This window comes from Medicago sativa, chromosome 5 (assembly GCF_051527215.1).
Source record: "Medicago sativa cultivar Bolivia chromosome 5, Bolivia_mono, whole genome shotgun sequence".
NCBI classification, from domain to species: domain Eukaryota; kingdom Viridiplantae; phylum Streptophyta; class Magnoliopsida; order Fabales; family Fabaceae; genus Medicago; species Medicago sativa.
The window spans coordinates 55705685-55758186 of record NC_140753.1 but is presented as its reverse complement, the minus strand read 5'-3'; the positions used below and the strand labels follow the sequence as shown (position 1 = coordinate 55758186).

Genomic DNA, 52502 nt, shown 5'->3' with positions numbered 1-52502 from the left:
TTCTTGGGTTGCAATTGTTTTAGAAGTATCTGACCTTCCATTCATCGGTGATTGGGTATATCAATGACTACCCAGGCTAATGTTGTGGAGCATGCACCACAATTTGGGTTTTTTTTTTTTGGAAAAGAAATTTGTTTTGGTCTTCATATTATTTGGTTGTAAACTATTTGGGTGGTGTGGAAGAAACACAATGTAAGGATTTTTCGTAATACAAAGCTTATGTTGGACCAGGTACTTGAGTGTATTAAACTCCATTCTTGGTGGTGGCTGAAATCGTATAACTCTCATAATGTTTGCTACTATCACGCATGTAAATCCAACTCGTTTGCCAATCTTGGATTTTCTAATTTGTAATGTTTCATTTTTCTCCCTTTTGGCTTGCTATCTAGGATACTTGTTTTGTAAACTTTTATATTCTTTTGATGTGCGTTAAAGTGATGTTTAATCTATTATCTATTCTGGCTTCTTAAAAAAAAGGTTTTCATATGCATTGGATCAACCTTGTTACAAGAATAATGTAATTTTGATAAGAGTATTACTTTTCCCACCCTATGCCTTTCCTCGCGCGCCCTATTTTTTTCCAATTTTACCCCTGGTCTGGATTACATATTCCGGAACGTATTGTTAGTATTCTTCAGATGTTTCCGGATTTTAAAATCCGGAATAATATTTTAGCAGAACTTTTGCAATTTTAAGCTCTACAATTCGTAAAATAAAATCCGAATAAAATAAAAAACAGAAATAAAAAGACACAAACATAAAAACAACTCATTTTATTAATATATGAACAATACATTACAATAATTTTCAAGCTTTTTAAGCTTATTACATAAGATCCTAAATCTATTTCTAATCTCCTAAGAGTCTAATTCTAATCTCCTAAGAGCCTAACCACTGCTATGTGATAGGACATAACAGTAGCTTGGCTATTGGAGGAAAACCGGAGGAGGGGGGAAGAGGAGGGCGGGAAGAAGAAACCAATGCCCCTAAGGGAGGTGGGGGGTGCTCAGACAGGCAAAGCTAAGAACCACACTGATCCACATGACCCTCAGATGAACCGCCCTTCGTTGCAGTGCGGTTCCATCCTCATTGACCGTTCATACAAACCCTGAAAGTTTTCAACGAGGCCCTTATCTATGAAAGGCCAACGATGGAAAACCATGGTTGTAGATGGAAGAAGAGGAGGAGAGGGATGGTGTGAGAAATGGTGGGGTTTGGAAGGGTATTTATAGGGAGGGGTGGGTGAAAAATGGTTGGGAAGCCATAAATGCAGTCAAAAAACGTGGTAAAACACGTTTTTTTGACTTGACCACTGTCAAAAACGTGTGGTTCAGACCACCGGCCATGACACTGACGCGGTCCAGAAAATACAATCCGGAATTCACCTTTGGTTTCCGGGTTATATTTTCCGGATTAATGCGATTATGGTGAACGAGGGAAAAGTTGGCACTTCTTTGTAGGGCTAAGGACATTCCGGAATGTATAATCCGAAATGATTCAACACTTTTGAAAGAGAGACATTAATGTGGGTTTGGACGGTTACAACCACTAACACGTTTTCATTGACTGTATTAATGACCTAGGACTTGTTTTAGGCTATAAATAGGCTTCCATCTTCAACAAATACCTTCATTCTTCACTTTACCTCTTTTCTTCCATTCTCTTCAAAAAAATTAAGTTTTGTAGGAGTGTTTGTGGTGTCATGGTCATTGTTGACCGTTCCTATAAACCCTGCAATTGCATTGCAGCTTGTGTGGGGTTCATATAACGGTCAACAGAGACCCCTGACATCAAAGAAAGACACAAAAAAGCACATAACATCTGGTCCTGAGTACGTTTTCCGGAAATCACTAGCAATCTTGTCCGGATTATATAATCCGGACCAGGGGTATATTTGGAATTTTTGCAGGGCGCGCGAGAAGGCCATAGTGTGGGGAAAAGTAATACTCTTTTGATAATTGTTTGCATGTCCAACAACGTAAATATATATGGTATATATACCATTTTATTTTTGATTTTTGCACTTTCCAAATAACATCAACGGTTATAAGTGGTGTATTTTTATAAGATACTAGATACGGTTATTAATTTTAGTTGTTCTGTGTTACAAGTAAGGGTCAAGCTTATGTGTAAAAATTCAAATGGGGTGATAGACTTTAAGGTACGACTAACATCGATTCAAACAAACAAAAAGGTACTAACATATGTCATTTTAATTTTGTATGATTGAGAAATACTTACTTGAGTGCAATCGCAAATAAAAATGTTACACAAAAACAAATAAAAAAAGAAAAGAGAAAACAATTAAATGATGTGATTAAATTATTTTTCTTTTAATAGTTTCCATATGCGGCTTTAAACATTTATGATTTAAAGTTGTACCCGTGTAAGACTTGCTTTGTTTAATTCTAGCAAATATTTTGTGGTATATTGTGGTCTTTTAAACTAGAAGTAGTAGGTGTTTTCGCATGGTTAGGTAGAGATTGTTTGGTAAGACACCTCTATTAGCTTATAGCTTATAAGCTCGTTTGACAAAAAAAAAATCTGTTTGGTAACACTTTTTCACCATGAGCTTATAGCTTATTTCACGAGCTTATAAGTTATTTTTACGAAGCTATTCCAAATAGCGTTTGAGTTTATAGCTTATAGCTTATCATTTTTTGTTCCTATTTTACCCTTATCATTTTAACTAAAACTCATTTTTACCCTTTATAAGTTTTATTATAATTAAAACATGATATGTTTTCAATTCCAAGCTGAAACGTCGATAATAAAATAAACGCTAAGCTGAAGTGATTTTCATCCCCAATTTTTTGTCTGAATTTTTTTGTTTCATTTAACAAACAGTTTTTTTTTTTTACGTTGCTTATGAATTAATCGTTTTTTTTGTTACTTATGAATTGTACCCTTCCAAATAAAAAGAATAATGAATTGAATGTGTATCGAATTGTTTTTAAAGAAAAGTTTATAATTTTATTGGTAAGATTATAATTTAAAATGAATAGATGTAACATATTTAAAACAAAATTCATTGAATATTTAAAACAAAATTTCATTGAAAAGGAATTAATTTAATAATAATACATAATATATATATATATATATATATATATATAATTAATAAATTTAAATTACTAAATTCTACATATCTTAACTATTTTATCAAAAAAATATTTTGAATATTAATTGATATAAATTTTACTATGAATTAATTATCAAAAAAATATTTTGAATATTAATTGATATAAATTTTACTATGAATTAAGAATGTCTTTTTACGTCATTTTACATTAATCAATTAGTTGAACTGCTAATTTTACCAAACACTTTAATTAGCTTATCAGCTATCAGTCAACAGCCATCAGCTATCCGCTATCAGCTATAAGTCATCAGCTATCAGCTATAAGCTATCCGCTATCAGCTGGCTTATCAGCTATCAGCTATTTTTGCCAAACATAACCGTAGTATCTTATAGTTGTTCTTTTTTTTTTTTTATAAATAAAATTTTACTGATCAAACTCCAACCTAACGTCATAGTGAGAAAACTCCACCCCACATTATATGAAGGGATGTAGGGGCGGAGCCACCACCCGGCGAACATGGGCATTCGTCCGGGTTCAATTGATACTTTCTTTATATTTTGCCCAACCCAATAGCTCATTAACCCACTTAAAAAAAAAAAAAAAATTGGGCAAACTCAATGTTTTCACAGGCATGCGCACAATTTGGGCAAACTCAATACTTTCGATTATGACTATTTATATATATTATGTTACATGTGAATTTATGATAACATCTTTGTCCAGACTTTATAAAATTCCAGATTCCACCACTGAAGTGATGCATACGACGCACATCATCATTTACTAGAAACATGGATAATCACACCATACAAAGTCGTTTGCTAGTATCCTATGCCTCTAGGAAGCAAAAAAGATCAAGAGAGACTTTACCCTGCAAATGAATTAGAGTTAGAATTTGCAGCGTTTTGCATTGAAAAATATGGAGACATTATCTTTATTGAATTTTCTTTGGGGGTTTATTGAATTGTTATAACCCAAAAATGGCAGACAATTGAAGGATTACGAGGGTTAGTTCATACAAAGGAAATGTAAATATTGATTCTTTTTGCTACGACAACTTATTTCTTCAAACAAAAATGTTACGAAAAACATTATTATTGTTTATCAATAAGATATGCTTATCGACAAAAAAAGACCTATATCGACACAAAAAGTGGCATCAGACCGTACATTATATGATTTTGATTTTTTTTTTTATTAGTTACTTCTATTTGTCTTTCAATTGAATCAAAGTTCCTTTAGAGAAAAAGAGTGTGCACTCAAAAAGTAAACTTTTATAGACATGAAATTTTTTGAAAACAATCTCTAAAACAAAATGATGCATGGGTGTTAGTATATCTAGAAAAGGGGGTGCAAAAAGGAACCCCATATGCATTGTACAAGTAACCACGAGATCGAATATGGGCACGAGCCAATAATGCAAAAAGAGGAACGTTTTGTTAACGTAGCTCAGCTCTTTTCTTCGTGCATCCAACCATGACTTTAAATTTAAATTTTAAAAACATGAAGCATGAACCTTTCATAATTTCTTCACCTTTCGTTTTAAAAAAGAACATATAAGCTTTATAATATTCAATAATGAATGAAGCAAAAGACGTGTATTCCATTGCTTATCTATATGATAGGGTTAGAAGCCCCCAAAGTTCATGCTAACATTGACCACATAAAAGAAGACACAAAAAAACAATATTAGTACTATGTTTGAGAGGTGTATGATGAGGTAGTAAAGAGAGGTGGGAAATGTGTTTGTTGCAAATTGCAATGTTGCGGACATTTGTCTATGAAGAATGAGACAAAAGAAGGGTCATTAATGGTTTATGAGGTGGGCATGTAGTGCTTGTTAGTGCACACAAAACATTCCATCTTTTTTTACGCTTAGCATGCAAAGCTTCCCCCCCATCCCATCTTATCTGTCTGTTTGTTTAGAGTTCTTGCTTAGAAAATTCAAATTGCTCAAAGAAATTTTTTTCAAATTTTGCAATGATGATTATGTGTTTTTACCATTGTACCTTACACTCCTTCTCATCCCAATTATAATTATAAGGAAAAGTGTGTATAGTCTAGCTCACTTGACAATGTCGAAATTGTTAGGTTGGACGCCTTTATTTGGGTTCGAACTCTAAACTTTGCAGTGTGCATGGGTTTCGGTGGTGCTTACCACTTCGTCTACATACAAAAAAATTAAACATTATAAAGAAAAAAACATCAATTAAAACCAATGAAATTAAAATAATTCTATTGGTTTTGATGTATTTTTATCGGTTTTCTAAAAATCATGTTTTGACTTGGATTATGGTCAAACCTATAAAGAACTAGAGAGTCAATCTATATAGGACTCTGTCTATTTAGAAGAATAAAATCTCTAGAATTTTATTTTTTTTTAATAAAATTTCTCTAGAATAAAATGTACCTTTCTCAAATTCATTATTTTATTTAAGTTGTAACAAACTGACGTAAATTTTTAAATATATTTATTTTGTTTTAAAAAAAACTATTTTCTTTTTCATAGAAAAAGTTGTAACAAACAACCGTAAGTCATATGTGTGGATGTAAAATCAATCACAAATATTTTCTTTATCGTTGAATGAAATGTTTTTGTTTAATTAGTATGAGAAACATTTATATTTTCTTTATGTCAATGGAAAATTTCACAATGACTAAAAAAATGCTATTTTATTTTATTGGGACTAAAAACAAAATTGTGTATATTTATTGAGATCATTTACATTACTTTTATTTCTGTCAAATTTACTCATTTTCAAGTTTTTTTTTTTCCAGACAGGGCCAATACTAAATCCGAGTTAGGACCCATGATATTGTTTTTTAAATTACCTTTCAAGTTGTTGGACAAATTCAAAGTAACTCGTGTATTTGTTGTTGTGAAGTGTAAAATTAAGCCAATATGATAATTTGGATACAATTAGACCTGACCTATTATATATATTTTGTGAACAAGCTATTAGTTGACTACCAACATTATAACAAGAAGGATCTGATCAAAAAGTATATTACTACAACATTAATTATAATTTTTTAATGCAAAGACTTATTTAAAAAAAATTAAATAGTTATCAAAATTGTTTGGGGCCTAAGCTGAGGTCTTGTAGTGTAAATGGGCCTCCTTGTTTAGCTAGAAGGAAACACTTCTGACTATTACTTTTCCCACCATGTGTCTTTCCTCGCGCGCCCAAATTTTTTTTTCAAAATACCTCTTGTCCGGATAACAGAATTCGAACACATTCAGGAATATTAATTTCGGATTTATTCGTGTATTTTGTCACTTCATCCACCCTGATGGATGATGATGCCAGTTATGAATATATTGATTCGGATTATATAATCCGAAAATTGTAGATAACTTCAGGATTTTATAATCCGAAAAATGTAAATCACCCCGTTGAAAGTCAACAAAAGGTGGTGGTGAACGATGGTTCTGGATTATATAATCCGAAAATTGATAATCATGTCCGGATTATAAATTCTGGACTGCATCAGTACAGAGGCAAAAACCATCTGTTTTTGCTGAGCCTATGTTTTAGAGCAAATTCAGTCAATGTTTTTGGCCTTTGACCATATGCAAACCAAAAAATCAAATTATAACATCAAAATTAACAACATAATATAATTTTCAAACTTTAATAAAACATAATTATCCAAATGGTACATAACATAATTATCCAAAATATTCAAACATTAAAATTACATAAAATACTATCAGCCCCTAATAACTACACCCCCATCACCTCTGCCACCCCTGCCACCACCCCTGCCATCCTCAGTAGCTCCCCGACGACAGCAAACTTTCCCATCATGCACCTCTTTCAACGCATCCTCCAAATGCTGCCATTCCTCAGTCCCTTTCGGCACGAGACCACTTCTCATCACAACATAGATGTGGTCTCTGATGCGGCTCATCCTTTCTCTAAGCTGTAAGTACGCAAGATCTCCATCCTCCTGAGCAGCTCACGCATCTAGGACCTCACGCTCTGGTGGCCTCGGCATCGGTACCGGCATGTCTGGAAGAATCATGCGTGGATGGGAATGGCGATAAAACCAATCCATGTATCCATCTACTGCCTCCACATAATGAACTGCAGTCTCTCCCAACATCTGAGGTGTCAGCGCATAATCAAGTGCATGCTGAAAGCGGTTCGTGATCTCCGCCAAATTAACACCAGTAGGTGCACTCTCAAGGGGATGTCTCGGTATGGTCTGAACCCACCCAAACTGACGAAGCACCCTCTCCGGCAGATATCTCACCATGCGCTCTTCGAATCTCAGCCATCCAGAGTAAAGGTTGACCTGCTAAAACAGACTTGCCTCACGATGCGCTCCATATGGGGCCATGACACCCTCGTCAAATCCAGCGCATCCAGATGAGTTCTGTAGGTGTCTAATGTACCTAAACTAGACAATGGTAAAAAACACATTGCTCGTGGGTACTGATTCTCTAAATATCCGTCCCAGACATCCTTGCTTCCCATATCTGGGAAGTGGTGAAACACCCAAGCCTGCACCAAAGACAACACAAGTTTATATATACAAACCATATACACTTAAATTTAAAAAAATAAAACATAGTTTTAAATTTATAGCTGCAACAAAGTCAGGTATCCTGCCACCTGACTGGTGTTCCAACGTGCAGCATTGTTGAGCTCCTTATACAAGTGAGCTAGTGCCGCAGCTCCCCATGAAAAACAGCAACAATCTCAAGGTCTCTGAAGTACTTCAGTACACAACATCCATAGCCCACTGGCTCTTGTCACTGAATATCGTGATCCCCACCAAGTATAGCAAATATATGCGGACAGCCTGGTCCCGCAACCTCTCCACCTTTGGAGTCACACCATACTCGGCCGCCAAATCCCTTTGCTCCTTCAAACGGTCCTTGAAGATCCTCTCCAAGTAGCTAAATCGGCAATGTGCACATTTGGTCTTTTCGACCTCAAAAAGAGCATCACCCGGATCAGACCCCAAGTACAACTCCACCCATTCCACCGCCTCATCCCGTGATAAGGACCCGTGGGACAGGAGCATGCCATCAATGGGGAGATGCAGCAAACAGGCCACATCATCAAGTGTGACTGTCATCTCCCCAATAGGAAGGTGGAAGCTGGAAGTCTCCTCATGCCACCTCTTCACAAAGGCACAAATCAGGCCGTGGTCAAGCAAGCTGTAGCTGGTATCCTGAAGCCAACCAAGGCCGGTGTCATGCAATTTGTTTTTCCACCACCGTGCAGCCATGATAGGTTTGGTGTCATTATCATGCATCGCATCTATCTTCTTTCCATTGTTGACGCATTTTAATTTTGGACGCCACTGCAAATAATTAATAAAGTGAGTTTAAACTCATGGTTTCACAAACAGAAATTACAGTAAATAAACATGCAGATTTAACAGCACATAAACAGGTAGTTTCAGATATAAAGTAAGTGAGTTTAACACTAATAAATACCTCGCCATCAGCCGCCTTCCTGGCCACGTGCACATGGTACCTCCACAGCAGGCCAATCTCGTGTGGGCTACCGGGATAGTCATCTAGTGGCTCAGGGTCTACCACCTTCTTATTTCGCCTTTGTTGTGGCTCGGCATCTTCCATTTCCTCGTCAGCCTGCAGCTCCTCCTCAAGCTCCTGCTCCTCCATATGCTGCAATTCCACATCAGCATACTCCTGCTCCATGTCCATATATTGTTGCTGCTCTGGCTGATGCTCAACATCAGGCTCGACATCAGCACGACGCCCTCTTGCACCCCAACGCCTCGGAGGAACACCACCTTCATCGCCCAGCTGTTTCCTACGGGAAACATGTCATGCCTCCCTTACGCGCCGAGTATTAGATGTTGAACCTTCTGTAACATTCAAATTAGTGTAATGAAACATCACAATCAAACAGCACAATCAAACTGCACAAAACAGAAGCAAAAAAACATTCTGGGTTTGTCCGGATTTCGAATTCCGGACATCAACAATCTAGTCTGGAATAATAAATCCGGATTGCACCCGACCAGAATTCCAAAAAAAAAAAAAAAAACCACCAAATTAACCATGCAAATGTACATAAATCGAACTTACCTTCCATGATGTTTGACAAGGGTTGAAATGTGGTGCTTTTGAGCAAGAAAACTCCAAATTTGGACGTGTTCGGAATTTGGGATAATGTAGAGAGAGAGAGTGAATTGTGAAAGTGAAACTGTAAAACTGTAAAAATGGGGGGTGAAGTTCCTTTTATACTTCACAATTGTCCGGATTATATAATCTGAAGGGCATGTTGGTAATTTGCATAGGGCGCGCGAGAAGGTCATAGGGTGGGAAAAGTAATAGTCTCAACACTTCTACGTTGTTTGGATTTTCTACGCAAACAGAAACTTTGATTTTTCAAGACTCTTATCTCCTTAAAATTGGTTCTGACTCGCAAAACAATTTAGTTACGATAAAAAATAATATTCAAATTAGTCTATAACATATTTGTAGGGGATCATAATAGTCTCTCTATTAAGTTTACCTCATTACAACAACCTTATGAAAATGTTAAAAACTAATCAAAATACTATTTTCTTTTTTGTCAGAGATATAAACAGATTGTGAGAATATTGTGAAGGAGAATTTTTTAAAAAAATTAAGTCTTTAATAAAAAAAAAAAGTTATCAAGACGGTTTGATCACCATCATACAGCGGCAAACGTGGTACTTCCAAAACTCATATATACAGAAAAAATAAATAAGTTGACTACCAACAACAAATAAGCCATAAAGATTGTTTTAATATTAAAAAAGAAACTATAGAGAACAATCCAAAGATGCATGTTCCATGACGTACATATAATAATATATCATTGATCCATTGACATACCAAAAAATACATGCATGCCAAAATAATATATACTAGCTAATATAATAAATCATTAAGGGAGACTCATTTTTCTCTAGAGTCAATTCAATTCATACAATGGTGTACATATTATTATGCCGTATGCCGTATGGTACGTGCTACATGCAATGCATATTACAAATGTTGGTTGGTGATTTGATAATTGAGTTTGGTTGCATGTACTTTCTCTTCTTGAATCAAATATCTTGTGGGAATGTATGGCATATATTATCCACTAAAACTTCATTTGGATTTTGGAGTGTACATAAGTTAACAAAGCATTGTGCCTTCCTCGAAGGACCATGAATGATGAGAACGTGTCCTAAAGGTATCTCAATAATATCTCTAACCAACCTTACGATCCCAAAGTCAATCACTAGTCAAGACAAAAATAATGTCTTAATCTCACACCGCCACTTAATTAGTATAGTATCCCCACCTTAATTTGTACACTTAGCTATTTTATTCCCCACCTTAATTTTGGTCTAAATTAAATTGAAAATCTTCATTCTTAAGGTTCATAAGTTCATTATTCGGTGGTCGGCATGGGACGGAGTCAGTGCTCCTAATGGCCAGGAAACTTGGTCAATTTCCACCAACGGTCCAATTTATAAATTAGTTCAACGTTCACATTAGTTTTACATAGATATAAAAAATATTTGAAGTTTTATTATATTTAAGGCTCGTGGTTCTTATGAAAATGTCAACGTATCGGGAGAGGAAAATATGGACCTCTTAATAAGAAATTGGCAAACTAGTTCCAATGTTATATGTATGAATTTGTGAGAATTAACACAAATTAATGTAGCAAATTACTTTAGAGTGTAATTTTAACGTGTAAAAGTGCTTAGTTCATCTTGTAAAAAAGGTGCTTAATACAGTTAAAAATTAGAAGAGAGTCTAATAACAGGGATAGTGGTCATGATAAACCAACTATCGCCAATTTAGTTCATACAAAGGAAATGATGAACCTTGGCACTAATGTACTCCATAAGAATGTATCTGAAGATATCTTGTGGGCATAAAGCATGAACAAACTTTAAATCTATGTTTCTAGCATAGGGTGGTAAGATGTTGTTCGTCCATCAAATTACAACAAAGGAATGCGCTAGTCGTAACTTGGTGATTGAGGTCATGTTTAGTATCACGGTAAATTTGTCAAAATCATTTTAACTTTGATAGCATTGGGGTGCATGAGGCTAACATTTTAACTTTTCATGAAACTCTTTACATGTTTTCATGTAATTTTTGTACTTCAGTTAGTTTCTTTTACATTGTTTCATAATACTTTCATTTTACAAAACCATTGAAACCTTTGCTTGTAAAATAAATTCTTGTCAAACTTGTACCATCATAGAAAAATCATTTTACCACGAAACAAAAAACATTACCACATAATTTTTTGTTTAATTCTGCATTAGAACTAATTTCTAACGCAAGTCACAATGAAAGCTACGAAATGGAGTTTCTTAAAAGTAACGTTCAAATGTGCATTGGGAAGTGATTTCATCTTTAAAAAAGCTAAACCAAACATACACGAGGTCTATATTTGACTACTTTCTTACTATTTGTTATTAAAGTTGGTCTTAAGCGAAAACCTGTTATTAAAGTTGGTCTTAAGCGAAAACCATATACTTTAACAGGAGTCCTCCTTTACTTTCAACTCCAAACTCGCAAGCAGAGCCTGCTAAAATTTAATAGGATTTACTCATATAAGGCACATCATAAACCACATGTAACACTGATCCATGATCTAAATTCTTTTCAAGAACAAATTAGCAGCTTGATTAAGCTTTCAAATTTGTAAACAAAAACTTTCACCAGCCTATTGGTCAAAATATGACCGTTTGATTAAGCTGTTAAATTCACAAGACAGTAGGCTAACTAACTAAATTAGGCCTTGACCGTTTGAAAAGGTGATTCATTGAATTCTATGGTACTATGCAATCATTCATGCATAAAAAAGTGAAACTATAAACTATGACAAACTCGATATATCCAATATAAAAGAATGAATGAATTATTACCAAAATAATTAGATAATCTATAAAGTTATTACATGATTATTAGATAAATATCCTAGTAAACAAATCGCTTAATGGCTTTGTTAATCTCTACTCCCCCATCTACGGGTACAAAAATTCACCAATAAATGTCGTCAGATAAAATTAATCAATAATAATTAATATATATACAGAAAAGAATAGGCTAATCTAGGCACCACCATCTTCTGTTCTACCAATGAACCTCTAAACATAGTGTTTCAATTTGATTATCATGACACTGGTATCATCCAAAGAGCCTCTTGAAACAGACAACTGTGCAAGCTTTTTACAGGCCATCAATGGCTGTTGGTTGTTATTTCCTACGCAAAATTGACGAGCAATGTCTACTGCTTCCTGATTACTAACCTGGAATGAGAAAAAGAAACTTGATCAGTTAATCATTCGATATCAAAAGGAAAGTGTGTTTAGTTACACGGCGAAAATCATCATGATTGATTTTATCTTTGTCAAACATGATTTGAGTGTGTGTTTGGATTCGCACGAGTTTGACATTAGTCAAACATTTCAATCAAAATCATGTTTGACAAACGCCGAATACACATATAGGTTGATCGCAATAAATTTCATAAGTCTTACCTTATCCCATAATCCATCTGAAGCTAATATTAACAAGTCATGTTCAGGTTCAATTCTAATAACTTTAGTCTCAGGCTCTGCTGTCACCCATTGTTTCAAGTGTCGGTCTCCGATTCCTCTTGATACAGCAAGAGATCCTTGAATCCTCCAAACACCGCGACATAAATCAACATAACCACCCTGCAAGACAAATTTCAATGCATAAGATTAAGAACCAAACTCAAATACAAGGTTTCAAAAAAACATAAATAAAAAGAGAACTCAATACACAAATGGTAAAGAAAATTTACCAGGGTCTCAATTCTGTCCTTTTCATCTTCCCTTGAAGGTCGGTGATCAGATGTTAGTGCCTCAGCAACCCCTCCTCTACTAATAACAGCACGGCAATCACCAGCGTTAGACACAACTAAGTTACCATTCCTAATGAATGCTGTTACACAACAAGAGCCACCATGTAGATCTTTTTTCATGAACTCAGAATCGGTATTGAGGTAACCGCGCTTCACTGCCTCCTCAACATCATCTTCGTCGCTCATGATAACTTCGTCCAAGATGTTCTTTTCTAAGTTATTTGCCGCAAATTCAGCGGCTTTGGCACCTCCATGGCCATCAAATACGCCAAAAAAAGCCTGCAATTATCACAAAATAAACCTGTACAAGTAAGACCTTTACACAATCACATCTTATATAAGTCCAAATCATCAACAACAACAACAACAATGAAGATGAAAGCATAAGAGAATGTTTTGGTTGTTCTTGCCCTGTGCTGCACTTGTTTACGTGGTTTTTTTTTTTTGGTTAATTTGTACGTGGTGTTCTTTGTTTGGGTTCTAGAGGAGATAAGTAAATATCTTCAAAGGAATAAGCAAGTTGCTTTGCTATGGTTTGGATTTTTTTTTTCCCAGTAGTCGCCTTTTGTGCCAAATAACTTATTGTTTGTTTGCAATGTAAGTTTCTGCATTGTTTTCTAATTTTTATTTTGATGGCTTCTGTATCAAACATTGTAAATGTTTTCTTTTTTCTTCTTGTTGTTGTTGACATAAGCCTTGTGATTGTTATTGGCTGCTATTACTAATGACTTTTGAGGTGGTTCCTGTCCCATTTTCTATTTGGAGTGGATCGGCCAACACCGCGTTGCACTTTTCCTCTGAGGTCAGGACATAGGACTTTTGGATACCAGTTTGGTCCTTCAAATATCTAGTGAAGGGGCCAAGCTACTTTTTGTATCATTCTCTAAAGTGACACAATTACTTTGTAGCATATTCAGCAAATCTCAATTAAACATTAAATGCATAATCATATGTTCCTAATTTGTTTCAACTATCTACACAATTCAAATTTAACTAATGGCTAATCACTAAGACAAACTTTTTAACTTCAAAAGCAGCAACTCAAAAATCCTAGCAGCTTAAAATCTATGAAGCACAGACACTCCTCCGTTTAGGAGGATCCTGGTATCGGACACGACACGACACCGGACACGACACCGACACATATAATTACACTGAATTATGTGATTTACTCAAATTATTAGCGGTGTCGGCGTGTCCGTGTCGTGTCCGTATCCGAGCTACATAGCTTAAAAATTGACTTTTTCAACTACATAAATTAATCACAAATTTTCCATGTGCAGCTACCAAATCAGACCAAAAAAATAACAAATATTGAAATTCTGCAAACAATTAGATCCAATAAGACCAAATCAATTAAGAAATCAAGTTTGAAACTTTCAACAAACCCAATTGACAAAAACATATCAACATCAAAATCAATCACTCAATATTATATATTCTATTAAAAAAAAAAAAAAAAGTTAAAAAATTTCTTACCAGATTATTTTCACCACGAAGATTAACCCCAGCTGTATAACGGTCTTCCATATACTCCCTCCTCCCTCTCTTACAATAAACAGAATACCCATCTCCCTCCGCCTCAACAACATCCCTCGCCACCGCAGACGGTGTCGCCGGAACACAAAAAGCATGTTCAGAAACAGGTATATTAAGCCTGGTAGGTCTTTTCCTCTTCAAAACAGCATCATTCTGCGACCCAGAATCTTTGTTAGACGTAAAAACCAAGGGTAGTTTCGGTAACCGAAGACAAAAAGGTGAAGAAGGTGAAGAACAAGGAGAAGGCGAGGAAGAAGACGATGAAGAAGACGTTGTTGTTGTTGAAGATGGTTTGAGATGAGAAAGAGATAACGTTAACGTTTCAGATTTGTTGCAGAAAAGAGATGAAGAAGGTGAAAACACCGGCGAATTCGAAACCGCGACGGAGCAAGACATGTTTAAGGTTTTTTTGTTGTTCACGATGATTAAGGTTTTTTTCGTTTGAGTCAAATAATTTAACGTTGGAATTGGTCTTTGTTTGTTCGTGTGTTTATGTTTTTTTTGTACCGTTGAATGAATAAGTGTTATGAGGAGGATGAAGAATTGCTATTTAAAGGAAAGAAAAAGTGGGACCCATTCAATTTAATTTAATTTGATTTGCGTGTTATTTGTGATGTGAATTTTGCTACTAAATCACAGCTATAGTTTTAGTTTCTTTTGTTTCTTCTAAGTCAATTTTTAAAACGTTCTTTGACCATGTTATTTGTTTTATGGAAACTTCGATTTTGCCCTTTGCTTATTACTTGAATGACATATCTTCATATATATGTGGAAATTGGTCAAAGATTCGTTTTATGAGTAATTAGGGAAAGAAAATAAAATAATTTAATTGGTAGTATGCATTCACAAGTAAAAATTAATGATTTAAAATTTTCACACAAAAAATATAATATTTTATGTTTTGACAAAATTTCATCATATATATCTTTCTTAAAATATCTTCTTCTTTATTGACAAAATCTCACTAATATATATTGGTGATTATTTATTTATTTATTTTTTGACAGAATATATTGGTGATTATTATTACATAAATTTGTTAAAATATCTTTCTTTTTCTTTTACAAATTGTTGAAATATCATGTTGGATAAAAATATATGATTGGATAAAAAAATACGATTTTCAGTCAAAGATTCGGTTATAAGTAATTAGGGCAAGAAAAATTTAATTGAAGTCCATCACAAGTATAAAATAATAATATATTATTATATATTTATATTATTTTTGGAAGTTATCTCATCATATCTTTTCAATTAATATTTATTGGATGATCAACTAATTTTTTTACACGAATTTGTATTAATTAATCCCTAAAAAGTATTTGTTAAAATATTTGTTTTCCTCATGTTAAAATAAAAGTTATGCTAAGGTCTGTTTCTAGCATTTTTAGATCCAAAAACATTAATAAAAAGATTAAGGAACTCTTTAGTTCATATTTTAAAGAACGATTACTCACATTTATCATATATTTGTCTATTATTTTAAAATATACTTTCACTCAAGTCACATGTCATCAACGTAAATATCGAAAATTCAAACATGCACATAGTATAAGTTTTAATTTGAGAAATCCTAATGGGAAATGTTAACCAGTGCCCCCGGGTACTGGTTAAGGGAGCAAATATAGTAATTCTTGCATTGAAAGTTGTGTAATCAATACATTAAAAGTTTTAAAAGTGTCTTTTTTGACTTGCAATTTCTTCTTTTGGCTTCTTTAACCAGTGCCCCAGGGGCACCGGTTAACATGACCCAATCCTAATATACCCTAAGTTTCAAGAGTCTTGTTAACAAATGTCCGCACTCTTTAGGAATCCTTAATTTAGAAAATCTTATTTATAAAAGTCAAATGTTACAAATTTCAATGCATTAGTATTCATATTTTAATAAAAGTTTATCATTAAAGGTTCTTAATGAGTGATGTGGTAGCCCTCGTTAATATTTCTTAAATTTCAATTTGAATTGTAAAGCATGACTTTCTTGAATTATTACATGGGGGGTCATTAACATTAACTTGCATTAAAATGTACTAGTAATTTGAATGTTGACTCTAATAACGTGTGATCACTAAAAAAGAATCATGTAAATGAAAGTGGAGGGTAAGAATGTAACTTGGGACATGAAGGTAGTTAAAGCTGGAGAAAGTTGTAAAAACAAAATAGAAAATTTGGTCTTAGGATATGTGTGAATGAATAAAAAATAAATAAAAATAGTGTACTATGTGTTGAAAGAGTGTTTTATGATTTTGATCTTTGACTTAAACCACTGTGCAAGTGCCTCAATAATTTCCTCCTTGCTGATTAAGATTTTGATTTCTTTGTATTGATGAATAAGATTGGACCAGCTATGCATATGTGGGGCCCAGCCGGTGATTGAGATAGCAAGAGCAGGTTCTGTGAAGTTTACCGTTGGAAGGAAGGGAGGATGAGGACAACAGACACGTACACGTTCTTTAATATTTGGCTTATTTGGCATCATAACCGTTGCCATCTCATCTCATCTCAATTCTCATGTTCTTATCAACATTACACAGTCTTGATTTTTTAGTCCTTTTCCTTTGTTCTGTCTTAATTTCTTTTTCATCACATTATTACAACTTTTTCTTAAGTTATCTCTATTACAAAAAACAATTCTCTTTTTTATATTAGGGTTTAAACTCATTTGAAGAGTTTAACCTTAAAAACTTAATCTATTAGGTAAAAGAGACTTACGACTTTTTTTTAAGAAGAATAGACTTATCATTTAAATATCACATTTAACAATTTTATCTACCATAGTCATCCGTGTGAAAGCCATCATTAATGACGACTTTCATTTTATCGTCATTAATCTAATTGAGTGAAGTACGTTATCTTAGCCAACATGTAGGTAGCTATTTTTGACTTTTTGTGACTCAATTCTCAGTAAAAACATCAATTGTCAGGACTTAAACACTCGAAAAGATTCTATAAAAAAAAAAATCAGTTTATTAGATTGAAAAATATCACATTGAATATTTTCATCTACTCAATGCGAGATTCCTATCATTCCTTATCACCAAAATATTCTACATTCATACACACAAACTTTCACCTAAATAATATACTTACAATTTTTTTTTGGGACTATTATATTAATGTGAATTATCCAAAAACTTTAATCGATTACTGAAATGCAACATAAGACTATGTCTCTTACATCGTCTCAGGGACCACCTTAATCCCACTTCAGGAACAAACTAAGGACCAACGAGCTCTACTGCCTTAAGTGCCGACAGACTATAAGATGATTGTTGGATTTTTCTATTAACAAGGATCTCATTCAAGGCGGATAGACATCACATCTATTTTGAAATCAGTTGCTCAAAGTAAACTATATTAATTTTGTAACAAGTTGAACAAATTAAAGGAGAAAATATAACAATAATAAGGAGTGTATCAATATAATACAACATTATAAATAGAGGTCTCGCCCAATGTATGATCACTTTACACAGTTTAGCTACATGTTATCACATCGCCTTACTTTGGCATTTATAGGGTCTTTTGTTGGAACGAATCCCCCTATCTGCTTCGAGAAAGAGCATATGAAGAGTCGCGGTAGATCAAATCATCGGCTTGAATACCACACATCTTGTTCATGAGGTACACCCGACTTGATCATACATGAACATTGGCGTCCATTGTGAGACTTCGGTCAAATGTATACCTAAACCTCAAGACTTTACACAATGCGAGAACCAGAAACCAAATACCACCCAAAAAAACTTTGAGAGTTTATCCAACCATCGAGACTATGTTAAGAAAAAAATTAAAATTCAACCATCCGAAAAACATCGAGCCCATCCTGTTTGGTTCAATTTTTAACCTCCATCACAATTTTTTTGAGAGAGCTAAATTAAAAAAAAAAAATCCAAATCTCTTAGACATAAACCTCACATATCTTTTGGTTTCCACAACCTATCCTATTTCACCTAGTGAATTTTCCTTGCATCCTTACTCTCCCCTAAAAAAAATCAAATAAAGATTCAATAAGAGAAATATTACTTGGTGGTTCCATGAAGAAAATAAGAAGTAAATTGGCACAACCGACACATAGACTTTAAAAGCGCAATACAATCACCAATAAACAATGAATGACTCTTCCAAGATGAAAGTCTTCTTTGTAATGATTTTATCACTGGTTCTCAAGTTTTGAGCCTCCTAAGATCATCCCCAACAGATAATCTCAAGTATTTAAAAGCACGACTTTCAATTAAAGACATTTGTTGCATCTTTCAAGCAAGATGGATTCAAATTTATGCCAACCAACACGTTCTTATAAAAGTTTTTTTCGTTATTTTCATAGCAAAAATATTACTCCCTCCGTTTGTAAATATAAGCAAAATTTGCTTTTTAGGTTCATTCATTTAATGATGTATGTGACTCATATTATGAACCACATACATCAATAAATGAATGAACCTAAAAAGTAAATTTTGCTTATATTTAGAAACGGAGGGAGTAGACCAACTCTTTTTCAGATGATCAAGATATCATTTATGAATTGCAAATGAGATATTTTAAGATCATGGTCTGACCCACTCCATAACCCAAGGGACTTCATCATCATCCACTCTTTTGCTCATAAGAACATTAAAACTTTTGCCACTCGAAGAAAATCCTTTTGCTAGACAAATCTTTGCAAACAAAACAAAATATTTTTATGAGCTTTAGTTTAATGGACGTGCATCGACGCTTCAAAATAGTTCTACATCATCATTTAATAAATATTCATCATCTTTTTGAAAATAATAACTATCAAATTCTCGATTCTAATTAAACGTCTACGTAAAAGTAATTTACCCTATTGCCACTTGCCACCTAAGGATGTCTATCTATCTATCATAGCTCTCTATTCCAAACCCATCTTTTCAAAACTAAACCCACAATTTTATATCCAAGTTCTGATTATATATTTTTATTTTTTCCTACCGAAAGCGGAAGCCACCGACCGGTCTAATTCCAACAATTGAAAACTCAAAAAGGAGTTGGGATTATTTTCTGAGACAGAGACGAAGACGAGATTGTTTGTTAATTTTGAAGTGTTTTGATGGAGACAAAGATGTTGGGATTGGCTTCATTCCCTTGCTACACACCACCAAACCGTTCTCGTCTAAACCTCCTCAGACCATCATTATCTATGCGACAGGAATATCCCCTTGCTAGCAAAATCCTTGTTAAAAGTAAGTAACTCTCTCACTCTCTTATTTTCTCTAATTTTTCTATTTGATCCATGTAGCCGACCTCACTTACTCGGATACGGCTTGATTGTTACAAGTGTTGAATGTAATCTCTAGGGAATGAATACATTACAGTAGGAGTTGAATTGGTTAGTATCAATGCTACGAGGTTTACTTTAAACAGGGTTCAAGGGACCTCACTAACCAACTCATCCTCTCCCGCATGGACCCACTTTCTTCTAGAATATGCCTAGGTGTCCTATCATAGCCAGATGTATCGGTACTTCTTCTCACTATTAACTTTGGAAGGAAGATGGTTTTAAGCGTACTTTATTTGCTGGCTTGTGGCATATTTTGATATGCAAAGGATTCTATATTCCAGCATCGATTTATTGTTTATTCCTTCCTATCCTCTATGTGTGGTTTTCTGCTAGTTTGTTAGTTAGGACTAGGGATTTGAAGCTCTATTGGTCTGATTTCACACATTTGCACTCTTCAATGCTTTTAATTAACACATTAGATATACATAAGAAGAATGCTATGCTGCCGTAGGCGGACCGTCATTCATAACCTTTCGAATTGCGTTCTCTGAGTAGTATTTCCTCTTTCCTTGTAAAGGAAACTTCCTTCCGGAATACCTTTTTAGATTAATATCAGTTCCTGTCAGATACTTTCTTGTGATGAAGGCGTGTAGTGTGCTATCTCTACTGGTTTGGATTGCAGCTTGCATGCAACTACTGAATTTTCATTCAGAAATTTCTATCTATAACCGGTGTTATCAGTCCCATATAGAGCAGTGTAGTGGTCAACCCAAAAAATGCTATAGTGAGATAGCAGATAACGGGATGACAACTATTTTGACATCATAGAGTTAATATCATTTATACTATATACATAAAATCTCAGCAACTAGTTATGACTGGCCAATAAGGATGTGAAAAATCACATAAAATTTGAGACACAATGAGAGAGAAGCCCAAACATTGCTGTGGTGTTTTTATTATTGCTAAATTCTTAAAATACTCCAACCAAAAAGCTCCAAAATTTTAAGGGTTTTTTTGTACTCATTCTGAGGTGGAATGCTATAATGACTGTGGCATCTGTTGTTTTGGCTGCTACAATCGCTAAACTAAACTCAGCTATTGCATGTCTGTAGCGGTCTAGGGCCACTCCGCTATACTGCTAAAGCACAGTTTTGAAAACCTGTTGCAACATCTGTAGGATAGATGTGTTTATGTAACATCTATGTATGTTTAAGTCATATTTTTCTTGGGCAGTATAGGAGAAGGGTATTCTTGTTAGAAGTGCAAAGTGATTTAAGAGCCTTTTTAAGCCAATATTTTTTATTTTTTTTGGTTCATGTTATATATGATTGTCTTAGAATTTGGTTTGGACCTAACTCAACCTTACAAAACCGGCTTGTAAGGTAAGGACTGCTCCCACTTATAACACATAGTCAAGCCATATCTCATCCAATGTGAGACTCTTGAACAACTTGTTTTCTCTGTTTATATGGGTTGTTGTTCCTCTTTCCTGTATGGTAATGAAAATAAGTTCCAGTATAATAATGAAAAAAAAGTCATTTTACAATGTCCGTAACTGATAAACGAACATCCGAAGGTGCCAACTGCACAATCATTTGGATGGAAAATTGGCAATATTGTATTCATCTTCCCTAAGATGGTTATGCCAACTACATTTTTATTTTTTACAAAATTGACGTTCACTTATCCATCATATTATGTGCTTTTGAATTCAAAATGTACGGACTTCCACTAACACATCTTATGCGTTTTGTTCCAAAGCACTAAGCTCCATCCAGATATCTACAAAAAAACTTTTCCTGTGGATCATCTTATTAACATGGTGTACATTAAAAAAACACTTGTGGATTTACTAGTTTCTGTTTTCACAAATCTGGCTGATTGTTGAGTGTGGAGAATTTTATTTACATTATGCAGTTCTTCATTTTGATATGTGATCAGTCTTTCATATCCTTTTAATATTCTCTCCTGATATCTGGATGCTATGGAGCATTTTATTTTATTTTTTTGGAAGGGATATTTCTTTCTTTTATTTACCCTTTTTTATGAAGTTCTACTTGCTCTTATTTGGAGCAGATCTACCCTATTTTACTGGCGAGACTGCTTTGCAAAAGAAATTTTCAAATTTTGGCAAGATAGCTGAAGGTAAGTGCATGAATTTTCTCATATTTCGATATAGCAGGACTTAAAATATCGTGCATAACTGATTTTAGTACTTTGGCTCACACCTGTATCGTTTATTTGGTGTGTGCTCCAGTCCAAATGGTTAAAGATGTAATCACAGAAAGATCAAAGGGACTTGCTTTTATTCAATACACATGTCAAGACGATGCCATGCTTGCACTAGAAACAATGGATCAACAGGTTCAGATTTTAATGTCATGCCTTGTCTTTTGATTATCAACTTTGACAACCGAATGCTATCTTTTTAATATGTTTTTATCCCTTATCTGCAGAGTTTTTATGGTCGTACGATCTCTGTAGAACTTGCAAAACTTGATTCACGTAATTTTGTTGGACCTCCAAAGGCCTCAGGGCCTCCAAAGAAGTGGAATTTGCCAGCAGAGCAAGTAGAAGAGGTAGATTGCTGGTATTGATCAAATTTCAGATAATAAAGCCGTAAAAGAGACAGTGATGGAACAAGTATCATGTTATTTAGGGATTGCTATAGGCTTGATAGAACATTAAGTTTTAGAGTGTGTTTGAAACCGCGGGGACAGTTTCATCTATGTGCAGTGTGTTTGAAGTTATAACTTGGAGGTTAAGGTTCGATTCACCATGCAAGCACACTCTTTGTAATGTTGGATACAATACTGAACTTCATACCGATCTTTCAAGTTACCGTACATATAAGATACTGCTGATTTAGATTTAGTAGTTTTTGAGGTTCTAGTTGCTACTACACCTTTGAATGAAATTGTCTGTGTAACAAAATTATATATGCTACATGTTTCAAGCTCATACACGCTTACTAATACTGTTAGTGTTACCGCATACATTGTTATTTCTTAACAATTTGACAAATAGTTCCAAGGTGTTTTTGATCTTTTCAAAATGACAATAATAAATAAAATTCAGATTTGTTCTTATTGACTTTTTCATTGTCGTGAAAACTTCTACTTAACACTGGATTGCACATGTTGAATGAATTGATTTTGATTAAAAGTGAGTTTTTTTTTTTTTTTTTTGACAAAGTGAGTTGAATTAATTAAAAGTGATTTGAATATAAAGTAATTTGAGCTTAAAAATTAACTTTAGAGATTATGTTTTAAATTTAGTCTAGTTGAATTAATTCAAGACAAAAATGATTTTATTTCAAAATAATAAAACATATTGAAATCAATCCTTTAGTTCTAAAATTACTTTTGTCTGAACAAAATCTGGATTGAATAAGCATAAACTCACAATGGAGAAAAAATGATCTGAATTCAGTCCTAAAAAATATTAAAAGATTAAATAAATTTTAATGTGTATTTTTTTTTTTTGACAGAAAATAAATTTTAATGTGTATTTTATAAAAATAAAGGTTCACAAAAAAGCTCTGCGACTGCATGATCACCTAAAATATTAACAATTTTCCAAAATTGGAAATGTTTAAAAGAAACAGAGAAATTATTAAGAGAAAAAAAAAATTCCGTTGCCGGGACTTGAACCCGGGTCTTTCGGGTGAGAGCCGAATATCCTGACCAACTAGACTACAACGGATTTGTGTTCTAGTTTCCAGTTATACGCTATTAGTATCTAAGCTAAAGAACGTGTCATAGGTGAATTTCTGTGTTTATGCTTCTCGTAGTTACCCCTTAATCTATACCATGTGGATGAAATTGTAGGCAATTGTTGAGGAATGAAGAGGGTGTTGTTAAAGGTAATTTCCAAGTGTCATTTTATCATTCTTGCTTAGGCAATTTTTTATGTTGTTTTTTAGTGCACTATATTTTTGACATTAGGAGTGTCCATTTGTCAGTGTCCACATATCGGAGTTTGTGCTACATAGCTCTCTGTAGCCTTTTACCATTTAAGTTAGTTAGTTGGAAGTTTCTTGAATATGTTGCTTGCTAGATTGAGTTTTTGTGATACAGAGGCAGTGGATTATGTCATGCATTTTCAGCAGCCATGTGTCTATACTAGTTAATGGTAGCCCCATTGACGATAGTCAAATTAAGCAGGACTTTAGACGGAAATCCACTTGCCCCTTTTGCATTCGCAGCGATCATAGAAGGCTGGTTACGAAGGCTGTGGTGGACCGAAAATTCAAGGAGTATAAGGTCTTGGCGGGTATATTATTCATTCTCCAATTCGCAGACGATACTATTTTGTTGTTCGAGGCCTCTTGGGAGAATCTGTGGTGTACTGAAGCTATTCACAGGGGTTAACATGGAAGAATTGTTTCTGAATGTGGCCTCAAAATTCTAGTATTGTTTATTGGCAACATCCAATCTAAGTTCCTAGGACTACTGCTAGGAGATGCTGTAATTAGGAACCAGCGGTTTATCAATGAAAAATAAACTTGCTTAATGGAATGGGAGACACTTATCTTGGGAGGTAAAGTAACCTTAATAATGTTTTTGCAGGATCAATGGATTGAGAGAGCAAGCATTAAAGTGTTGTATCCCAAACTCTTTCAAATGGCCAAAAACAAAGAAACAAGCAACTGTGGCTGAGATTGCAAGCTAGAGAGACGACGTCTGGAGTTGGTCGTGGCAGTGGAGAAGAGTGTTTAAGTGGGAGGAGGACTTGCTAATAGATCTTCGAAACATAGTTGACGGGGGTTGACTTTCGAAGCAAGGAAGAGTATTCTTCGACATGATTCTTTCCGAGGCTTTTTCAAGATAGATTACCAAAGAAGTGAAATCACTTGTTTTTACATGCAAAAATTCTCATAACACCTTATAATTTATAAATGTCAGTGTGGTCATGGTAGGGGTTGTAAAGGGTGTGGCAAGGTTATGGTTGAAACATAATAAGAGAAAAGACTAAATATACACAAAAACCATGATTTATAGAATCACATAATTTCTTTTGAGAATGAAAAATCATTTTGTAACTACTTCATACATGCTTCTTTTATAAATAACATTACAAAGAGAGTTGTCTTCAAAAAAAACATTACAAAGAGAGACATGTGTAGAAATATCAGAAAGTCTAGAGTGTCTTCAAAAAATTCTTGAACCATTGTGCTGAGAGCTTTTGATATCTTTTCAAGTTATTTTTGTAATCTACAAAGTTCATTCCAAACCTCACTGTGTACCCTTCACCCCATTCAAAATTGTCCAACAGCGACCATGCAAAATATCCTTTTACATTTACGCCGATCCTTTGTATATTCACAAAAACCAAAATAAAATAGAAAGTATTAAGATGTGTATTGAAGCAAATAGACACAGGATTTTTAGACATAAAAGAAACCATTACCTAATTGCTGATTGAAGATATGAGAGATGGTCATGATAATAATTAATCCTGTCAATGTCCTTAAGTGCTTCATCCAATGGCAGTGTTGGATCATTTTTCTCATCTATACCTGCAAATCAAGTTCATTCATGTGTGATGTACCAAAACAAGTTCACATATTCATGTTCATTCATATATTTACGTTGCAATATTTATCGACGATTGTTGTAATTTACCATTTTCGGTAACATAAATCACTGGATTGTTGTACTTTTCCTTGATGTAGACCAACAGTTTCATAAATCCAATTGGATAACTATAAAACCAATCTGAAGCAGCCTGCAGATATATACAATCATGGAGGTTTCATATTTTTATTTTACCAGAAAGATAAAACTTCATTTGACGTGGTCACACTTGTACGTACCTGTGGACCGATGGGTATCCCGTTACGCTCAGCTTCCATCACAAAAAATAAGAGAGCTTATCGTCAAATTCAACATAGATTTAAATTATTAGTTAAAATTAATTATGATATATATAAGTGATGAATAAAGGCGTGTTTACTTGTAAGATTGGCAAGGGAATCTGTGAGATAGCAAGGTATAGTAGTGTTTAAATTAGGTGCATTGGCTGCATATCTAGACGTGTAGTAGTTTAATCCGATAAAATCAAAAGAACCGTTGAGTAGCCTGGTTTGTTCTTCAGAGAACTTTGGCAATCGTTGTCCAACCAAGGATCGCATATGCTGTGGATAGTCTCCTGTTGTCAATGGTGTCATAAACCTGCAATTGAGATTTCAATTGAAATTTTTCAGCTCTCTTATGGTGCTATGCGCGTGCGCGCGCACACACGTATTTTTATCATTGATTCATGATCATGCATATAGTGTGTAAAAAATAAATGATATACTTCAACAATGTAGATCAAAATAAAATCAATGGAAGAAATAGAGGGAAAAAGGCTTTATTTAACCTGCACCACCATTAACAATGATTCATAATTTGAGAGATGAACAAAAAATGAACATTCATTAGTAAATCATGCTCCATTTGTTTTTTCTTTTTTATATAATCAAGTCATGTTAAGTTCATAATTTCATATATAGGGCGAGTGTGCAATGAGCTACTAACCATCCAAGCATGAAGTCAATTGCTCGTTCTGCAGCTCTTTCATCGGATTTGCTATTTGAAAATGGCACAAACCAGTAAGATTGTAATGCTATTCCTATCCAACCCTTTTGAGATGTAGTTTGGCTTTTAAGCAACAATGGTACCTGCAGTAATTTAGACTCTCACAAATTAGTATTCAAGTACATAAAACTTTTATGTGCACTTGTCTATAGACACAACTAATACAATGCTTAGATATAAGATGATCATGATACAAGACTTTTTGCATCTTTGTTTTTTTTATTTTACAAAAAACCTTTTCATCTTAACCCTCTTTTTTCGGATGAAGGTGCTAATTAGAAGTATCAAGAATGGAGACCATTCTTGATAAAGACACGACAAAGGATATGTGGATTCAATGAGGCAGAAGTATCAAGGATCTACCAAGGTGAAACAAGCGCAGCTACAAGCCCTTTAAATGGAGTTTGAGCTTGCGGCACGAAGGAGGGAGAAACGGTTGATGTATACATTGCAAGAACTCTCGACATTGTCAATAAGATGAAAATACATGCAGAGAGGGTAGAACAAATGACAGTTGTTGACAAGATCCTCAGACCCATAACTGCAAGATTTGACTTGTTGTCTGCTCCATTTTCAGTATAGGACAAAGGATATGGTTCGTTGAATGCTAAAAGTGTCACATGTTAGGGCATTTTCAGTATGAGTTTCCTACTTGGGATGAGAAAGCAAACTATGCAGAGTTTGACGAAGAGGAAGAAATGTTGTTTGTGGTTCATATTGAAATGAAGGACACTTTGGAAAAGGTATGGCCTTTTGATTCATGCCGCATCTACCATATATATGGCAATAAGGATTAGTTTCACAGTCTTAGTGAAATGTTCAGAGTGTCGGTAAAACTCAGAGATCATTCTAGGATGATGGTTAAGGGAAAGGGAATATGAAGATATGTGTAGGCTGCGTTATTCAAGGGGTATCTGATGTATACTATATTCCTGATCTAAAGAACAATCTTCTTAGTATCGGCCAGTTGCAAGAGAAGAACCTGACTGTTGTCTTTCAACCGGACCAGTGTAAAGTTTCCCATCCAAAAAGGGGATTGATAATTCAATCTCAGATGTCATCCAGTCTAATGTTTAAGATCTCAGTCATATCTTCCACCTGTTTTGTAGCAATGTGTGTAGAAGCCACACACCCTGGCATTGCATATATGATCATATCAGCCTTAAGAGGATAAGTAGGCTTAGAAGGTTATGGTATGGGGTTTGTCAAAGCTGGATGATGCATCAAAGGTGTGCAGTGATTGCAAGAAAGAAACACATAGAATCCTTTCCAAGGAAGGCTTCATGGAGAACATCTCAAGTTCTGAAGTTGATCCACGCTAACATATGTGGACCAATCATGCTTGAATACAATGGGAACAAGATGTATTTCATAACTTTTATTGATGACTGTAGTAGAAAAATGTAGGTTTACTTTTTATTTGAAAAGGGTATATACCTTTGAAAGGGTTTTATTTGGCGTTTGCGCAGTGACGGGTGGAAAATTCACCTCATCTGATGCAGCATATACTCCCAAACAGAATCGGGTGCAGCTGAGAGGAATCAAAGGAAAATTGGAATCAAGTGAGTCTTTAAGGCTAAGTTCAACTAGAGAGCAGAAGTAGAAAAATACAAGGCTCGTCTATCAGCAAAGGGATACTCCCAGCAACTTGGTGTTGATTACAGTCAAATGTTTTTCCCTGCTGCTAGATGAGATACACATGATCTTACAAATTTCAAATGATGGTGCGTTTATCAACTAGATGCGAAAGTGCTTTTTAACATCGTGATGTGGTGGAAACTGACTTTGTTGAGCAGCCACAAGGATATAAAAGGCATGGAGAAGAAGATAAGGTCTACAAGCTAAGAAAGGTCTTACGACGCGCTTGGTACAAAAGGATTATGTCCTGCTTTCAAAATCTAGAGGAAACTGCTTGTCAAGACTGATGAAAGGAAGAGTTTAGTAATTGTGAGTTGGGCAGAACATGTAGATGACTTGATATTCGCAGGAAACAATAAAAGACATGTTCAAAAAATTCAAAAAAACTACAGAAAGAGACTTTGACATGACGGACTTGGGCAGAATCAGCTCCTACCAGGGTGTTGAGATTGTATAGAATGCAGTAGGAATATATATCAGCCAGAGCAGATATGTCAAAGAAGTCTGCGAGAGATGTGGCATGGAAATAGAAACTCAATTATGAGTCCAATTGTCCGAGGGTACAGACTTTTAAGGACGGAAGTGCGGAGGAAATTGATGTCACAGTTTATAAACAAATGGTTGGCACTTGGCATTTGGCAGCACAAGTATTACTTGAACGATTCGACCTTACCTACAATTTTTAAACTGATATTGAAATTATTTTAATATCATATGCAAATTTTAATTACTTGTGTCTATATACATAAGTTTGGTACATTTTAGAGCTTCAATGTTATCATCACTAAGAGTTAAAATGAACCTGATATTTTGTCTTGTAAACTTGAACAGCAGCTGCATGAGCAAGGAGTAGGTGATGTGCAACTAAATATGGCTCTGTCCCCGAATCACCACCGGTGCAGTTGAGGTTTTGCCAATCAGAACATCTACCAGGTGGAAATATCGCATTAACATATCCACCTGTGCAGTAAGTGGATGGCTCATTTATAGTAATCCAGTACTTCACTCTATCTCCAAATTCCTTGAAGCAAAGCTCCGCATAATCCCGAAAATCATTTCTAAAAGTTCAAAACAGAAAAGTATTATCAATTTTTTTGTAGCGCCATTGTGGCGTAAAATTTAGAATGAAACCTAGCTACACTGCTATACACTCTTCTTACTGCTCCATGCACAAAATGATATACTAGTTTCACATCTAAAGCATTCTTCAACTTAGAAGAAAATTTAATTTACTCATATAATTCTAAATAAATTATAGTTTTAATGTTAGTACATCGTCGCTTACACTATGCGAGGACTTAAGAAACCTCCATACTCATCTTCCAAGGCTTGTGGTAGATCCCAATGAAATAGTGTCACAAAGACTTCTATACCTGCAAAACTAATAATTTTTAAATTATGATTGCAATGTACTATGCTTAAGAAATTATAAAATGCATATTTTAATATTTCTGACCATTAGCTATTAGCTCGTTGATGAAGTTGTTGTAGAATGTGAGCCCTTCTTGATTAATGCCTTCACTTATCCTTCCATCTGTGAATATAGTTTTATTTTAATTTTTTTTGATTAAATGTGGATGTAGTTTACTAAGACTGCAATAATTTACTTGATATCTGCATTGTTTAAGGATAGGAAATTATCAACTTACTTGGTAGTATTCTAGACCATGAGATGGATAATCTGTATGCATCTAAATTCATATACTTCATGATCCCAACATCTTCCTGTATAAACAAATTTTCTATAACATAAAAATAAAATACATCGATATATTAAAGAATTTTAGTAGAAAATCCATTGAATGAAACCTAAAGTAAAATTTGTTTGAGACATTTTTGCATTAAGTGAAAGTTTAAGTTTAACCACTTTGCTAATGATACATGTGAATCATACCTTGTACCGATGATACCCGTCAATAGAGACATCTCCATTGCTTCTGTCGATTATTTTTTCTGTATATCGATCACCATTGATTAAATGTAAGTTATGCATTTACATACATTCTAGTTGTTTTGTTTTAATCCTTATAGTATATGTATTTTAAAGGATATAATTACACTCTTAAATATATACTAGTTTATTTGATCTTAAGAAATAAATTACCCCAACAAAAGTTTGAGGGAATACAAGTTTATTCTAGTACAAGATCAAAAAAGTTTATAATGTATTTTTTTACGTTTACGTACTTGTAATATATTTACTCTTAAGAAACTCTAAATTACAATAATTAACACATTATTTACCCTAAAAAAATAATTAACACATTATTTATTTTGAATTAAGGTTTAATTCTAGTTTGAAGGAATAAAAAAAGGCTATATTACAAGGACCAAAAACATCTATAAACTTTTTTGTTTTATTTTTTTTTTTTTGAAGGAAAACTTTTTTGTTTTATGAAAAAAATAAATTAAACATTATATAATATATATATATATATATATTTCAGAATAAATTATGTTTTAATTATTGTAATTTCGGGTTTCTTTAGTCTACGTATAAATATTTATTATTATTATTTATATTATTCATATGGGAGATAGTTTTTTCTTTTGTATGAAGCTTAATTAATTTCATAAAAAATTAACTAGATTTTAATAAATAATTAATTTAAAAGCTTTCTAAAGGTAAATAGATAGATAGAGATACCTGGATATTTGTGAGTAAAGGTATCCCATATACTTGTTCCTTTGCCACCTTCCTTTGCACCACCTTCGTACTGTATTTATTATAATGAACACAACAAAATTCATTTAACGGTTGCAAGAAAAATAATTAACTTGTGTTGTGTTGTAGAAAGTTTCTTCAGAATGTTATTAGAGTACATTAAGTGTATGTTTGAATACACTTCTGCACTACATCCCAATACACTACAAGAAGCTACAAATTAACTCTAGCTTTGAATTTGACGCACGTTTGATCTTTATGTACCGCGAAAACAAATAGGGAACTAAGTGCAAGTTCGGTATAACGATGAAATTGGTAAAATAACGATAAGCTCCTACGATTTTGACAGAAATTTCATTTTGTAGCTTCACAAAATCATGATGGTTCACCGTGATTTTTTAATATCACTACATAACCAAACATGCACTCTATTCCAACAATATCGATTTTAACCTTGAAAAATAATATTCAAAAAAATTAAACACAAAATTTATTATGTGTAAAAAGATTAGATAAAGATTAAACCAAAAAATTATGTATGCTACCTGGTAAGCCGAATTTGATGCTCCAAAGATGAAATTTGTTGGAAAACTACTTCGATTTAATGAAGTAACATCGAGAATATTGGGAGAAATAGGTTCTTCGAAAGTTTTTGTGGTAGTAATAATTTGAGTAAAGAAGTAGAGAAGAAAAACAATGTTGAATGCCATATCATATGATGATTTTAATTAATTGCTTGCATGAATAACATTTGTGTCAATGAGAGTATTTTATGCAAGAAAAACTGCAAGATGAGTCATTTGGTGATGTTAATCGTGAAGCCGTAGAAAAGGACAAACCCCAAATGTTTAAATTTGCGTTACATTTTTCGAAAGAGATTATTTTCTGTCGAAACTTTTTTATTCTTATTTTTTTAAACAATCAAAACTTTATTATTTACGTCAAATAGATATAGAGGATATTTGTCTCATAAGTCATGGCTCAACTGGTAAAAATATCAAAATTGTAGGCTGAACGTCATGACCGAGGTTCGGATCCCGGTACCTCCATTTTGTGTGTGTTTAGGATGACTTTGTCATCTCGTCTATCTATAAAAAAATATATATAAAATATTTAAAAAAAATTAACTTTAAAATAGTGACATCATAATTTTACATTATTGATATATACAAATTAAATCCTTTCAAATATGGTAGAGTCTCTCTACCCTTATTGATATTCCACACCATTAGAAAAGTATTACAAAAAAAATACACCTACAAAGAAAAAAAAATTACAAAAAATTAACTTAAATCATTTTATTTTAAGTCATTCATTTGATTGGTTGCGATTTACTCGTAATTTACAAAACATTAGATTGTTTGTGTATATAAAATAAACTAAAAAAATGGAATAGATATCGACTAATTTTTTATATTTAATCCTAGAACTTTTTTTTTAACAAACAAAAATGATATATATTACCATAAGGGATAACAGTTCTACTCTCTAGTACAAGGCGTGCAAAGAAGAGCAGAACAAAAGTCTACACAATATCCTGAATAATTATTGACAAAAAACAATCAACCAATGCCCAAACAGACAAGAGGTTATGTGCCACCACATATGGTAACCAAAAGGAAAACACACATTTTTAGCTTTCAGCCAATGTAAAGTAGTAATTTGGACTCTTTCTAAAAGCTGCATAACAAATTTAGCTTTATTAGATAACAATTTGTGATTCCTTTCATTCCAAAGCACATAAACACTGCATAACCAGACAAGCTACAAAAATGACCAATGGGGTTTAAAGCTTCCCGTGGAATAAGCGAACTAAGTTAAATGATCCAAAATATTTTGGGGTTCTGCTGAATGAAAACCAATCCAAGCTTTGACACGTTGCCAAAGCACGCTGAAAATTGGACAGTTAATTAAGAGATGATTTGTCGTTTCAATATTACCACATCCGGACACACACAGTTGAGCATCGACCAGGATGATACCTCTACGCACCAAATTATCATTTGTAGGCCACCTGTTACGAAGAAGACGCCACACAAAAATTGACACCTTCAGAAGAACATTTTTATGCCAAATTGCATCAAGTAATTCATCGCGATTATGCATCTCCTGCCTCATAAGCATTTGATACACAACACGGAATGTGTAACCATCACCCACACTAGGACGCCACTGTCATACATCTGTAACAATATCCTGCAAGGCAACATTAGAAATCAGAGTCCTACATTGCCCTACAAAATCTTCCTCCCACGCCAACAACCACTGGCGTCACCCCCAGGCTTCCTGTAACACCCCGTTTTCCCAACCTAAAAATTTCATATTAAATCAGAGTATTTAAATCATAAACGGAATGTCACATACTACTTTAAAGTCATAAAATAGATATTAATAAATATCCTTCCAGGTTCAACATCATAAAAGTCTGGAAATACGCAGCGGAAATAGTTTGACATGAATAAAGTCTTGGCACGCAGGCCTTATCAGAAAATCTCATAATTTGGTTCAATACTTATTCATAAAAAGTTCATAAAAGACACGTAAGGAATAGATATGAAAGTAAGTCTCATCCCGTTGCGTATCAGAGCACCTAGACACAAGTGAGGAGTCCACTCACGAACATTTCTAGTCTTTATTACCTGCAAGTTACCCATACGAAGGGCAACATTTTCAAGCAGAAGGGGTGAGATTTCTCAAACAATAATATTAAACATACAAATCATATAAAGTACATTCAACAACTTAAACATCATTAACATATCTTATACTCCATTAACTAGCATCATTAATCTCCTACATTAGTTATACACTTCATCTTATATCATCTTAATTATAGACGTAAACATCATCATATAACATCAATTACTAATTCATAAACATCAGCATACATCATCAAATATTAATTACAAACATCAACACATATATTAATCACAAACATCAACACATATAATGATCATAAGCATCAACATCTAACACCAAATATAATCATAAGCATCATCATGTATTTCACATAAGTATCATTATCAAAGCATATCATTTATCGAAAACAACTTCATAATTAAGTTCGTAATCAACTTCTTAAACAAACATCATCATTAAATCATCATCAAATATAAGTTATGACGACTCTACAATGCAACAACATCTTCAACAACAACTTAGACAACTTCAACAACAATTTAGACAACTTCAACAACAACTTAGACAACTTCAATATGCATGTGGTACCACCAGGGCATTAAGCCCCCTTCGCTAAGGTCATATTTGGACCTGTCGGGCATTAAGCCCCCATCGCTAAGGTCATAAAGAACCTGTCGGGCATTAAGCCCCCATCACTGACTATGCAACGACACAATCTTCCTACAACTTGGACAACAACGTAAACATCTTATACAATTCCATTAAAATGGACAACTTCTTAAATCATGACAACTTAGACCGACTTATACATCTTCACTAAGATTCAGCAGCAACAACAGCAACAATTGCAGCATATAACAGTGCTAGAATATCATATCATCAATAAGAAATGAATCATATCAACTTAACATCATAGAACATCATAATATTATGTATCATACAATACTCACATAATGTATTCCAACATATCAACAACAATAACCACATATACATTAATCAATTACATTCATATCAAAGTCCAAAACATTCTTCAAAAGCAAATCAAGCTTGATCAATGAGACATAAGCCAAATACTCATAAAACACCTCAACTAAATCCTTAATACTTAAGTTGAAGTTGGGAAACCAACCATAAGTTTTTGGACTAACTTGGGATTAGTTATGCTAAGTTTTCTTAAAGTTTTCTGAAGACCCACTTGGACTATTTTCATCAAAACTCAAAATCTACACATAATTTTCTGGTCACTCCAAAGCCATTAGAAAACTAACTCAATTATCTACAACTTTCATGTTTACACCGAGAGCTAATTCAACACGGAAATGGGTGAAAAAGACACAAGAACGCAACAATCGAAGTTCTGACAGCACGCAACGAAAGCACAACAAGCAGTCACCCATGAGGGGCTGCCTTGCTGCGCTCAGGCGTGGAAAACTGCGCCCAGGCGTGGCAAGGCAGTAGCCCACCTCCGACGCAGCTCTGTGCAGTCCCATTTTTTTCGGTTTCACCATTTCGTCCGTAAAAACCTAACCGTTACTCCGAATCCGATTCCGTTTTCGTCTACGCGTTCTATTCGACAAATCCTATCATATTTTACTGAAAAATCATATTTTTAAATCTCCAAAGCAGCTTATCCTAGAATCACTTGTTTCTCAAAAACTCTTAAAATCACTTTTTTCTTAGAATCTCAACTTTTCATCCATTCTCATGTTTCTAACCATCAAACTACTTCTAATAACATTCCTATAGGATATCTAAGGTTTGTTTATGATTCTCTCATCAATTCTACGGTTCTTCATCATCTAATCATCAAAATCGCTCATAAACCCTAATTCTTAAACTCGCCGACTTCTCATCTAATCATATGTTTTAAACCTCAAAACTATTCCAATAATCATTCTACGGATTATCTAAGGACTGTTCACAGTTTCTACATCAATCTAACAATTTTCATCCATTAATCCTCAATTCTTCACTCAAAACCCTAATCCTCTTAATCTCACAAACTCTCCCCAACTTTGTTAGATGTAATCTAATGATTTACAACTTAATATTAAAGCAAGATAGTCTCACCCTTACCTTAGATTATTTTTCTGAATTCCAACGGCTGCGTTCTTCGTTCTTAGGGTTCTCTCTCTCTGAGTTCTCCTCTTTCTCCAAAAAGCGGTCTAATCGTAAAAACTTTTTCTAACCTAAGCTTCCTTATTTATAATACTAATCACTCTTCCTAAATCTATTTAGGCCCAATAACTTATTCTTCTTTCTATTCTAACCCCCAATTTTACTTACACTAATAATTCTCATATTCTAATAAATAATAGAATAATGCCACATAATAAAATACTAACACCTCATATATATAAATAAATCACATAAATAGATTTTAACTTAATAAAAAAATGATTAAATAAAAGGAGGGCGTTACAACTCTCCCCAACTTAAAAGAATTTCGTCCTTGAAATTCAAAGAACAAGAGAAAATAAATTTAGTTATTGCTTCTTCAAACAAAACACAAAACCACATCAAAGTTAGTAAGTTAGACATGATCACATAATAAAACATAACTACTAACTAGAAAACATGACGACACGACACAACGACTCATCAACTTGGCCGGACGGACCGACCTGCTCTGATACCAATTGTAACACCCCGTTTTCCCAACCTAAAAATTTCATGTTAAATCAGAGTATTTAAATCATAAACGGAATGTCACATACTACTTTAAAGTCATAAAATAGATATTAATAAATATCCTTCCAGGTTCAACATCATAAAAGTCTGGAAATACGCAGCGGAAATAGTTCGACATGAATAAAGTCTTGGCACGCAGGCCTTATCAGAAAATCTCATAATTTGGTTCAATACTTATTCATAAAAAGTTCATAAAAGACACGTAAGGAATAGATATGAAAGTAAGTCTCATCCCGTTGCGTATCAGAGCAGCTAGACACAAGTGAGGAGTCCACTCACGAACATTTCTAGTCTTTATTACCTGCAAGTTACCCATACGAAGGGCAACATTTTCAAGCAGAAGGGGTGAGATTTCTCAAACAATAATATTAAACATACAAATCATATAAAGTACATTCAACTACTTAAACATCATTAACATATCTTATACTCCATTAACTAGCATCATTAATCTCCTACATTAGTTATACACTTCATCTTATATCATCTTAATTATAGACGTAAACATCATCATATAACATCAATTACTAATTCATAAACATCAGCATACATCATCAAATATTAATTACAAACATCAACACATATATTAATCACAAACATCAACACATATAATGATCATAAGCATCAACATCTAACACCAAATATAATCATAAGCATCATCATGTATTTCACATAAGTATCATTATCAAAGCATATCATTTATCGAAAACAACTTCATAATTAAGTTCGTAATCAACTTCTTAAACAAACATCATCATTAAATCATCATCAAATATAAGTTATGATGACTCTACAATGCAACAACATCTTCAACAACAACTTAGACAACTTCAACAACAATTTAGACAACTTCAACAACAACTTAGACAACTTCAATATGCATGTGGTACCACCAGGGCATTAAGCCCCCTTCGCTAAGGTCATATTTGGACCTGTCGGGCATTAAGCCCCCATCGCTAAGGTCATAAAGAACCTGTCGGGCATTAAGCCCCCATCACTGACTATGCAACGACACAATCTTCCTACAACTTGGACAACAACATAAACATCTTATACAATTCCATTAAAATGGACAACTTCTTAAATCATGACAACTTAGACCGACTTATACATCTTCACTAAGATTCAGCAGCAACAACAGCAACAATTGCAGCATATAACAGTGCTAGAATATCATATCATCAATAAGAAATGAATCATATCAACTTAACATCATAGAACATCATAATATTATGTATCATACAATACTCACATAATGTATTCCAACATATCAACAACAATAACCACATATACATTAATCAATTACATTCATATCAAAGTCCAAAACATTCTTCAAAAGCAAATCAAGCTTGATCAATGAGACATAAGCCAAATACTCATAAAACACCTCAACTAAATCCCTAATACTTAAGTTGAAGTTGGGAAACCAACCATAAGTTTTTGGACTAACTTGGGATTAGTTATGCTAAGTTTTCTTAAAGTTTTCTGAAGACCCACTTGGACTATTTTCATCAAAACTCAAAATCTACACATAATTTTCTGGTCACTCCAAAGCCATTAGAAAACTAACTCAATTATCTACAACTTTCATGTTTACACCGAGAGCTAATTCAACACGGAAACGGGTGAAAAAGACACAAGAACGCAACAATCGAAGTTCTGACAGCACGCAACGAAAGCACAACAAGCAGTCACCCATGAGGGGCTGCCTTGCTGCGGTCAGGCGTGGAAAACTGCGCCCAGGCGTGGCAAGGCAGTAGCCCACCTCCGACGCAGCTCTGTGCAGTCCCATTTTTTTCGGTTTCACCATTTCGTCCGTAAAAACCTAACCGTTACTCCGAATCCGATTCCGTTTTCGTCTACGCGTTCTATTCGACAAATCCTATCATATTTTACTGAAAAATCATATTTTTAAATCTCCAAAGCAGCTTATCCTAGAATCACTTGTTTCTCAAAAACTCTTAAAATCACTTTTTTCTCAGAATCTCAACTTTTCATCCATTCTCATGTTTCTAACCATCAAACTACTTCTAATAACATTCCTATAGGATATCTAAGGTTTGTTCATGATTCTCTCATCAATTCTACGGTTCTTCATCATCTAATCATCAAAATCGCTCATAAACCCTAATTCTTAAACTCACCGACTTCTCATCTAATCATATGTTTTAAACCTCAAAACTATTCCAATAATCATTCTACGGATTATCTAAGGACTGTTCACAGTTTCTACATCAATCTAACAATTTTCATCCATTAATCCTCAATTCTTCACTCAAAACCCTAATCCTCTTAATCTCACAAACTCTCCCCAACTTTGTTAGATGTAATCTAATGATTTAGAACTTAATTTTAAAGCAAGATAGTCTCACCCTTACCTTAGATTATTTTTCTGAATTCCAACGGCTGCGTTCTTCGTTCTTAGGGTTCTCTCTCTCTGAGTTCTCCTCTTTATCCAAAAAGCGGTCTAATCGTAAAAACTTTTTCTAACCTAAGTTTCCTTATTTATAATATTAATCACTCTTCCTAAATCTATTTAGGCCCAATAACTTATTCTTCTTTCTATTCTAACCCCCAATTCTACTTACACTAATAATTCTCATATTCTAATAAATAATAGAATAATGCCACATAATAAAATACTAACACCTCATATATATAAATAAATCACATAAATAGATTTTAACTTAATAAAAAAATGATTAAATAAAAGGAGGGCGTTACACTTCCCCTCCTTCCTCCCAACCTAAGGAAAACATTGCTGCTACTGTCTTATCCTTATTAACAGATGACACAAACAGCCTCCTAAATCTCTCCCGAAAAGGGACGGCCCCCACCCAACAATCATACCAAGAATAAGCTTTTAAACCATTACATATTTTCATCTGAATGTTCTCTTCAAACCAATTGCCACCCTCAACCCCAATCCCCTCACAGACTTTCACAATCTCCATCTACCAAGCAGACCCATCTGTCCTCACCATAACGAGAGAATAACACCTTATACCACAACTCCTCCCTGTCCACCAGACACCTCCAACACCATTTACCTAATAAAGCAATGTTGAATTCCTTCATCCGCCTCACCCCCAAACTCCTTACTCTTACAAATAGTATTTCAGCCAATCCAAGCAATTTTCCAATGATCCTCACTCCCACCCCCAAAAAAATAATTTAAAATAGACTCAAGAGATGGCATAAACAGGCAGAGAAGACAGAACGAATTTAAGGAGAATCAAGCGACCACCAAAAGACAAAAATCTACTCTTTCATTCAGACAGTCTAGCCTTAATGCGGTCAATAATCGGTTCCCAAAACAGAAAACGCCTTGCATCACCACCAATAGGAAGGCCCAAATAAATAAACTGTAACCTCCAAATTTTGCAAGACAAAGTAGAGGCCGCCTCATGAGTCTTCAATATTAATACCAACCAACATATTTTTATGAAAATTCACTTTCAGCACTGACATAGCCTCAACAAGGAATATAACAGCCCTCAAGGCTCTGACATTAGTCCAGCACTTAACTCCTAACAAAAGTGTATCATCCGCAAATTGCAAATGAGAAATGACAGTAGGATTAGAAGAATCAACACTATAACCAGTAAACATATTTGCCTCCGTCGTCGCAGTCATCATACCGTTCAAACCTTCGGCAGCAATAAGGAAAAGAAAGGGGAATAGCGGATCGCCTTGACTTAATCCCATATGCAATGGAAATTGATTTGTAGGACTTCCGTTAACCAAGACCGAGGCAGTTGCTTAACCTACACACTCCTTCATCTACTTTCGCCACAAAGTTGGAAACGTCATTCTTCCCTAAACATCATCAAAATAACCCTTATCTACATAATCGTAAGCTTTCTCAAAGTTCGACCTTAAACAACAACAAATCTTTTTTCAACTTACGCGCTTCATCAACAACCTCATTTTCTATAAGAATACGATCGAGAATTTGTCTATCCTTCACAAACGTCGACTAAGTATCAGAGATAACTGTGTTCATAACCTTTCTCAACCGGTTTGCAAAAATCTTTGCTAAAATTGTATACATACACCCCACCAAAGCAATGGGACGAAATTCATGCAGACTTTGCAGGTTATCAACCTTTGTAATAAGATCAATAAAAGTATTGTTGATCCCTTTTGAAAGGCGACCGTTGCGGTGAAAATCCAAAATAAACCTCATTATATCATCCTTCATTTCTGACCAAAAATCTTTGATAAACCCCATATGAATTTCATCAGGTCTCGGGCACTTAAAGTTGTCACAATCCCACACCGTGCGCCTTAATTTCATCCAAGCAAAACGGTTTAGTCAAATTAGCGCCCTCTGCATGTGATAACCTGCGAAACTGCAAATTGTCCACTCCCGGTCTATTAGAAGCAAAAGACTTAAAATGGTGTTCAAAATGGGTGAAAACCGCCTCCTAGACATCGAACATCCCCTCCACACGATCAACATCCACCGAAATAGAGGAAATAGCATCGCTACGTCTTCTACCAGTCATTATTGCATGAAAATATTTAGAATTAGCATCACCTTCACGCAACCATGACATTCTCGTTTGCTGCCATGATATACTTGCATTAACCCGGGATAAGGAAAAAAGATCAACAAACAACCCACGTAAATCAACAATTTCCTCCTCAGTAAGTTCCTCCACCTCTCCCTTAAACTCCAACAAAGTGATACTTTCCTTTAATGAATAAATTCTGCTACGTAAATTATGAGTGTGAGTTAAGTGCCATTATTTGAGCGCCATTTTAATCATTTTCAATTTTTGTCTTAACACAAATCCACCCCACCCTTGCACTTGAAAAGACTGTCATTTCTCATGCACAAACTGATGGTACCTGGGAATATCTGACCAACATTTCAACATGCGCGTAGATCGCGGTCCCCAATTTTCCTCATCAACAAACAACATCACCGGACAATGATCTGACAAGCCTTGTTAGTCGCCACTTACATACAATTTGGCCACCTCAAACAACAATCTTCAGATAACAAATTAGGACAATATCCTAGAACTTAATTAGGACTTTTAGTTTTTTTATTTTGAATAAATTAGGACAATTAGTTTTGTAAATTAAGACGGATAAATTATCATATAATAAAGAATTTATTTTTGTACAAAAATGAAAGAATTTATCTTTTGAGCCATAAAATTTGGGAATTAATAAGTAAATTATTCTTGAAATCTTTCCAATATTGTATTATTCATGCACTTGAGTCCGCACTCAATTTATGTGAACTACATTAATAAAAAGAAGGCTAAATTGCATTTTTGGTCCCTTGACTATTTAGATAGTATCGTTTTGGTCCTTTAATTAAAATTCGATTTATTTTGGTCTCTTAACTTCGCTCTGTTACACATTTTGGTCCTTTCCATTAGTTTTAATTCAAAAACGTTAGGTTTTCTTCATCTTCTTCTCCTCTTTTTCATCTTCATAGCATCTCCATCAACCTTCAACAACAAGAATCCTAGAAAAGTTCCAGAAAAAAATGAAGAAAACCTAACGTTTATGAATTAAAACTAACGGAGAGGACCAAAATGTGTAGCGGAGAGAAGTTAAGGGACCAAAATCAATCGAATTTTAATTAAGGGACCAAAGCGATACTACTTAAATAGTTAAGGGACCAAAAATGCAATTTAACCTAAAAAGAAGTCATATGCCTTTTAAAAAAAGGTTTTATTTAGTTGGAAGAATTTTATATCAATTCCAAAAATGTGTGAGTTCGAACAACTACTTGACAAAAAAACAATTAAACTGACGGTAAATACTCCTTCTGTCTTTTGTCTTTTTATAGTATAAGTCAATTTTACTTTTTTTACATATATCAAGAAAAGTAGTTCGTGAATTTAATATATTTATTTTTTAAATAAAATTTCCAAGATATTCGTTGTATGTGTTTTTGGAATAAGGCAAAATGAAATTATATACAAAGATGTTCCCTCAAACTCAATGAGTGTAACTGTGTAAGGAACACAGTTAAACATATACACGAACATGAAAAACAAAAAGAGAATACAACTGAGTGGTTAAACCCATAAGTGATTAAATTTAAAATCAATAGTTAACATTTGATTATTAGCTTTCAGCCATCAAAAGAACAATAATCTAATTTTTTTTCCAAGCAAAAGGTAGTAATTGATTCCTCCATTTGCTTAAAACAACTGGAGTTTCTTTATTTCCACATTACTTGGAGTAGCAAGCCGCGCAATATGCATAAAACATCTTATTTTCTTCGAATATTCTGCCAGCGCACCAAATTGAATAACATGATTCATCACATGAAGAGGATTCACTAAGGCTTTGTTTGCGAGTTTTGAGGGGAAGGAAAGGAAAGGTTTAGGAGGGGAAGGGAAGGAAAGGGAGGGAAGGGAGAAAGGAGGGAAAACCTTCCCCTTGTTTGGGAGTTAAAAAACCAACAAGGAAAGGAAATGGAGGGCTTATGTTATAATTTTACTATTTTACCCTTTTTTTCTCTTAAAAACAATACATTGTGTTATACTTTGTAATTTATCTTGAAATTTATTCAAAACAACTTATCTCATAAAAAGTAAATTATTACGATCTATTTTTAAAAAACAACTTATTTATAAAATAAAAAAAACTTATTATGATCTCTTTTTTAAAAAACAGCTTGTTCAAAACAACTTATTTATACAAAACAACTTATTACGATATCTTTTTCAAAAAACAACTTATTCAAAACAACTTATTTGTCCAAAACAACTTATTACGATCTCTTTTCAAAAAACAACTTATTCAAAATAGCTTATTTATGCAAAACAACTTATTACGACCTCTTTTTCAAAAACAAATTATTCAAAACAACTTATTTATCCAAAACAGCTTATTACGATCTCTTTTTTTAAAAACAACTTATTTAAAACAGCTTATTTATACAAATCAGCTTAATACGATCTCTTTTTCAAAAACAACTTATTCAAAACAGTTTATTTATACAAATCAGCTTAATACGATCTCTTTTTCAAAATCAACTTATTCAAAACAGCTTATTTATACAAAACTGCTTAATAAGATCTCTTTTTCAAAAACAACTTATTCAAAACAACTTATTTATCCAAAACAGCTTATTACAACTTCTTTTCAAAAAACAACTTATTCAAAACAGCTTATTTATGCAAATTAGTTTATTACCACTTCTTTATCAAAAACAGCTTATTCAAAACAGCTTATTTATCCAAAACAGCTTATTACAACCTCTTTTCAAAAAACAGCTTATTCAAAACAGCTTATTTATGCAAATCAGCTTTTAACGACCTCTATTTCAAAATCAGCTTATTCAAAACAGCTTATTCATCCAAAACAGCTTATTACGACCACTTTTTCAAAAACAACTTATTGAAAACAGATTATTCATCCAAAACACCTTATTACAATCTCTTTTTCAAAAAAAACTTATTCAAAAAAGCTTATTTATACAAAACAGCTTAATACGATATCTTTTTCAAAAACAACTTATTCAAAACAGCTTATTTATACAACTTTTTCAAATAAGTTGTTTTGAATAAGTTGTTTTTGAAAAATAGATCGTATTAAGCTGTTTTGTATAAATAAGCTGTTTTGAATAAGTTGTTTTTGAAAAAGAGATTGTAATAATCTGTTTTGGATGAATAAGCTGTTTTTAATAAGTTGTTTTTGAAAAAAAAGGGTCGTAATAAGCTGTTTTTGATGAATAAGCTGTTTTCAATAAGCTGATTTTGAAAAAGACGTCGTTAAAAGCTGATTTGCATAAATAAGTTGTTTTGAATAAGCAGTTTTTTCAAAAGAGGTTGTAATAATCTGTTTTGGTTAAATAAGTTGTTTTGAATAAGCTGTTTTTGAAAAAGACGTGGTAATAAGCTGTTTTGGTTAAAATTGTCAATTTGTATGCTTAACCCCCCAAAACCCCCCAATTTGGGGGAACTTTAAAATTGAACAAATGAAGCCCTTCTAAACCCCCCAAAACATTTCCCTTGTTTTTTAAAACTCGCAAACAAGGGTTTACCTCTCCATAAGCCTTTCCTTCCCCTCCCTTCCCCTCCAAAACCCAACTCGCAAACAAAGCCTAAAGAAATACTCATCCATTGATGCACCAATAACATAAGGTCTCCAAAAAATTTGCATCCCAAGAACAAGCGATCCAATTTTTCCTCGAAGTCGCATGCTACAGTACAAACATTTAAATTTGTGTGAAAAATACAATGTTTTAATATTATCTTTAGTAGGAAGTCGATTCCTTCCCAACCTCTAAGAAAAAATTGAAACTTTCAGTGGTATTGTTTTATTTCGAATCAAATGATTTCCTAAAGATCATGACGGGTACTCAGCTCTGCCGCAGTCAACAACTAGCATACTCCACTGACAGCTTAACCTTGTCAGGTGTAAGATACATACTCTACAGGGGAGGGCATCAGTTCGGGTCGGTCCGGGTTCGGGCTCAGACCCCCAAACCGAGCTAACCCACGGGTTGAGAGCAACAACCCTATTGCAAACTAAATTCAAATTGGGTGTTTCGGGTTCGGGCATATCGGTTTCGGGTTTGTTCGGTTCGGGTAAACGGGTTACAACATCAGAAGAAGAAAAATCTTAAATCAAATTTGGATTCCATTCAAACCCAAGAAAAAAACTAGATCTAAACCATTTTATCACAAAACTCTCAGATCTGAAGAAAAGGAAAGAAGAAGAGAGCTTTTGAAGTTATTAATTTGTCCAGTTTCCCAGTTCCAGCCATTGATGGTTCCAGTTTTCTCCAAATATGAACAAAGAAGGTTTGGTTGCATGGTTTGGTTATTGGTGTTTGATCTTACAAGATGAAGGTTTGGATTTACAATTCATTGAACTCTCAATTAGAAACAAAAACTTGCTTGTTATGTTTGGCTGCAAGGTGAAGGCTTGGATTTAGAAATTCCTTTAATTCTCATGGGACAGCAGCGACAGCGAGAATGTTGTATGGTTGGTGGAGACTGAATGGAGTCCACAAGAGAGAAGGAAGCATATCTTTTAATTTAATAAGTTTTGATTCTAAGACTAGAATAACATTAACATATGGGCTGGATTTAGTGTTTTTTTTAACATATGGGCTGGATTTAATATTGAAAAAGTCTATTAGTAAGTTTATATATGGGTTAGTCGGGTTAATTCGGATTCCGACGGGTTCAAAATAGCAAAGCGAACCGAACCGAATATACCCATAATAACCCGTAAAATTAACCCAACTAACCCGCAACCCGTATTGACCCGAACCGAATGGAACCGATTGCATCGGGTTGTTCGGGTTCATACGGTTTGATCCGAGTTTGCCCACCCCTACATGTAGAAAATTGATGGATAAAGCCTCACAACACTCCCCCAACATCTCTTCCTCCCCGAGCAATGCTCCGTACTAAGAAAAAAACCTTTGATTCATTTTTTTAACTTGTTCAAAATATATCTATTAAAGTAATAGCCTCATAGTTTGTTGAAGCAATACAATCATAGATTTTGTTTTTTTTTTTTTGAAAGAAATATCGTCATAGATTTTGTTATTGTAATTTGGTTTCAAATTCAAACGACCAATCACTTTTAACAAATTAAAGAGTAAATACAGTGGAATAGATCAGCCGCCTAATAACATTCAAGATGGAATTATTCGAGATTAGTTTGGTGCATAATATAAGTTTCAATAACCTTTGCTTTTACAATGATATATCTTTCAATGCCAATTCCAAATTTTTGATTAAATTTTATAACTAACTTCATTTAACTCTGTTGACTAAAGTTTCCGTAATGTAGCCACTATATAAATAAACTCCCATACATAAAGCTCGCATAAGGAACAATCAATCTGTAGAGGTTAGTCACTCCCACTGAAATGCCATAAACCTGAAACAAAAAAGTTTATGTCATCTCAACGGAAGAAAACTAACCTCTCTGCAAATTGATTGAGTGAAATAACAGCTAATCTCAATCAGCCCATTCTCCTAGTAAACAAACTATACCATCCAATTCCAGAGTTTCATTGATCAGAAAACGTAAACATTTGAAAAGAATGAAACCAAAAGAAAAACATAAACATGCAAATAATACAAAACGAAGTCACATTTCATCACTTTCAGAGATGAGTGTGCGGTAAAGTTACTAGTAAACACCCTGATCTAAAATCAATTAAAGGCATTTATCAGCGAAACTTCCAACACTTAATCTCGGCCTTCTATGAATCAGTATAATCACTTGAAAAAAATTCAATCTTAACTGGGATTATGAAGGCCAAACACAAATAAAAACTTAAATAGCAGGCCAACAAAAAATAGTTCGATTTATTTTTAAAATGAAGCTAGAAAATAACTTAATGTGACGGTATAATGAGAAATTTGTTACACATCATCAGAAAGGATAATTCATCTCATCCACAACATATGTTGTGTAGGAAGGTGTCCTAAGATTTATTCCAAACTCATCACATGATATTACAAATCAAAATTCCTCAAATATTCACAAATTATAAATTATGTAAATTAACCTAAACGTAAAACATTGCTACTACACAACAAATGTAGATTCAGAAACATAATAGATATATTTAGCATCACTAAATCAGATCAAGTGTTGGATTATATATTTAGCTTCATCCTTATCTACAAATCTAACTCATTTCATATTAAAAAAAAAAAAAACTAAACTAGATCTAAATTAACTAGATCTAAATTAATCAACATGTACAAAAATTTGAAATTAATCAACAAGTTAAAAACCAAACAAAATCAGTACCAAACAAAACAGCTTAAAACATTTAATCACATCACAATAATCATGACAAAAATTTGAAATTTTGTTCCCCGACGTCCATATACAGCATTAGAATTGCAGTAGTGGATAGCGAGGGGAACACAATTATAGGCTTCATAGAACATTGCAAACACAATAAATTAGGTGCAAGCATAATTAAAATCAAAATCTGAAGCCACTAATTAGATAATAACAAAAACATTAACAATAAAACTGGGAGATTAACTAGTTAACTCAGTCCCTTAGATGTTCAATATAAATGCGATCATACCCGCAATTCATTACAGGTCTGTTAAAGACTCATCACAGTTAACTAGCAAAACCCCGTTTGCTCAAATGAATAAATAACGAAAACCCATTAATAAAAATACAATTTTTATAAGAAATTTGAAATTTAGTTGTTCCTTCATGCTCCCAAAACCAAAAAAAAAGGGGGTTTTGGAAGTGAAATGAAAGAACAACACATATTAATATTGCTTCAAGGGAACGAGTCTGAATGGGAATTGAATTGATCCACATCGACCAGATAGTGAAGCCTAATCGAAAAATTGAACAAAAAAATTACGAAAATTAAAAATTGAGAAACCCTAATTTGAGAAAAGGGGCTAAGAGGAAGAGAATTGGATGGGAACGGCGGATGAAGATTAAGATAGTTGTGTGATTGGTTATATAATGAAAGATGATTGATCGGACGGCTAGTAGATGAGTGATTGGACGGTTTAGATTTGTTGTGGAGAGATTGATTAGGTCAAAACCCTAATAGGGCTATTTTTATGGCCCAAGGAAACAAAAGAGTTTGTAAGAAAAACATATTTGAGACTTATTGTTTGCACATCTGTATTTGCTAGTACTACGTCTCATTTATATATTTTCAAGGTTAAATACATTTTTTGCCTTAAGTTTACCCCCATTTTGTATTTGCTAGTCCCTCGTGTATATTTTGAACAATTTTAACAAAAATAAAATGATGACGAGGCTAATTTTAGTGATGTGGTCACTCCTCGCAGCTGTGGAAATTAGAAAGAAAAAAAATTAAAAGGAAAATAAAAGAAGAAGAAGAAGAATAGGTGAGACTCAACTCGACCAAATGAAAATAGCTCAATAACGTTTAAAATATAAAATAATGAAAATAGTTAGACATGGCAACGGGCGCGGGTTTAAGCATCTCCGTCCCCGCCCCCAAACTATATCGGGGTAAAAATTGAACACCCAACCCCGCCCCATATGGGGATGGGTCTCCCGGCCCCGCCCCCACCCGCGAAAACTCTATTTTTTATAAAATATTTAAAAAATGCATATTTTTTTCATAACAATAAAAAATAATAATTATATTAATAATTAAAGATCTAATCAACTTTTTTCAAAAGAGAAAAATAATTATGTTTCTAAAGAGTAATAATATATTAAAATAGGTTGGCGGTTATGGAAATAAGATTATAAAATTTAATAAAGTAAATTTCAAAAAAGCGGGTGCGGGACGGGGGTGGGTGCGGAGCGGGCGTAAGCATTCCTTGCCCCCGTACTTAAAACTCAAATTTCCCCCAATCAGAATGCCAATTTGTTCTTTTTTGAGAAGCATAGAAACAAAAAGAAATTGTCAATCCCTTTCTTTCTTAAATATTAAAACAGATCCTACAACGTAATAAAAAGCTATGATTCAAGTTTTGCACATGACAAAAATCATATAATTTGATAATGTAATCAATCTAACATTTCTTTCATAATTAATGACTGAGACAAACCATTACAGTATTGAATACTTCTAATTCATAGAAACTAGGTGCACCATAATACAATTTTTAACTTGCTGCTTTATTAATAAACTAACCAAACTAGGTTGTCAAAAAATACACACTGCTAATTTTTAAATGACATAGTACTAATCGATAAAACAAAAATTATAAAACCATTTTGAGAAATTTTTTGTCTCTTTTACAATCTCATTCCTGTCAAACTTGGCTCCCTCGACCACTACAATAAATTAGTTTTTTTTAGTTTCATTTGATCTTATTGTAACTATTGCTCTTGTGCTTACTATTCCATACTCATAAACAACACATAGTTAGAAATTACTTACTATTGCATGTTCAACTCCAAGGCGGAGGATAATTTTGAAAAACTCCACCACCAGTGCACGAACAAGTGTGTCCATTCTGAAGGATCATCCTGAAGAACTGCCACTGCAGAGCATTACACACATTATTATTTTAGACCACACTTTTTCAACTCTTTTATACTATAGATAATAAATGTATTTTGAATTTAACTGTAAAGACATGGAATGTAAGGACATGGAATGTGAAGACATGAAAATAAATTGCTGAATATAAACTGCAAGAATGTAAAGAACAAGGAAAATAAAGAACAATAATGTAAATGTGCAAAAAATATAACAAGAACTTAGAACAAAATGATAAACTTTGATTGCAAAAGTATAACAAGTTCACAATGATCCAAGATACTTTCTATGTCTGATGGAAGGCCTATTTATAGCCTATAACCTTAGACAAGGCATTGAACTATCATTACATGGCAATAATGGGCAGAAACCAAAGGTTTTGTAACTGCAAAATAGGCATGAAAGGTACACACGGTCGTGCCTAAGAGGCACATGACTGTGTGTAACACCCCGTTTTCCCAACTTGAAAATTTCATCATAAATCAGAGTATTTAAATCACAAACGGAATGTCACATACTCCTTTAAAACCACAAAATAGATAATAATAATAATTATCTTTCAAAATTCAACGTCAAAATCTATAATCATGCAGCGGAAAATATTCGACATAATAAAAGTCTTGGCACACATGCCTTATCAGAAATCTCATAAGTTTTAGTTAATGTTTATTCATAAAAAGTTCATGAAAGCAAGCCCCATCCCGTTACATATCAGAGCACCTAGACACAAGTGAGGAGTCCTCTCACGAACACTTCTAATCTTTATTACCTGCACATTACCCACGGTCGAGGCAACATATACGCAGAAGGGGTGAGATTTCACAGTCAATAAATTAAACATATAATTCATCAAAATGCATTTAACATCATAAATCATCATTTACATTTAAAACATTTACCATTTAGCATTATATCAAATCATATTCAATTATCATTGTCAAATATCATCATTAGTTCGTAAACAATTATCATCTCTAATTCATAAGCAAAAATCATCATTAAGTCATAATCAAGTATCATCATATATTTAACAACTTAAGACATCATAAACATCAGCATTAATAATCATTTAGTATCATATTATTATCATCATCAATCATAAACAGACATTATCATCAAAATATCATCATCAAATCATAATCAAACGTCATCATCAAAGCATCATCATCAAAACATAATCAAACATCATCATTAAAGGCATCATCGTCAGACATCATCGTTAAATTATCATTAAATATAAGTTATGACGACTCTACAATGCAACTACAACTTCAACAACAACTCAGACAACTTCAACAACAACTCAGACAACTTCAACAACAACTTAGACAACTTCATCAACAACTTAGACAACCTCATCAACAACTTAGACAACTTCATCATGCATGTGGTACCACCAGGGCATTAAGCCCCCTTCGCTAAGGTCATATTTGGACCTGTCGGGCATTAAGCCCCCATCGCTAAGGTCATATTTGGACCTGTCGGGCATTAAGCCCCCATCGCTAAGGTCATAAAGGACCTGTCAGGCATTAAGCCCCCATCGCTGACTATGCAACATCACAACTCTAAATGCAACTTGGACAACAACGTGAACATCTTATACAATTCCATTAAAATGGACCAACTTCTTAAATCATGACAACATAGACCGACTCATGCAACTTCAAGACATTTAACAGTCAACGGCAATAAACAGCAGCAAGATACAGCATATAATAGCGTTTAAATAACATATCCACATTAAAGGGAATGAATCATAACAACTTATCATCATAACGCATCTTAAATAATTCTTATACATCATCACCACTAATCTCAGTCACCTAAACAGACCTCTGGAACTTCTGAAAGTATCCTAAACAACCATTTTTCTTACTTATAAGATCAACTCATGACTACACATGCGAAAGGATCGCATCGGGATAATTTTGGGCAACTAACAGCCTAACTCGCAGTGGCGAGTAATTTGCTCGCAATGGCGAGTTCGAAGGTCTTACTCGCAGTTGCGAGTAACGTTGCTCGCAGTTGCGAGTGCATGGGTGGTAGCTCGCAGGTGCGAGTGTTTCTGCTCGCAGTTGCGAGCGATGAATATCAGTACGGCCAGAAACCTAAAAATCACAACTTTTCATCTAACTTCATGTTTCTTTCATCCAATTTGCATCTAATTATCACCCTAGACAATATCTAAGGTCTGTAAACTAATTTTGCATCAATCTAACATCTTTTCATGGTTTAATCATCAAATCGGTCATTTAACCCTAATCTCAATTCTCACCAAAACTCAACCTAATCATGTTAAATTCAATTCTCAGAACCATACCCTTAATTATATTGAAAGCTAGTCTCACCCTTACCTTAATTCAGATGAACAAAGCTTGCGAAAAACAAAGTGATGAAAACACCCAAAAATACTGCTTCAGTGCGCGATAGTTTTCTCTCAACTCAGACCTTGTTTCGACGATCCGAACGGTGAAAAGGTAGACCCAGGTGTTGTGAATGCTGTGTCCAAAAATCGTCACGATCCAACGGTTAACGAGTGAGATATCATTGTTTTACTGAGGTAGGTTTCAGAAAAACGGAAATTGCTTTCTCTCTTCTTTTTGGTGGCTACTCTTCTCACAAAACTGTTTCTACGTAATAGCTATTCCAACCTAGTCTCTCATATTTATAACCCTCCAACTATACTATTTACTCTTTCTAATAATTATAATTACCTACTAAATATAGTCTAATAAATAATAAACCAAATAACATATATATATTTTCACACAAAATAACAAGTATATTATACACCGAATAACATATATTCACATAAATACATCACATAAATATAAATATATTTCTAGACTCACATTACATAATTATTCAGAACACATAAATCATATAAATATATTCTAAACTCACATCACATATATAATCACACCATATCACATAATCATCCACATCACATAAATCACATAAAATCACACCACATCATATAAATCATATAAAATCATATAAATATACACATCACATCACATAATTCATATAAATATATATAAATATATTTCTAGGCTCAATAAATAAACCAAATAAATCAAGTAACAAAGAATAAATCAAATAATTAAAAAGTGGGCGTTACACTGTGCGTCATATAAAAACGCACAGGAGTTGAAACTAGAAGGGGGTGCACGATCGTGCGTGCGATGCGCACGGTCCGTGCGTGGCTCTCGTAATTGGCTGGCACGGCTTGAGTAGAAGGTGGGCACGGTCAGTGCAATGGGAGGCACGATCGTGCACGATGAATTAAACCATCAAGACTCTTTTGAGCCAAACCTAAAACATGTAACAAATCTGAATAGAATCAAAGAATCTAAGAACTAGAACGTCACTAGACATGACAACATCCGTTTTACATACCCATAAGGATAACTAGATCCATAACTCCATCACGACAAGGCAACCAACTCGCTAAATCTCAAGAGAATCCAGTACAAAGAGGGATTTAAATATGACAAACATAAAACTGTCTACAGCAGAGTAAACCACCCGTCGACAACTACTTAAATTGCCCCACAAAGGGTTGTGGATGGTGAGGTGACAACACCGTGAAGACGCGA

General features: G+C 33.9%; 3 protein-coding genes, 1 long non-coding RNA gene and 5 other non-coding genes across 9 annotated transcripts; 1 reads left to right on the top strand and 8 right to left on the bottom strand.

Moving 5' to 3' along the window:
- Nucleotides 1-11946: 11946 nt before the first annotated feature.
- LOC146923246 (Protein phosphatase 2C family protein) lies at nt 11947-14993 on the bottom strand. Its single transcript, XM_085715931.1, has 4 exons — nt 14423-14993; nt 12884-13222; nt 12594-12773; nt 11947-12362 (listed from the first exon to the last, which is right to left on the bottom strand). The coding sequence occupies exons 1-4, from the start codon at nt 14876-14878 to the stop codon at nt 12201-12203; spliced, it is 1137 nt and encodes a 378-aa protein (XP_085572057.1). The 5' UTR covers nt 14879-14993; the 3' UTR covers nt 11947-12200.
- Nucleotides 14994-19310: 4317 nt separating this feature from the next.
- LOC146923245 (RNA-binding (RRM/RBD/RNP motifs) family protein) lies at nt 19311-22705 on the top strand. The gene is made up of 4 exons (XM_085715930.1): nt 19311-19683; nt 21801-21869; nt 21982-22088; nt 22181-22705. Exons 1-4 carry the CDS (start codon nt 19551-19553, stop codon nt 22319-22321), a joined length of 450 nt encoding a protein of 149 aa, XP_085572056.1. The 5' UTR covers nt 19311-19550; the 3' UTR covers nt 22322-22705.
- Nucleotides 22706-23356: 651 nt separating this feature from the next.
- Nucleotides 23357-23429, bottom strand: TRNAE-CUC (transfer RNA glutamic acid (anticodon CUC)). Its single transcript has one exon. It is a non-coding gene; the product is annotated as a tRNA-Glu (tRNA).
- A 1291-nt stretch (nt 23430-24720) lies between these two features.
- LOC146923243 (beta-glucosidase 12-like) lies at nt 24721-31439 on the bottom strand. The gene is made up of 13 exons (XM_085715929.1): nt 31157-31439; nt 30594-30663; nt 29841-29899; nt 29596-29671; nt 29403-29480; nt 29232-29319; nt 28749-29004; nt 26249-26391; nt 25683-25900; nt 25543-25574; nt 25352-25454; nt 25137-25245; nt 24721-25038 (listed from the first exon to the last, which is right to left on the bottom strand). Exons 1-13 carry the CDS (start codon nt 31319-31321, stop codon nt 24867-24869), a joined length of 1569 nt encoding a protein of 522 aa, XP_085572055.1. The 5' UTR covers nt 31322-31439; the 3' UTR covers nt 24721-24866.
- A 10566-nt stretch (nt 31440-42005) lies between these two features.
- Nucleotides 42006-47363, bottom strand: LOC146923238 (uncharacterized). The gene is made up of 2 exons (XR_015012798.1): nt 44026-47363; nt 42006-42255 (listed from the first exon to the last, which is right to left on the bottom strand). It is a non-coding gene; the product is annotated as an uncharacterized LOC146923238 (long non-coding RNA).
- Nucleotides 46059-46197, bottom strand: LOC146923242 (small nucleolar RNA snoR83). The gene has a single exon (XR_015013123.1). It is a non-coding gene; the product is annotated as a small nucleolar RNA snoR83 (small nucleolar RNA).
- Nucleotides 46492-46576, bottom strand: LOC146923241 (small nucleolar RNA snoR31). The gene has a single exon (XR_015013098.1). It is a non-coding gene; the product is annotated as a small nucleolar RNA snoR31 (small nucleolar RNA).
- LOC146923240 (small nucleolar RNA snoR136) lies at nt 46763-46903 on the bottom strand. The gene has a single exon (XR_015013100.1). It is a non-coding gene; the product is annotated as a small nucleolar RNA snoR136 (small nucleolar RNA).
- On the bottom strand, nt 46953-47038 carry LOC146923239 (small nucleolar RNA SNORD25). The gene has a single exon (XR_015013121.1). It is a non-coding gene; the product is annotated as a small nucleolar RNA SNORD25 (small nucleolar RNA).
- Nucleotides 47364-52502: the final 5139 nt, after the last annotated feature.

What these genes read in the sequence shown, in the direction of transcription:
- LOC146923246 (XM_085715931.1), bottom strand. Translation starts at nt 14,878, where the DNA reads ATGTCTTGCTCCGTCGCGGTTTCGAATTCGCCGGTGTTTTCACCTTCT. An exon ending in AGGACAGAATTGAGACCCTG is followed by an intron (nt 12,774 to 12,883) that starts GTAAATTTTCTT and finishes TTTGTCTTGCAG; the next exon opens with GGTGGTTATGTTGATTTATG. An exon ending in CAGATGGATTATGGGATAAG is followed by an intron (nt 12,363 to 12,593) that starts GTAAGACTTATG and finishes TTCTCATTCCAG; the next exon opens with GTTAGTAATCAGGAAGCAGT.
- LOC146923245 (XM_085715930.1), top strand. Translation starts at nt 19,551, where the DNA reads ATGGAGACAAAGATGTTGGGATTGGCTTCATTCCCTTGCTACACACCA. An exon ending in TAGCAAAATCCTTGTTAAAA is followed by an intron (nt 19,684 to 21,800) that starts GTAAGTAACTCT and finishes TATTTGGAGCAG; the next exon opens with ATCTACCCTATTTTACTGGC. An exon ending in TTTTGGCAAGATAGCTGAAG is followed by an intron (nt 21,870 to 21,981) that starts GTAAGTGCATGA and finishes TGTGTGCTCCAG; the next exon opens with TCCAAATGGTTAAAGATGTA.
- LOC146923243 (XM_085715929.1), bottom strand. Translation starts at nt 31,321, where the DNA reads ATGGCATTCAACATTGTTTTTCTTCTCTACTTCTTTACTCAAATTATT. An exon ending in CATCAAATTCGGCTTACCAG is followed by an intron (nt 30,664 to 31,156) that starts GTAGCATACATA and finishes TAATAAATACAG; the next exon opens with TACGAAGGTGGTGCAAAGGA. An exon ending in GATTTATGTTACCGAAAATG is followed by an intron (nt 25,246 to 25,351) that starts GTAAATTACAAC and finishes CTTGATTTGCAG; the next exon opens with GTATAGATGAGAAAAATGAT.